Below are 72089 nucleotides of genomic sequence, written 5' to 3' on the forward strand. Positions count from 1 at the left end.
CTTTGAGATATCACCTTACCCCAGTCAGACTGGCTATTATAAAGAAGACAGAGAATAACAAATGCTGGCAAGGATGTGGAGAAAGAGGAACCCTTCTGCATTGTTGGTGGGACTGTAAATTAGTACAGCCATTATGGAGAACAGTATGGAGGTTCCTTAAACAACTACAGATAGAACTTCCATATGATCCAGCAATCCCACTACTGGGGATATATCCAGAGGACTGGAAAACATCCAGTTAAAGGGATACCTGCATTCCCATGTTTATTGCAGCTCTATTTACAATAGCCAGGTGATGGAGCCAACCTAAATATCCATTGATGGATGACTGGATAAGGAAATTGTGGCATATAAACACAATGGAATACTACTCAGCCATAAAAAAATGAAATTCTCCCATTTGCAGCAATGTGGATGAGCCTGGAGAAAATCATTCTAAGTGAAACAATCCAGGTACATAAAGAGAAATATGTGTTCTCACTCATATTCGAGAACTGAATCCATAAATAAACAAATGAACAATAAAGAGAAATGGAGAGAAAGGAAGAAAGAAACAACAATCACAGTAATATGTTGAACTTTTAGAAAAGGGGAGGAAGGAAACAGAAAGGCTAATGAGGACTTGGATGCTTTAGTCCGTTTTGTGTTGCTATAACAGAAATACCTGAGACTGGGTAATTTATAAAGGAAAGAGGTTTATTTGGCTTACGATTCTGGGACAGTTGCATCTGGCATGGGCCTCAGGCTCCTTCTATTCATGGTGGAAAGTGGCAGGCTGCCAGCGGGTACAAGCTGATCACATGGCGAGAAGAAGCAAGAGAGAGGAAGCAAGAGAGAGAGAGAAGGTGCCAAGGTCTTTTTAAGCAACGAGCTCTTGTGGGAACTAATAGAGAGAGAGAACTCACTCATTAATCCCCCCTCCCCCAGGGAGAGCATTAATCCATTTATGAGGGATCCACCCCCATGACTCAATCAGTTTCCAACATTGCCACATTGGAGATCAAATTTCCACATGAGTTTTGGAGGGGACAACACATCCAAACTCCATCATTGGTCAACAGACACAAAGAATGTTGCATACTGTAATGATGAATAAGCTAACTACACTGATCTAACCACCACACATTGTACACAATTATTGAAAATCAACATTGTACTCCACATGTATGTATAAGAAATTATCTTAAAATAAAAAAATATATAAATTTAAAAAGGAAGTCTCAACAGCATGTGGAACATAAAGGTGCAGGAGTTATCCAAAACTATTTCTAATACTGTCTTGACAATAAAGTAAGCAGCTGAGATGGCCCAAAGACAGGGAAGAAGTGCTTGAACACCTGGGTCAGGTATATGAATGAAATAGGCAAGAGGTCCCTAGCTATTGCCATGTTTCTGGGTTAGAATATCCTAAGAACATCCCTCTTTTTCATATGCATATGAATTAAATTCCAATCATAACTAGAATGTCCTAAAGTAGGGAGAGAGCAAAATGATGCTTTTAATTTTATAAAAGTTCCCTCTATCTCATGTTCATTTTACTTGGTCTGATTTCCCTTTAGTGCAAACCCCTATAAAGGGGTTTAGCTAAAACAGAAAACACAGATATCCATAGTCAGCAGCAGGCACCCAACCCCGAGAAACCTCATAGCTGTTCCAGAGTCACAGATTTTGAGAACTGTTGGATTCCCTTTATTCTATCCAGGTCTAATTGTTTTCCCTAAGCAGAAATGACATATTCTATAAACTTACCTGAAGGTTGTTACTTGTAGTATTTCCATACCCACTTTTGTCCAAGTACAAAGATTTGTAATGTAAGGGTATCCTTATAGAAGCTGTCAGCAGAGGGAGAACACACTAAAATGTCATCTAGATTGTACCAAAGAAGACTCATGTTTAAAAGACATACATTTAAGATCTTTGCTAAGGATCTGATAAAAGTATGCAGGACATTCTGTATAGCCCTGAGGCACTACAATCCGGGTATGTTGTTGATTTTTCCACTGAAAGGCAAATAAAAAATCGACTTTCTTTACACAACTTTATGCTAAAGAAAGCACCACATGGATCCACAAGAGAAAAGAAAGTACCATCCTGGGGAATAGAAAAGAAGAGGGTATGGGGGTTTGCTACAATAAGGTGATGTGGAATTGTTGATGGATCTAAGATCTTAAACAAAATGCCATCCTCTATTTCCAGGCTTTTTAACTGGAAAAATTGGAGTGTTAGAAGGACCAATACAAGGTCTGATTAGTCATAGTTTTAAGTATCCCTCAATGATAAGTGTTCAGAGAGCATATTTGTGAAAGAGCATATTGAGAGACAGTGTAAAAGGCTTTTTACAATTTAATTCAATACTGATGGTATTAGCTGATATGGGATTAGCTGATTTAACCAATCAACATTCTTATTACACATTGCCCAGAGAGTATTTGGAACTGAAGACAAGTCTAGTATATCAGTAGTTACCTTAGAAGGATATGTATTAATCATGTCAGCAGAAGCTTCTGGTTCTTCTTGTAAGATTGAGATTTCTGAGTAAGGAAGACTAAATTCCCCCTTCGAGAAAAAGAGGACAGCATCATGAGTTTTAACTAGAAGGTCCCTACCCATCAAGTGTGCTGGTGCACTGAGTACTAGTAAAAATAAATGATCAAGACATAGATCTCATAACAGAAGAGGAAAAGGATTAGATAAGGAACTTTAACAATGGTATTTGAGACTCCCATCATAGGAAACGTTATTGCACTCCAAGGCAACAAGCAACTAATTGTGGTTGGGCTTAACACGGGTAAGTTGTTCCAGTTTCAAAAAGCATCAAACCTTTTCCATTATTTACTTCTAGTGACACTTTTCCTTAGGAGCTCAAAAGTATTACAGGAAAAACTCATTGTTTTCATTAGGAGCCCTGTCATTCAGAATATTCTTGTCTTTTTATAGGGGGAACTGAAGGCTTGGAAGTATTTTTAGATGCCAATTTTGCTTTTAACTTTTTGCCATCTCTAATCCAATGTCCAGGCTTTTTGAAGTGGTTAGAGACCCTTTACCAGAATTTTGACAGACTGCATTATTGTTTAATTGCTGTAACTGTAAATTCGTTATTGATTCAGCTTTTGATCACTGGGTCCCATTTAATGTTTGAGACAATTAATTAGGCAAATATACCAAATCTGGGTATTTTTGGTTTCCCAACTTAGCTGTGCCCTCTTAACCAATATGATGAAATCTTCATCATACACATTGACAAAGGTGGAGGTTAAATCTACTTTACTGGCATTGGTCTGTTCTTTTGCGAGACCAGAATTTTCTTTGAATACAATTTCAAAGTGATTGTAATAATTATGGGCTGAATCAAGCTCTCGTTGAGTGCAAGCCTGAATTTTATTCCAATCCATGGGCTTGGGGTAAGCCATAGGAATTGCTTTAGCTAATTTATTAGCCGATTCTTTGGCTTTTTACATACATTGGAGAAATTTTTGATGAAAAACATCAAAAGAATTATTCCATTCTGCGACTTTCATCCAATGACTTTTATTTCCTGGCCTTACCAACAAATATGTTGGCTGATATAAATATGAAAAACTGGGAACACAGATGGTACAGACTGTTACAAATTCCTCAGCAAACCTATGGAGATTTTCGGTAACCTTAAAAAATTCTTTGGTTTTTGCACATATTTTAGCAAGACCAGGGAGAGTATGCTACTCCTGGCAAATTACCATCATGATTGAGGTGGTATTTGAAAGGATGTGTTTGAATTGGGGAAGAAGTTGGAAGAGCCACTGAACAAGTTGCTAATTTAGGGGCTTGCAAAACAAGTTTAGGTTCAGCTAATTTGGGTGGCTGTAAAAGAGAGGGTGTGAGACTTTTGGGAAGAGCAAACAGGAGTTTTGCCAGTAAGTGATACAGAGGACATTGGAGGTGGGCATTCCTCTGAATATTTTAATTTAAAATTTTCATTTTCCTTTACCAATTAAGAAATGTTATCTTGGAGAGAAGGTATTTTAGATTCATGATTCATTTTTGTAGCTTCAGAATGCCAACTAAAATATGCCTCCCATTTCTTTTGGGAGGTGAGACTTTTAATTCTCAATGTGTTTTTAAAAAATATGTTAGGAAAAGTCAAATAAGCCCCAAAGGGGCCACTATAATTTCAAATTACTTTTAGTCAAATTATGCCATTTGGATAAAAACAAACAAGAAGAAGTTACATAATGTTTAAACAAATAACAAGCTGTAGTCCCCGGGGTCATGGTTGGGGGAGACCTTTGAATTTGCTTAGAAGAAAAGGCTTTCATTCTTAGCATATCCAAACTTAAAACAAAATGGGAGCAAGGAAAACTCAGAGAAGAAGTGGTACTGACAAATTCTGAACCAAGGCAAAGACACCAGCCAAGATGGGAGTTCTTTGGCATGTAAGAGAACTTAAATCTCCAGATTTCAGTGGGTAACAAGATCTTAAAGTGCAACAGGGTTTTAGTGGGTACTTCACAGATATTGAAGCCTGCCAAAACCACAGAGGATAAAGCCACTTTGTTTTCTGCTTGTGACACCAAATGGCAACTCTAAAAGGAGGAATCAACAGGTCAGGGCAAACAAAGCATTTATTCAGGAATAGGAGTTGTAACCCTGGTAGCAGTCAGAGACAGTACCACCCAAGAGGGGCAAGAGGGCTTACATTTATAGAAATCAATTCAGATTACATACATTGTCTGTCAGATTATTTTATTGGTTGATTAAACAAAGAAGTCTATAATTATTAGTAGAATGGTTCATTTATATCAGTTAGCAAGAAAAAAACTATGTAGTGCCCTTAAAGACAAGGATTGATTTCTTTGCATTGTATATTGATGAGGACATGGAGGTTTGCAAGAGGAACTTGGTTTTCACAGTCCATTTGTGGGTCTCAGAGTTCAATAGCAGTTCAAAATAGAGTCAGCAGCTCAAGTTGGAGTCACTGATATCAAACATAGAACATTACTACACTCACAGGTTGTATGAGTTCTGAGTGAGGGCCAAGGCAAGTGGACAATCCAGGCTCTGCAGAGCCAACAAGACCAAGACAGGCTTATCCTCCTCAACGACAGCTGCATCAGTGTCTGTTTGGAGCAGGAGAAGCTGAAGGACACTGTACAAGTGATTATGGGGAACATGCATCCCATCTCCCCTGACCTCAATCCCAGTGTGTCACTACTCAGCCTGAGCCTCAGCCATAAGAGCTGCATTAGAGGCCTCCTCCACACTGGTGCCAGGGGTCGGTGCACACCCATTGGCCTTCATAAGTGTGGGTTCCTCAGAAGCAGACACTGGGCCTAAGAAAGGAATGTGGCCAAGGAATAATCACTGATAGGGGAGGGAGAGGGGAGACTGGGAAGGGAAGGGAACCACCCCAGGCTGGTGCTGTGGACAACTGAGGCACCAGCCCTGCTGTTCCAGTGTCCTGCTCTCCACACACAAGCACCACCATTCAGTCCCATGACCAACCAGTCCTTAAATTAACTGCCCTTTATGAAGGTCCAGAAGTACCTTCTGCTTTCTCTTACCATGGTACTGCAAAACCACCATAACAGGGAAGTGAGTTTTGATATTTCAAATAATTCTGGTGGCTTAACTGCTCTCCTTTACAAGAAAGTAGACAGGCTTGCAGAATTAAATCTACTACCCAGACAGTACAACAGAATGTGAAGAAATTAAATGTTTATTCACTAAAGGTAGTCTGAAAACTATATACAATCAAGATACAGAGTGAGAAAGAGCAGAGAACATGCACTAAAAAGTTTTTAAAGTAAAAATAATTTTAATATAATTTTTGAACAAAAAGGAGATACCCAGTGATTTAAGGTGCTCTCTTTGTTTCCGAATTGTATAACTAGTATCACGTCAGGCTGAGTGAACTTAAGAGATGACTGACTTCTATTTTCACAATGATGATGGAGGTTTCCATGGAAAAACCCAGACCATGATGGATGAAAATGAGCACAGAAATGTGCGAGCCAGCACCCTGCAGAGAAGTAGCCTGACTGTCCACACAGGCCCTAGACTCACTGTGGATACCCTGAGCCTTTTGTCAGTTGCCAGTAATAATTTTAACTGTGTTTTAGCTCTTTCTATTTGTGATTTTGTGGAGTTTGCTTCCCTCTTGGAGAGCCAGGAGCTTTCTTGCAAGAATAGACATCAACTGCTCATGCTCTGAATATTAAGTGGATTTTTTCCCAAAAAATGTTTTGTTTGTTACAATGCATATAATGTTTCTCAGCACAGGAGTGGAAATGTCCAGCTCAACAGACAATTCTTCATTCCCATCTTCCTCCAATAGAAGACAAAACTTGCTGATAGCATTTTCTTTTTCCAGAGCTAGTGCTGAACTGCTCACTGTCCCACTGTAGAGAAAGCCTTTCTTTGACTGCCTAAAAAATTCTGCCTAAAAGCAAGAGAGCAGTGAACACATGAAGTATCCTAGCACCCTCCACCATCTCTCACAAATATCCAGAAAGAGTGAGACTTGGTGTCTCATCATCAGTGAATTCTGCAATGAAAGTCTTCAGCATCACTTGGGTTTGACAAAGTTTAGATCACCAGCAGGATGAAGTCCATCCATAGTGGCCCAATCTCATGCAGAGGCCCCTGCAGGCACTATAGCCAGTTGGAACACATCACACCACAGAGATCACTGAGCTGGATTCCACCAGGGACCAAGTTTGTGCCAGGAAACCAGAGCTGACCATAAAACAATTATTGAAGTGGAGGGGAAAAAAACCCAGTAAATAATAAGCATATCAAGAGTTAACAACAGTATGGATTAACCTTGAGGATATTATGCTAAGTGAAATAATCCAGTCTAAAAAGAGAAAAAAAAAAATGATTCCACTTATATGATGTACTTAGAGTAGTCAAAATTATAGAGACAGAAAATAGAATGATGATTGCTGGGGGCTGATGGGACAGGAAAATGGGGAATTATTGTTTAACAGGTATAGAGGTTTGGTTTTACAAGATAAAAAATTTATTGTGGTTGATGTTGGTGATGTTCAAACAACATTATAGATGCATTTAATACCACTGTACTGTACACTTAAAAATGGTTAGGATGGCAAGTTTTATGTTATATGTATCTTAGTACAATAAAAATATTATGAAAAAAGAGTTAATATAAAACTGGTTAGGAACCTCTGCTTTCCAGCCAGACATCCTTGGTTCAACTTCTGTGTCTGCCACTTACAAGTTATGTGACCTTGAACAAGATATATAATAAAATCTAACCACAGTTGTTTGGAGGTAAAATGGCTAATAACATAGTGTGGTATGTTGAATAATGACCTCATCTCCCAGCAAAAATATTTATATCCCAATCCTTGGAACCAGTGACTATGTTAGTTTATATGGTAAAAGGAACATTGCAAATGTGAGTAAGATAAAGATCATGACATGGACATGTTATAGCAGATTATCCAGGTTGGCTTAATGTAATCACAATGATCTTTACAACAGGAAAATAAGAGTGTAAGTGTCAGTACTTAAACATGTGGTACCAAAGTAAGAAATTGAAATGATGCGAAGTCATGTGCCAAGTAGCATCGGCAGCCTCTAGAAGCAGAAAAAGTCAGGGAAATGCATCGTCTTCTAGAGGCTCCAGGAGGAACCAGTCCTTCTGACACCTTAGCCTGGTGAAACTGATATTGTACCTCTGAACTCCAGAACTGTAAGATAATCATCTTTATTTTTTAAGCCAAACTTATTTAAATAACATAATACACACAAAATACTAGCAACAGTGTGAGGAGAATCAGAAGTTGATTGAAGCAGCAGGTACTATTGAAAGGGAGATTACAAGTTCCAATAAAACACTCAGGATAAGCCTCAATGAGAAGCTGACAGTAAGTGTACAAGAGTGCCTGCCTGCCCACAAGTTTACCAGCACTTATGTTAATATACTTTAATTTTCCAGTCAAGTAGGTTTAAAAAGTATGAAATGTAGTTTTAATCTGCAATTTTCACTTTTAACCTATTTTCATGTTTAATAACTGTTTTCATTTTCTCTTCTCTGTTGTTCATTAGAAACATTTGCCATGTTTCTACTAACCTGGTGGTTTTCCTGGCATATTGTTTTGTAGAAAAACAGCAAGCTTGAGAAAAATACATGTAGTATGAGCCTAATTTTATAAGGAACCACATTTAATCCCATACATATGTGTGTGTGTATATATATGAGGGTACTTCAAAAGGTTTGTGGCAAAATAGAATCAAAAGATAACACAATCTTTCCATGAAGTTTTTGAAGTGCCCTCATATATTATGTGTATGTGTTTACATGTGCACTTACATACAGATACACATGTGCACCTATACACTAACACATTAGCCTTAAAACGCATGACATGGTGGCTTCCTCCGGGAGATGAGCTTGGAAAGGCTAAGGAGTGATGCCACTTCTCATCTCATACACTCCAGGACAGAATGGAGGGAAAGTGATGACAAGAATTTGACATGTGTAAGATCTTCTGTCATCTGTGCTTTAAAGAGATGTCTTGAGGCTAATGATTTGAGGGCTATAGCATCAGATTAATATCACATTTATTTTATGAATAAAGCATGCATAGGGAAGTAAAAGAATAATAAAATCTGATGAGGCTTTCAGGGGTTTTGCTCTTGTTTGAAAAGATAAAAACTGCACTCCAAACCTTGATTAACAATACAAAACCATATTTTACTCTAACTTGGACACAAGAAGTGAAAAGAATATTCCAAATCTTTACTCTGTGTTCACACTAAATCAAAGCAGGGGCATGAGTTCTAAAACTTCATACTTACATTAAGTGTTAGTAACATTGCTCCTTATGGCTGATCCTCTCAATATTTCCCTACAGGTGGGAGCTGCTCCTGGACACAGTTTCTGTCTCTCTGAAATCCAAAGCGCCAGTAACTCCAGGTGATATTCAGCATACAGAGGTTTCTACCCTTGTCCCCTTTGTCCCTCTCTGTGCTGATCATTATGAGGAACAGCATGGCCTCTTGAGACTCTATTGTTTTTAATTTCTTAACTGCATTATGCAAAAAAGAAGGAAAGTCTGAGAACTGACCCAGCAATTAATAATGCTTTTTATTTAGAACACGGAGAGGAAAAACGGCTCTAAACTGTCAAATAAAAATTATTTTTCTCAGAAATATATGATAGCATATTAATAGCTTCAGCATTAGATAAGTGTTAGCATATGTGTTGATTAACACCAGTGTTACAGAGTACAGGAAATAGCAGACATATTTTTGCAGTCAAACATAAAACACTTTTCTTCGTGGAAGCTGGATGTTCACTAGATCTTGAGGGAATGGAGAGATGCCAGAGGAGAGGTCAGAGATGGCATCCCTTATAGTAAGAAGGAGGTGGACAATGCCCCAAGGGGAGGTGCAGACAACAGCACAGCAGCGCAGAAAGTCTGCCCTTTTTCACACAGGAATGAAACAGAGCTGGTATGAGAGCGGCACATACATTAATCCATTGAAAATTGAGGTGATATTGAGGTCCTTTGGGTCAACCAGAGATTTCAGGGTACAGTTCTGTAAAATGGTGGTCAGGAATAAAAACAGCTCCATGCGGGCCAGGCCTTCTCCCACACAAATTCGTTTTCCTGAAAATAACAAACACAGAGGGTAGTAACTCCATGTGTGTAACTGTGACTCTGACAAACACTGTGTTTGTGACAGTCACTAAGAGAATGCACGGTAACTGATGAATGATTGGATGAATAATGGATGGATGGATGGATGGATAAAAAGATGGATAGAAGGCAGGATGTCTAGAAGCATGGATTGATAGGCAGATGAATGAAGAACAGACACACATGTCACCCATCTAACATCTGATCTTAACACGCATCCTTCATTCAACAAATATTTCTTCAGTATCAGCTCCATGCCAAACACTTCATTACGTATTTCCACATTATAACTGCTCCTCTGACACTTTGTTTCCACCTGTATTTTTTTTTAAATAACACACACATTCTTGTGTTTTCTGTTCCTAGTCTGATTTCATGATCTTTCCTTCCATTTCTCACATCCTGTGTGCTCAGCTCCAGCCACACACAATCTTCATTAATCTCAAACACACCATGCAGTTTCAAGTTTTAACTCATGTTAATGCTTTTGGCTAAGATGTGCTTTTTTCATACTGCATTGAGGACCTGGGTCAAATTTCAGTTCCTATCCACACTCTTTATTATTTGCTCAAACAGTAAAATGTTCCCTTCTCTGGGTTTCTTCGATACCATACGCGTGCTTCCATTGAAGCATGGGTCATTTGGAATCATTATTCTCTACTTATTTCTTTTTTCTACTGTGCTAAAATGAGAATTCTTGAAGAGAGTTCTCTGTCCTTGCTCTGTTGGTGTTTACAGTGCCAGATATAAAGCTGACATCAGAAGTCACAGAATAAGGAAAGAAGATTCCATGGCCAGAGTCTCAGCACACACACATTGCAGTTGTGGAGATCCAACATCCAAGACATATGGCCATAACTGAAGGAAGAGCAGAGTGCTCTGAAATTATTGCAGAGTATCCTGCCACATTCCCCCTGTTTCCCTGAGCCTGTTGCTATTTGTTGGAAATTCAGACAGTCTTGACGAACAGTAAATGTTCTGCTCTTGTGGTTTATTACCACCATACCATGCCTCTTTCCGTTCTCTCTGCCCCCATTAAGGCAGTTCAAATGCCATTTCTTTCTTTTTTTTTTTGTGACTGGTAAGGGGATCGCAACCCTTGGCTTGGTGTCTTCTGCACCACGCTCAGCCAGTGAGCGCACTGGCCATCCCTATATAGGATCCAAACCCGCGGCGGGAATGCCGCTGCACTCCCAGTGCCGCACTCACCCTAGTGAGCCACGGGGTCGGCCCACCATTTCTGCTATTAGAATGATGCTTACTCAACTTTATGCCTCTCTTCGAGGTATAACAGTTCAAGAAACAGGCAGCTTCTCCCCAACCCCCTACCCCACCAGCCACCATTGCTTTCCTCTCTCACAGAACTCACCCTACTGGATGACAATGATCTGTTTACTCATTTACTTCTCTAACTAGGTGTGAGGCCCTGTGGTGCACTTTGTGTGTTTGTGGATAGTTGGACAGCCTGGAGTGGGTTTTGGGAGTACACCACACAGAAGATACTCAAAGCTGGGGAGTTAGGAACCTTTCCATGGCAGGTGAGGAAACTCTAAATGAGTTTCACCTTCTAAGAGGAGATCTTGGTTACCTTAGTGTTATATCTAGGTGCAGAACCTGATCAATCTATACTCTAGCTTTCTCAATTTGGAAGATCCAGGTCAACTCACCAAGCACCACTAATCTGACCTAATAATTTGGATGTATCATGAACAGGAAAAGTGCATGGGCATTGGGAGTGGTGCTCCTGATCATGGACTGTGAGCTATTCTACCAGCCCCAGAGGAAGCATCACATGAGTTCCAACTGAGCCCAAAAAGTGACCTTATCCACTGAAGTACCAATAGGAATAAATTTCTATTACCTGCTGAGAAGGGCATGAAGTAGTCACTTTTCTTAAAATTGCCACTCTCATCCAGAAAGTGTCCAGGGTCAAACAACTCTGGGTTTGGGAATTCTTTGTCATCATGAAGCACCGAGGTCAGTGATGTTAACACAGTTGTGCCCTGGAATGAACAGACACAGGTAAACTGAGTTATAAAAAGTTGTGGATCTGAAAGAAGCAATGGAAATCACTTGGTTCATTTTCTTTGATCTACAGAGGAGAAAACCTTTGTCCAAAGAAGAGCAGTGACATTTCCAGCCAGCCAGACCACGTAATAAACAGGGATGAGTTTAAGGCCAGTGGCAGTGATCTTTCTCATGTGGCCTCCAACCAGGAACCATCTCATTACTTGAGGAATATAGGATAACTAAAAACAACATTAATGACATGTGCCCTCGCCTCACCAATGTGATTCAGTGGGACATATGGAGCACCTTTGGTGTTTTCCTGCCAAAATCATAACCAGAGTCTAGTGTCTGGAAAACATTCACATAAAACCAGCTTGAGGAAAATTTTTATTTATTTATATTTTTATTTATTTATATTTTTATTTATTATACATATTCATGGGGCAAGGGCTGACTGTCAGCACCTGTCCCCAAGATGTGATGAGTAAAGAGATGCTATGAGCATGCCCACCACCTCAAGTTGCAATTATTACCTGGGTCCTCCACCCAACCTCTCCCCAATGCCCCTCTCTCTACTCCCCTGCTCTGGCTACCCTAGGTCTGTTTTCTCCCTCTACAAGTTCTTCACACTAATGTGGGCTTTCTTTCCTTCCTTCTTTCTATGTTAGCTCCCATGTTTGAGTGAGGACATGAGGTATTTTCCCTCTATGCAGGGTTTATTTCCACTTAACATAATTTTCTCCAAGCTCATCCATGTTGCTACAAAGGTCAGAATTTCATTTTTTTTATGGTTGAGTAGTATTCCATTGTGTTTATATACCACACTTTCTTTATCCAGTCATCCATCGATGGACATTTAGGTTGGTTCCATATCTTGGCTATTGTATATAGAGTCGTGATGAACACAGGAGTGCATGTATACCTTAGACAAAATGATTTCCATTCCTTTGGGTATATACCCACATGTGGTATCAATGGATTTATAGCAGATCTATCCGCAATTGCTTGAGAAACATCCACACTGTTTTCCATAGTGGCTGTACTAACTTACAGTCCCACCAATAGTGTAGAAGGGTTCCCCTTTCTCCACATCCTCAAAAGCATTTGTTATATTCAGTGTTTTTGAGTATAGCTAGTCTAACCTGGATGAGAGGTTATCTCAATGTTTTTAAATTTCCATTTCCTTGATGATTAGTGATGTTGACGATTCTTTCAACCACCTGTTGGCTATTTGTATGCCTTCCTTCAAAAATGTCTATTCAACTCCTTTGCTCATTTTAAAAATTGCATTATTTGGGGTTTTTACTATGTAGTTTTTTGAATTCCTTGTTAATTCTGGATATTAATCCCTTGTCAGATGTATAGTTTGCAAATATTTTCTCCCATTCTGTAGGTGGCATTTTCACACTGTTGATTATTTCCTTTGCTGTGCAGAAGCTTTTTGGTTTGATATAATCCTATTTATTTATTACTACTTTTGTTGTTTGTGCTTTTGGGGTCTTTTTTCCCCAAATATAATTTATTATACATATTTGAGTGGTACAAAATTGACTTTCAGTAGTTGTGTAAAATGTGCAATGGTCAAATCAGGATAGTTAGCTTATTCATCATTATAATACATAATCATTTTTTGTTTCTATGAACCAGTTTCTCATTAACCCCTTCCCTTTTCCATTCCCCTCCCTTTTCCACCTCTAATAACCACAGTTAGGTTTTCTCTTTCCAAATATTCAATGCATTATTGTGATTATTGGATTATTGTTTCCCTCCTTCTCTGTCTCTCTCTCTGTCTCTCTCTCTGTCTCTCTCTTTCTCTGTGTGTGTGTGTGTATATATGTGTGTGTATATGTATATATATATATATATATTGTTTATTTGTTTATTTATGGATTCAGCTCCTAATTATGAGCGAGGATACATGATATTTCTCTTTCTGAACCTGGGTTGTTTCCCTTAGTGTAATTCTTTCCTGGATGATCCATGTTGCAGAATTGGCACAGACTCCAGCCCCAGAGGGACCTGCCCACAGCCCCAGCAGGCACTGAGGTGAAAAAAGTCCTATGTGCCTTTGGGGACCCAGAATTCAGCCTCAGAGAGACCAACCCACAGCTGAAACAGGAGCCAAATTTGTGTACCATAGCCACTGCCACACCTACTGCCACCACAAAGATGGCTCACAACCACAGTAGCAGCCAGGGCCACTCTATAGGCAACCCACCACACACTCAACTACATTGATAAAAGAAGAGCCACAAGCAGAGCCTGCAAATAGAGGAGGAAATCTTTATCCTCATAGCCAACCACAGAGTAATAAAAGAAGCAACTGCTCTACCAGATTACCACACATAAAGAAAAAATACTAGAACTACAAACAAACAAGAAGATACGACACCACCAAAGGAGTACAGTAATGCTCAAACACCAAATCCCATAGAACAGGAAACTCTTGAAATGTCTGAAAAGTAATTCTGAGTACTGATCTTCAGAAAACTCATGGAGATAAGAGAAAATTCAATTATAGAACACAAAGAAACAAGAAAAAATATCCAGAATATCACAGAACAAATTTACAAAGAGATTAATACCTTAAAAAAGAATGTAGCAGAACTCTGAGAAATGAAAGATTCACTCTGTGGGACAAAAACCACAACAGAGAGCTTGAGTGGCAGGCTTGAGCAAACAGTAGAAAGAATTTCGGATCACAAAGACAGTTTTTCAAAATAACCCATGTTGCAAAAGTTCATTCTTTTTTTATGGCTGAGTAATATTACATTGTGTATATATACCACAATTCCCTTACCTGCCACCCACTGATGAACATTTAGGATGGTTCTATAGCTTGGCTTATGATAATAGAGCTGCAATAAAATGGGAGTGCAGATATCCTTTTGACATTATCATTTCCATTCCTCTGGACTAAGTAGTGGGATTGCTGAATCATATGTTAGTTCTATCTGCAATTGTTCGAAGAAATTCTATACTGTTTTCCATAATGGCTGTACTAATTTACAGTCAAACTAACAGTGTAGAAGGGTTCCCCTTTCTCTGCAGCCTCACCAACATTTGTTTTTCTCAGTCTTTATGATAATATCCAGTCTACCTGGGGTGAGGTGATATCTTAAAGTGGTTTTGATTTGCATTTCCCTGATTACTATTCAAAAAGTCTTTACCTACTCCTATTTCTAGAAGTGTTTCCCCTGTGTATTCCTTTAGTAGTTTTATAGTTTCAGGTCTTATATTTAAGTCTTTCATCCATTCTGAGTTGATTTTGGTTCATGGCAACAGGTGCAGGTCTAGTTTCATTTTTCTACATATGTATTTTCCATTTTCCCAGCACCTTTTATTGAAGAGGCAATCTTCTCCCCAGTGTATGTTCTTGCTGCCTTTGTCAAAGATTGGTTGTCTGTAAGTATGTGGGTTGATTTCTGGGATCTGTATTCTGTTCCATTAGTCCAAGAGTCTATTTTTATGCTGGTACTGTATTGTTTTGGTTACTACTGCTTTGCAGTATAATTTTAAGTTAGGTAATTTTATGCCTCCAAATTCTCTCTTTTTTTTTTTTTTTTGTTCAGGATTGCTTTGGCTATTTGAGGTCTTTTGTTTTTCCATATGGATGATTTTTCTCTTTCTTTGAAGAATGTCATTGATATTTTGGGGGGATTGCATTGAATCTGTAGATTGTTTGGGGTAGTGTGCACATTTTAACAATGTTGATTTTTCCAATCTAAGAACATGGAATGTCTTTCCACCTTTCTGTGTCTTCCTTAATTTCTTTCAGTAATGATTTGTAGTTCTCATTGTAGAGATCTATCACTGTCTTGCTTAAATTGATTCATAGATATTTAATTTTTTTTGGTTACTATGGTAAATAGTCTTGCTTTCCTGATTTCTTTTTCTGCTATTTTTTTATTGGACAAAAAGATGCTACTAATTTTTACATGTTTATTTTGTATCCTGCAACATTACTGAAATACACAGCTCTAAGAGTTTTTTTGGCAGAGTGTTTAGGTTTTACTGTATATAGGATGTTGTCATCTGCAAACAGGGAGAGTTTGTCTTTTCCGGTGTGGATGCCCTTTATTTATTTCTCTTGCCTGATCACTCTTTTTAGCACTTCTAAAACTATGTTAAATAGGAATGGTGATTGTGAACATCTTTGTCTTGTTCCTGTTCTTAAGGAAAAAGCTTGGAGCTTTTCCCCTTTTTGGATGATATTGATAGTGGATTTGTTGTATATGGCTTTTATTGCATTGAGATAATTTCCTTCTGTACCTAATGTGCTGAGAGGCTTTATCATGAAGGGATGTTGAACTTTGTTGAATCCATTTTCTGCATCTCATTGAGATAATCATATGGTTTTTGTCCTGGATTTTGTCGATGTGGTGTATCACATTTATTGACTTGCATGTGTTGAATGATTTCTGTTTCCCTGTGATGAATCCCATTTGATCATGGTGTATAATTGTTTTGATGTTTTGCTGTATTCTGAATGCTAGTATTTTGTTGAAGATTCTTGGGTCTTTGTTCTTCAAAGATATTGGCCTATAAAGTTTTGTGGTTTGGAGTGTGTGTGTGTGTGTGTGTGTGTGTGTGTGTGTGTGTGTGTGTGTGTGTGTGTGTGTGTGTGGTATATTTCCCTGGTTTTGGTATCAAGATGATGCTGGCCTCAGAATGAGTTTGGGAGAATTGCCTTTGTTTCAAGTTTTTAGAATAGATTGAGGAAAGTGGGTGTTAATTCTTTAAAAGTCTGGTAGAATTTAAGAGTAAAGCCATCAGGTCCTGTGCTTTGCTTTGTTGGGTGACTGCTGATGACTGCTTCAGTTTTGTTGCTTGTTATTGGTCTTTTCAGGTTTTCTGTTTCTTCTTGATTCAGCATTGGTAGTTTTTATGTGTCCAGTAATTTTTCTGTTTCCTCCAGGTTTTAAAATTTGTTGATGTGTGGTTGTTTGTAATAGTCTCTTGGTATTTCTGTGGTATGGTCTTAGTGTCTCCTTTTTCATTTCTTGTTTTTGTTGTTTGAGTCTTCCTCCTCCTGTTCCTCCTCCTCCTCCTCCGTCTTGTTAACCTAAATAATGGTTTCTCTATTTTTTTATCTCATCAAAAAGACAATTTTTTTGATTCATTAATCTTTTGTATTGTTTTTTAGGTCTTTACTTCATTTAGTTTTACTCTGATCTTTATTTCTTTCCATCTACTAACTTTGGGATTGGATTGTTCTTGTTTTTCTAGTTCTTTGAGTTGTAGCATTAGGTTTTTTATTTGAAATCTTTCTACTTTTTTGATGCGAGCATTAATTGCAATAACATCCTTCATATTATCACTTTTGCAGTATCCCACAGGTTTTGATATGATGTGTCTTTAATTTCCCTAGTTTCAATAAATTTCTTGATTTCCCAGTTAAAATCTTTTTGGACCCATTAGTTGCTCAGGAGCCTGTTGTTTAATTTCCAATTCTTCATATAGTGTCCTGAGTTTCACATGTTATTAATTTTTAGTTTTAATCCATTATGGTCTGAAAAGATGCTTGGGATGATTCTGATTTACTTATTTCTGTTGAGACTTGATTTGTAACCTAACTGTGGCCTGTCCTGGAGAATGTTCCATGTGCTGATGAGAACAATGTATATTCTGTAGTTGCTAGATGAAGTGTTCTGTAGATATCTGCCAGGTCCAATTATTCTAAAAGTGTAGTTTAAATCCATTGTGTTTCTGTTGATTTGTTTTCCAGATGATCTGTCCAGTGGAGTGTGGTGTTCAGCAACCCCACTATTATTGCATGGGCTTTTATCTCTTTCCTTGCCTCTGATACTGTTTTCTTTGTGCATCTGGATGCTCTTGTGTTGGGTGCATATGTATTTATGATTGTTATGTCTTCTTACTGGATAGATCCCTTTATCATTATATAATGGCCTTCTTTGACTCTTTTTCTGGTTTTTGGTTTAAAGTCTATTTTATTTGATATAAGAATATCTATTTTTGCTCAGTTTGGGGTTTCATTTGTGTGGTATATCTTTTTCCATCCCTTCACTATTAGTCTGTGTGCATCTTTACAGGTGAGGTAGGTCTCTTTTAGATAGCATATAGTTGGGTCTAGCTTTTTAATACAATCCACCAGTCTGAATCTTTTGAGTAGGAAGTTTAATCCATTCACATTTAGGCTTGTTATTGAGATATATTGCTTTACTCCTGCCATTTTACTGCTTTTTGTTTACATGATTTAAAAATCTTGTTCTCCTTTCTTGCCATTTTACCATTTGTCTTTGATGTTGTTTTTGAGATGACGAGATTACTTTTATTCTCTTTCTTATCCATACTTATGTTTTCCCAGTGGGTTTTGTTCTTTCTTGTGTTTTCATGGTAGTGATTATTGTTTTTCTTATTCTAGATACTGGACTCCCTTCAGAATTTCTTGTGGAGCCAGGTGTGTGTTGATGAATCCTGCAATTTTTGTTTGTCTGGAAAATACACTATTTCTCCCTCGTTTCTGAAGGATAGCCTTACTGGGCCTAGTATTCTTGGCTGGCATTTTTTTTCTTTCACTTTTTGAATATGCCATCCCATTTTCTTCTCATCTGTAGAGTTTCAGTTGAGAAGTCTGCTGTTAGTCAGACTTCTGGAGCTCCCTTATATATGATTTGATGCTTTCCTCTTGCTGCTTTTAGCATTCTCTCCTTGCCTTTGAGATTTGTCTGATTGACAAGAAAGTATCTCAGAGAGGATCTTTTTGAATTGAGTCTGTTTTGTGATATTTGAGCTCCATAGATCTGCAGGTCTGTATCTCTCCTCATATCTGTGAAGTTTTCTGTTATTTCATTGAATAGATTTTCAATGCCTTTACCTTTCTCCTCCCCTTCTGAAACACCCATGATTCAGATGTTTGTGTGCTTCAGATTGTCTGCTAGCTCTCTATTTTCTTCATTTAAAAAATTCTTTTATTCCTTTATTTGTGTGGCTGCCTGGATCATTTCATAAAGACCATCTCTGAGGTCAGACATTGTTTCTTGTGCTTGTTCTAATCTGCTACTTGGGCTCTCAGTGGCATTTTTTATTCCATTGTGTGAATCCTTCAGTTTCAGGTGTTCTGCTACTTTCTTTTTTAAGGTATTAATCTCTTTGTAAATTTCCTCTTTCATATCTTGGATATTTTTTTCACATTTCATTTTGTTGTCCAACTGAGTCTTTTCCTTTCTCATTGAGTTTCAAGATAGTTACTCAGAATTCCTTTTCAGTTATTTCAAGAGTTTCCTGTTCTGTTGGCTCTGATGGTCGAGAATTACTATATTCCTTCAGTGGTGTCATATTTTCTTGCTGCTTCAGTTACTCTGGAATGTACTTTGAGCAGAAAGACTTCCTTCTCTTTTTCCAGGCTCCTCTGCTCACCACTCTCCTTCTGTCACTGTAGTTGTATATGGGACAGGCAACCTGCAAGGTGGTCATGGCTGCTACTGTAGTGACTAGCCGTCCTTACAGTGGTAGAAGCTGTGGTGGTGGTTGCTGTGGATGGCCTACATCTTCAGAACTGGTGCTGGGCCCCTTGATTGTGCTGTGCAAGTGGCACTGTGCCCTGCCTAATTTGCATGGGGTAGATGGGCTTCCCAAAGGCATTTTCCCTGATTTTGCATCGCCAATTGAGGTGGGCAAGCAGGTGCTGGGACCAGCCTTTTGGGAAAGGGTGGGTGGGATTCCCAAAGTCTTTTTACTGCCTGAGCATCCCTAGTTGGGATGGGAGGTTGGCACTCTGGGTCCTGCCTTGTAGGCAGGTAGTGAGTGGGTTTTCTGAGAAATATGTTAAATGACAAATGGCCTGGACTCTTCATAAAGGTCAAGGTTCTGAACTGAAATAAACAAAGGAAAGGGAACTCTTCTTGAAGACTGCAGACTAAAGGGACAATATAACCAAATTATATGCTTGTTCCTTGAGTGGATAATGAGTTGCAAAAGAAAAACAAAGCTATAAAGAATTTTCTGGAAAAATTGTGATAATTTAAGTATTAGCTATATATTGGATATTTTTACTGTGTTTATGATACTTCCTGAGCGTTCATGCTATTATTATCATGTAGGACAAAATACTTGTTCTCGGGACATACATATTGAAGTACTGAGGTCTAGTTAGATAGATATATAAGTATATATATACACACATATGTATGTATATAAGTTTTACTTTTGTTTAGATTTAAAATATAAAGGTGGGAGTCTTTAAATATAAAGGTGGGAGGAAATCCTATCCTCTAAGTTTATCATGTAAAAGGTCTATCATTTTGTTTTAAAATTAATCCCTTTAATCTTTTTAAACAAGCAATACATGAAAATGTTTCTTTGAAATATAAAAGTATATATATATAAACAAATGTCACACAAACAATTGGTATTTCATAAGGAAGAAAATGGAGCATGACCATTACTCCATACAACAAATAAATATCAACTTGCGATATCTCATTGATCTAAATGTGAGAGCTAAAACAATGAAATTTGTAGAAACATAAAAGTAAGTATCTGCGACCTTGTGCTGTCAAATTTTCTTCAGATAGGATACAAATGCACACATACAACTCCCATCACTGCACAAACTTCTACTGAACAGGAATGTCTTATACCAGATAATCACAAACAACATGCACAGATCCATCCTGCCACCTGCTTTTGTATAGGCCATAATGTCAGAATGTTTAAATTGAAAAAATGCCCAAAAGGAATAATATTTCTGACCTGTGAAAATTATGTGAAATTTAAATTTAAGGCTCCATGGAAATAGGAAGATAGCATTATCATTTATTGACACATTGTCTAAGGCTATTTCCATGTTATAAAATATCTAAAATATACTATCTGGCCCATTAGAGAAAAAGCTTGTCAACTCCTGTCTGAGACCACTATCTCCACCTGGATCAGTGGCTCCAGCCCATGGTAGAAGAAATCATTTACCTGATTTCTAAGAGGGTAGATTCAGCCATGCAGTGTTGCATGTTTTTATACTGGGCTGTCCCATGCAGAAGGGAGGGAAAGGGTCATTTCCTAGAGGCTATGGTATTCTAGGCTCAAAAGCCACCAGACACTGCAGGGGCCACCATGTAAAGGGGTGAATGGGTGACTTCAGCAGGTGCAATACTCCCTTCAAGTAGCCCACAAAGCTGATGCAGTGGATGTGAGTGTGTGGCAATCCCTGCCTGATTCCTCAGTCTGTTTCCCATCTAGTTACTAATAGGAAGAAAGACAACTTTCATTAATATTACCTCAGACTCCAATATTAAGGGACAAAAGTCTTCTAGTTGTGTCCATTGGTGAAAACAGAGTGCAATGAAGTCTTAACCCTTGTACCAAATCTGTGATTATCAAGGCAAGTCCCATTACCTCTAAGTAGAATCATGAATTTTGTCTTATCCACAGGATAACATTAGTTAGTAGCTGCGACCTTACCAGTTTCCCTATTTTTTTCCCCATGAAAACATAATGCTTATTTATATTATTTTTAATTTTAAGTATAATATGCTTTAGCTTCAAGTGGTATAGAGAAGCTTATAGATAGCAAATAGAACATCTGTATAAAGACAGAAACCATACATTAGAAGGCATTCTAAACTTCTAAGACAAAAATTGGTTTCAAGATTCCAGAGATGGGAGAACCTCAGAGAGGTAAGCTAACAGCTGCAGTTAATTTCTATTTTTTTATTTATTTTATTTTTTGCACCTGGCTGGTTCAGGAATCTGAACCCATCCATGTCTTTGGTGTTATAACACCATGCTCTAACCAACTGAGCTAACTGGCCAGCCCCTTCAGTTAATTTTTGACTGTATTCACCTCATGTCCAATTCAGAATCAGGGTAGGAAGTGTTACATGATTATGACTGCCTGTGGGAGAGAAATGAAGTCTTTCTGGAAGAAGCGACATCATCAGAAACTCTGAATTTTCTCATATATAATACCTGTATTTCTCCAAAAGTTACTATGCATTTCAAAGATACAAGTAAGTGTCCACAAGCAGAAGACTGTGGGGAGGAGAAGGCAATAAAAAGAGACCCACATTAGAGAACATTTCTTTCTTAATATTATGAGGTCAGTAATATCATGGTACCAGAAACCTGACAAGAAAATCTTGATGAAGAAAAATCACAGACCAAAATCTCTTATGAATATAAATACTGAAGCCTTCAACAATATGAAGCCAATCAAATAGAGCTGTATGTGTCTACTTATGTATATTTATTAAGGAAAGTGAGGTCGATATATACAATCATACCAACAGAACCAAGGAATTGATTTAATAAAATTAGACACACTTGCAGAACAAAAATTCATATTAGAATAAGACAAGAGGACAAATTTTCCTAATCTGGTAAGGCATATCTCTCAAAATTCACTTAAAATATAATATTCCATAGTTCGATGTTAAACCTCTACCCCTTCCTGCTTCTGTTTCAGAAATGAAACATGGATGCACACTATGACAAACTTCATTCAACATCATCCTGGAAATCTTAACCAGTGCAATAATGCAGTAAGGAAAAATTAAGGACAATAGAATCGGAAGATAAGAAACAAAGCAAATATCAATTCAGATAGCAGGATAATGTACATAGAAATTTCTGATGAATCTACGAACATCTAGCAATGATTATTAAATTTACAATGCTTGCTAAATATAAGTTCATAAATGGAAAAGTTCATTTTTTGTTATCTAAATTTATAACAAAAAATATTATCTCAGAAAAACCTAAGAAAAGATTTGCAAGCCACTGCACTGAAAATACATTACTAAGAAAATAAAAGAAAGCTCAAATAAATTGGGAGCTTAACTGTAAGGTCCTCCGATTCCTACTGCTTTCTTTCTGTATCCTGACCAAAAATCACAGAGTGCCTCGACTCTCTGTGACCCAGCCAGCAGCAGGTTCCTCCCAGCAGGCTTGAAACAAAGCTGGGGCCTTAAACATTCCCAGGTACTGATAAAAATATCTAGGTTGTTACCCAAACCGCTAAAAGAAACTGGTCCCACCCGTTGGCCAAATTCCTTAAACCCTCATGTAAACTCCATTCCTTGGCCTCCTCACTGCTGACATACTTGAGTATAACATCTCTTTTCTCTTGCTGCCTGTCGTGAGGATATGCTGCAGGACTCTGTATATAAGTTCCTCCAATAAATTCTTTGGACTGATAACCCTGGCATTTAGTGCTTCTTTCTTTGGAATCCCTAGCAGCCCCATCTTGGGATAGTTTGGGGCACTCCCTTGTGAGAACTCGTGTGCCATCACTTTTGCAGTGATTCCAGCCACAAGTTAAGTAGAATAAAATAATAACCATATCTATCCTAATTGGAAGCATAATCACATTTATGAACTTAAAAATTCAACATGTCGTGGGGTCAATTATTTTCAAATTGATCTAGAGATTTAATGTTACCCTGATAACAAACTGACAGTTTTAGCATTTATTTGGAAATGTAAACACCTCAGAATGGCCAAAACATTATTAAACAAGTAAAACAAATTTGGAAGACTTACACTACCAGGTACCAAGACCTTTTATGAAGCTTTATAACCACAAACTGTAAACAGCATAAAGTCCATTAAGCTGCCATGCATATGAATTGGCTCTTCTCTCATATTGTGTGGGTAGAGGTCTGGAACCACACTGTGAAGTTGGAAATTTCAAGAGCACTGAGTTGGAATATAGGAGAAACAAGCTTACCTTAGGGATGAAGTAGTTTCTGAATTTAATGTCACAGGTCACTGCATGGGGTGCGTTGGTGGGGACGAGGTCAATGTATCTCTGGATCTCATGCACCACAGCATCTGTGTAGGGCATGTGGCTCCTGTCCTGCATGCAAGGGCTGCGGTGTCTGCCAACCACACGTTCAATTTCTTCCTGGACTTTAGCTGATAAGACACAAGGAAGAACTGATGCAAAAGGAGAAAAACGGCACTTTTGTTCTAGTAATTCAAGGATACATAAAGCATTACGAGGGTATCCTAACAGCATTATACACGTAAATTATATGAACAGAAGTACTCCTAAACTTAGAGAAACTATTGCTATAACACAAATGCATATATTTATGCCATAAGCTAAGCACAAAGATTAGTCTGTACATACATATATAACAGCATATATGATAAGTAATGTCAATAGAAATTATGAAATGTTTGCAAATATAAAGTTAGCATACAATTAGGTAAAAAAAATACTCTTGCTGAAAGAGAAACAGGAATCATATTAATTTCATATCAAAATGATTTATGGTGATTAAAAATTAAATTCTGCTAGTGAATCTATGTGTATGTATGTGTTTGTGTGTTTTGTGTGTCTGTGTGTGTGCACTTTGCAGTGGTACTTTCCTCATGTTCCCGCTTCCCGAATGTGGCCACTTTGAGTACTCTAGTAGCTTCTGAAAAATACATTCATATTTCTGAATCAAGACCATCTGTTTCTATTTTCTATTTTTTCACTTATCCATTTCTAGAGAATATGTAAAGATTTCCTGATATAACAGATAAATATTTGAATCTCCATCTCTACCTTATATTTGGACACACACCCACAAACAGATACAGACACATGCACACACACATACACACATGCAGGTCTACTCACTGTGTTTCTTGAATACTAGAGTGCTTCAAAACATTTAGGAACAATTTGTATTATCTTTTCATTCTATTTGTCCACAATTTTTTTGTAGTACTACGTAATATGGTTTTATGACTGATGTTTTCTGACTACATATATATGGTTCACTGGTAAGACAACTAGGATACATTTCATTTTTAAATTTTTGTTGGACTTAAGGATGTCTCTCTTTTAATTTGTAACTTTCTAAGAGGGTGCATAAAAAAGTTCATGGAAAAATCAAATTGAAAGATAATATGAATCTTTCCATGAACTTTTTAAAGATCTCTTATATTACCTGAGTTAGAATTATTTCCTAATACCCAGGTAGATGTTTGAAACTCCTATTTCTCAATTACTGAGAAACCACAAAATCCATCACTTCTCCCTTGTTCTTGGTGTCTGCCCTCACACCTGCATTGTCCACCTGGTCCTTTCTGAAGAGGGTGTTTTCTAGTCCTGGTGCCCAGCAGCCTCCCTGACAGTCTCATTCTCCTACATGAGGCCTCCTGATCCTTGGAGCCCATGACTTCTGACTTGTTTCAGACATTTGGATGGACTACAAGCTCCAGGATTTTTCTGAGAAAGGGAATATAGGGAGTAAAAATTTTGGCAAATGTGCAGGTCTGAAAATACCCTTTTTCTACACTTTTTCTGTTGATACACAAGCCAATAGTTACGCTTGAGAATTTTGATGCTGTTCTGAATCCTAATTCTTTATATATGACCTGGTATGTCTCTCCAAAAGTCTTTATGATTTCCCCTTTAATCTCAGTGTCCTTAAATTCCATGACCCTGGTTCTTGGGGTGAATATTTTTATTTTATTCAGTGTGCTGGACATTTAGAGACAATTTTCTCGTTAGCTGCAAAAATAGAAGGACTTTTTTTTTCTCTAGAGCTGTTCACTCTCAGAAGGATATGTCTGGCTGCTGAATTTCAGAAAGCAAGATGGAGGGAAAAGCTAAGAGTCTCTGAATTCAAGGACAGAACTTTTACCAAACCATTGTTCCCAGCCCACACCTCACATTTTCTCTGTCACTGCCCAGTGTCCCTGAGTATAGGGATCCTTAGACACAGTTTTTCTAGAGACTGAGTCTCCCTTTCCTTGGGGGATAATCAGTTACCTGATAAAAGGAGTCGTGGATGGAACTGGGACAGGAAAAGCCTCCTTTTTCAGCATAATTTTTGACCTTCTCTGACACTTGCTATTTCAAAATATGGAATCTCATGGGACTGTAGGGACACAGACTGGCTTTTCTTCTTTCATATGTCTTCCTCTTCTGACACTAACATTATAACTTCATCTCCTCTGCTGAGTTATTTTTACACTCCAGTCTGATTTCTGTGTTTTAGAAATTTGCTGAAGAGTTGTTGGATGTTTCAAGCACTCCTCTCCTCTGACTTTAATAAGACTAAATTTCATATGTAATTAGGTTATTATTATTTTGGTGGAATCCGATCACAGGAGAAAAAAAAAGTATGTTCCTTATCTGCTGCTTAACTAGAACTCTTTAAAGGCAAATTTCTAAAGTAAAGTTATTCACAAATGATAAAATTATTGACCCCCCCAAAAAATTATTTTTTCATATACTAGTTTTACAGATACAAACTTCTGGAATAAATAAAAAAATTCCTTTAGATACATCTTCTGCCTAAATATAAATATCTTTCTTATGAATCTAACTTTTTAGAATACTTCACAGGCTAGAAATGATCTCAGACAAGATCACTAAATTTCTAGGATTTCATTGGTACTTTCAGGAGAAGAGTTTACATTTACCCAGCTTTAGAACATTGACTTTTCAGAATGAGGAAAGTAATTAGCAAGAACATACGTACTGTTCAAAGTGGTCTTTTCATAATAAAAAAATATATGCAAACCCAGGCCAATTGATGCTGGCTCTGCCTGCCACAAACCACCTCCCATGAGATCCAGACATGACACCAGAGCTTTATTCCTTCTCCTACTGCCATGCTGTCTTTACTCCTCTCAGTCACCTTCTCATATTCTGCAAACATGCCCCATCTTAATCACATCCTTAAGTTTGGACAGATTGCAGCTGGTAGCACGGAAGTTTAATAATGAAGCCTCTCTAAGAGAAAGAATATAGAGGACACTAGCAAGATCTTCCCAACATCTTTGCTGAAATTCACTCTGCTCATCAGTGCGTTCATACCTGTGACCTCTGGGTGCTTTAGCAGGAGCAGGAGTCCATATCTCAGGGTGGTGCTTGTGGTCTCTGTGCCAGCTTCAAACAAATCAAGTGCAGTAATTACCACGTTTTCAAAGGTAAACTCCAAATGCTGTTTGTGCTTTTCCTAGGAACATTTTGATGCAATTATCTGACAAATTATTTGTCAGTATATTTAACTGCAGTGTATTCAGAATAACTCACATCATTATAAAATTAGCCAACACAGAATCTAGACAATACAGTATTATAACAAAACACTGTATTATGTGGCAGAGAATGCAGATCAGTTCACCCAAACTTATTCACTATCCCCTTACTCCTTGCTTGCCTAAAATTTCCATTCATGAGGGTCTTTACAACTAGATAAGCCAGGCAGCATATTTCCTTCCCAAAAAAGATGTAAGCAGAAGCTTATTGGTGCCCCTTCTTCTATTTCCTCCATCTCACTCAAAACACAGATGTAAAGGAGGAGGTAGGGTAGATATCACCTTGGGACATGAAGATTTAACCATGATAATGAAGGCCTATATACTAAATATGGTGAAGAAAAATTGGACTCTTGACTCTTTGATTCTTCAAAGGTACTGTATTAGCTCTGGACTAGCCCATCATGGGAATCTTTGTATTTATGTTAAATAAACTCACTATTTGTTTAAGTCATTGTTAAGTAGAATTTATCCTATTTGTAAACAAACACAATATTAATTGATATAAGTATGTAAATTAGTACCACATCTTGAAAGATGTTATAAGCCTGAATCAAAAGTTTGCAGTTCTTGACCTCGCATTCAACCAGAAGCCACCACCTGTCCTATCCCACCACCTGGAGCAGGGGCCAGTTCAGGGAGGAACACACCCAACCCAGCAACCAGTTGTAAGCAGTCACCAGCCCCCTCTGACTGCCCCAAGCAGGAACCAGCAAAAGTAGCAACTTGCATGACCCAGCACCCAGCCATAAGCCACTGCACACTCCCTCCAGCCTCCCAGAGCAGGAGCCAGAAGAGATGGTCTACCACCAGCACTGTCATAGCTACTGCCCTCACAAGGAGGGCCCACTGCCACAGTAACAGCCTGGCCCACCCTGCAGGCAGCCAGCCACACACATTTTTCAAAGGAAGACATGCAAATGGCCTTAAGGTAGTTGAAACAATTCTCGACATCACTAATCCTCAGGGAAATGCAAATCAAAACCACATTGAGATATCATCTCATCTCAGTTATACTGAGCATTACCAATAAAAATAAGAATTAAAAATGCTGGAGAGGATGTTGAGAAAAAGGATCTCTTCTACTTTGTTTATGGGACCGTAAAATAGTAAAGCCGTTACGGAAAGCAGTATGGAGTTTCCTCAAACAACTGCAGATAGAACTGCCAAATGATCCAGACATCCCACTTCTGGGTATATACCCACAAGTATGGAAAACATCATGTTGAAGGGACACAAACACTCCCATGTTCACTGCAGCTCTATTTGCAATAGCCAAAATATAGAACCAACATAAATGTCCATTGACAGATGACTAGTTAAGGAAATAGTAGTATATGTAAATGATGAAATACTACTCAGCCATAAAAAAGAATGAAATTCTGCTATGTGCAGCAACATGTATGAGTTTGGAGAACATTATGTTAAGTGAAATAAGCCAGACAAAGAAAGAGAAATACCACATGTCCTAACTCATAAGTGGGTGCTGAGAAAGAAGGAAAGAAGAAAGAAACAAACAAAAAAAGGAAGGAAGGAGAAAAAGACCACAACAATACATGAATCTTTCAGAAGTAGAGATCAAATCAATGGTTATAACAGGATAGTGGGGGGGGGGGGGGGGAGAAGGGGATGGAGAGAGATTGGATAAGTGGTATAAAGAATAAAGACTATGATTTGTAGTAATGAAATAATAATGATATCGATTTGGTTAAAATATGTTGTACACTAGTGATGGTAGTCAATGTTGTATCCTGAAAATAGATATGATCAATTATGCTTCAATAAAAGAGAAAAAAAGAAATTAGAATTTTAAGTTTCTAGAAATCAGCTAATGATTATACAGTATTTAATGAGCCCCAATCTTATATCCAGAGTTCTATTAGATATTATGAATATGAAAGGTGATCCTGGGCTCCAAAGACAAAACCATTTTATTGCAGATACAAAATTTACATTGACATAAATCTGATAATGTTCATACAATAGCTAACAAAGCCATATTTGTCGGTATGATTAGATCAGACTGTACAAAGAAATTGAATCAAAGCAAGTTGTTGGTTAGTTCATGTCAAAATATATCTTTCATAGGTTAATCAAGACTTATTTCTCTATTCTTTTTTAAAGAAAATTTATTTATTTATTAACATTATTTTTTTTTACATTCTAAGATGTTGCAGAGCAGTTGGGGGAGGGGAAAAAAGGAAGGGGGAGGGAAATAGGGTGGGAGGAGGAGGAGAGATGGGTGTGGTTGATGCCCATGGAATCCCCATCATTCCATCAGGGGAGACATGGGGGCTTCCAGTGGAAGCTTGATTGTTTCTGGGTTGCATGCAGTTGTTGGGGGGAAATGGCTGAAGTCCTTGGACCTCCACGACCCCAGCTTGGGAGCCGAGGGTGCTTCCTGCAGTGGCTCAGTCGTCATCCCTGGGCTAGGTGCATTTGTTGGGCTGGGGGTGTCTGAGGCCTATGGCCATCTCCCTTCCCCAGTTTGGAAGTCCAGGGGGCTTCCGGTCCTTCTAGGTTGCATAGGTGTTCTTTGGTGGTGTTAGACTTACGAGTTAATATTAAACTTTGTCTTTGATCTGTGAGTATTTTGTTTTTCCTTTAAGTTCTATTTTATTTTTTCTTTCAGTTCTGTTCTGGACTATTCACTGGTCCTATCACTTAAACTCTACACTGGAATTAAGTTGCATTTCACTTACTACGAAAATGGGGAAACTTCCTGTAGGGACCAGCAGTTGAGCCCCGTGGTTGAGCTAAATTGCTGCTTTGCTGCTGATTCTCTGGGGAAGGCATTTTGTGCAGCTCAGGTTTAAATTGTTGACCTTATAAGTACTTCTGGGTCTGGTGAGGTCCAGTACACCTGGATTGTGTGGAAACTCTGGTCTGGGCCTGAGTCTTTTCAGCAAACTTCACCCCCTGCAGTTCTATATTCCTGACCATTCTACATTGAGTGGGCCTATGCTGATTGCAGGGCATATCAGCTGTCCATTTTGTGCCCCAATGTTCTCCTGGTGGGCCCACCTCCCCCACTACCTACACTCTAAACACTTCCCATGGGATGGGTCATGCACCTGTCCCTTGCAATGACTCACCAGATTCTGAGTGGATCCTGTTTTTCAGTTGTCTGTGGACCCTCACTTCTCTGTGGGACCATGGAACCCTGTTAGTGGTCTTGTTGGCCTGGGGTCCACCAAGGCCCTCTTCTCCCATGCAGCCTCCAAGCAACTTCATATGAAGGGCACAGCTGTGGCTTTTGCTAACTCTTGGTCCATGTGCTCACCAGGGCCAGCCTTGAAGTGACCTGGGATTGAAATGTTGGGAGAGGTCCTTTTTTTCTCTCATTATGGTTTCTCCTGCCTTCATGAACTCCATAGGTCTCTCCTCCTCTTTCCCTGAGTTCTAGTGGCCCCAGTTTGGCTATTGTTGCTTTTTCATAGCTGTTAATTTGTTGGTTTGTGGGAGAGAGTGATGCTGGGGACCATTTATTCTGCCATCTTGACCGCAAGTCATATCTTTATTCTTAAGAATCATTTTAACAGTTCATTTCATATAAACAAACAAAAAAGAATGCAAAAATTTGCAATTCTCTTCTTCTGCCAAAAACTTATGTAAGCTCAATATTGACTGCAGATTCATTATGAAATTATGCAAAAAGTAATATGGCAGCAAAACCTAGGATGGATTACACGGAAAGAAATAGAATCACAAAGACACAATAGGGCCAGCACTGGTGCATTCCAGAGGTAGCACGCAACTAGATCTAGGGATAAGTGCAGGAATAAATAGGAATATACAGATTGAAGAGACATTACAATCAAGAAGACAGAAAGTTCAGGTATTAATAGCTCATATGGAATAAAGGGGAGAATAGGGGTAATGCAGGTGCTAAGGCTAAGGAACTAATTGGATGGAGCTCTCATAAATTGGATGTTGGGAGAGAGTAGTTGAAATGGAGAAGTAAGTTTAGCTTAGGACTGAGAAGGAGATGTGACAGAGAATTGACAACAAGGGGGAAGTTTTAAATATTGAGTACAGAGGATTAGTAATATACAAATATTTATTTTCGAATTAGGTCCTAGGCCAGCATTAAATTAATGATGCTTTTATAATCTCCAGGTGACCTGTGGGACATCTAATATTATCTAATCAATGTCATTAAAATAAACTAAACCCTCTCCACACATGTACTTGCTGACAAAAACATTAATCTCCCTTCATAATATCAGCTTCACACAGTTTTCTGAGCTTAAGTTAAAATTACTCTTAAGTCAGTAAGAAAAGCAATGCATTCATAAACCAATATTAATATTTGCATCTATTGAAATTAATTTGGATATTTAACGGTTACACACACATAACTTATGATTAAGCTACTCTATATAAAATACTTGTTGCAAGACTTTAAAGAAAGCCTAAACAAATGGAAAGATATTCCCTGTCATATATAGAAACACTAATATTATTATGATGGCATTACTGAAGTAATGTGACCAAGATGATATATCAGAAAGTTCAGGAATAGTTCCTTCCAACAAACTAGCCATTAATTATGCCACTAGTATAGAAAATCTGTCTAAAAATACCATTTTGGACATTTAGAATCTTGTCAAACACTTGAAGCTTCAGGGGAGTGATAAAGCTTGATAAAGAATGTCTCTGGTAAATTTTAGAAAATTTGGCATCTCACATGCAGGGGAGCTTCAAAAGTTTGTGAAAAAATAGAATTAAGAGATAATAGAATCTTTCTGAAAACTTTTGAACACCCCTCATAGAGGCTAGCACTCCTTATATCCCAGAACCATGGCAGGTAGTTTTGGAGACAGTGCACTATGTTGCAGTGCAATTTGCTGGTCTCAGCAAATTGACCAGTCGGGACTTTTTCCTTCAAAAACTAGGGTTTTGGAGTTCTGGTCACGATGGTGGAATAGACGGTCCTCAGCATCACTCTCTTTCAAAAATCAACCAACTTACAAATACAAAACTGTAACATCAGCCAAGCTGGAGCCAGGAGAGCTCAGGGAAAAAGGAGGAGAGACCTATGGAGCTCATGAGGGTGGGAGAAACAACAATGAGAGAAAGTGAAAACTGCTCTGAGTATTTCATGCCATGGTCACTTTAAGGCTTGAGCTGCTGAGCATATGGAGCAGGAGCTAGCAGAAGCAGCAACTGTGCCCTTCAGATGGAGTTACTTGGAGGCAGCAAGGGATAAGAGGGCCTTGGTGGCCCCCAGGACAGCAAGACCACTAATAAGGTTCCCATGGACCCTCACAGGAGCGAGAAGCCAGAACAGCTGAAAAAGGGGAGCCATTCAGAGGCTGGTAAGTCATTGCAAGAGAACAGTGCTGGGCCCATCCCATGGGAAATGTTTGGAGCATGGGCAGTGGAGGAGACGGGCCCACTGGGAGAACACTGGGACACAGCAAGGACAGCTAACCCACCCCCCCAATCAGCACAGGACCACTCACAGAAGACTGGTCAGGAATGCACAATTGCATGGGGTGCAGTTTGATGATAAAACTCAGGCCAAGATCAGAGTTTCTACACAACCCAGGTGCGCCCAGTTTCTAGAAAGCCAGAAGTAACTACAAGGCCAACCATTAAACTCTGAGCTGCACAAAAAGCCTTCCCTAGGGAAACAGCAGCAAAGCAGCAATTTAGCTCAACTACACAGCTCAAGTACTAGTTCCCACAGGAAGTTCCCTCATTTTAGAAGTAAGCAAAGGACAAAAAATTAGTTCTAGCCCAGGCACACCACCAGATCCTTGGGACCTGCCAGGGGAAATGTGGCATGGAGTCAGGGACCAGACCCCTGCCCACAACCACTCACACCACCAGTGCCTCAGGGTACCCCCAGGAAAACAAGCCTTGGAGCTGGGGACCAGACTCCACTCCCACATCAAGGCATACTGCCAGCACCACAAGGCACCACGTGGGGGCCTCAATCATGGAGAAGGGGACCAGACCCCCCTCCCACAACCACACACACTGCACGAGCCCCTTGGGGCCTGCCTGGGGACCTCAGGCATGGAACCATGGACCAGTAACTCGTCCCACAAACAGGCACACTGTACCTGTGCCTCAGGGCCCACCCAGGGACCCAAGTCATGGAGAAGTGGACAGGACCCCACCCCCACATCCAGACACACTACACCAGTGCCTCAGTGCCTGCTTGGTTACCTGAGACATGGAGTGGGGACCAGATGCCCCTCCCACAACCAGGCGCACTGTGCCAGAATCTCAGGGGGTGCCTGGTGACCTGAGGCATGGAGCCAGGGACCAGACCTCCCTCGCACAAACAGGGACTGCACCAGCACCTCAGGGCCTGTCCAGGGACCCAACCCATGGAGAAGTGGACTGGAACCACTCCCACAACCAGGCACACCATGCCAGTGCCTTGGGACCTGCCTGGTGACCCAAGGCTTGGAGAAGGGGACCAGACCCCCCTCCCACAACCTGACATACTGCTCTAGCACAAAGGAGCATGCCCAAAACATCACCTCCATGAGGGTGGCCCACCACAGCCACCACTATAACCATGGCTGCTGCAAAAGTAGCTAGATGCCACAACCACCACACAGATGGTCCACCAGCCACTGAAGAGCATTGATACAAGGAGAGTCACCAGCAGAGATAAAGAAAAAAGAAGACGTCTCTCCACAAAGCCCATTTCAGAGTGACAAAAGAAGCATCCACTCTATGATAATATTGGGGGACCTAATCACACCTCTCAGCATTAGACAGATCATCTAGGCAACAAGTGAACAGAGTAACCATTATTCTTTCAGAAGGAGAGAAGAAATGTAGGGTAATTAGGGGGGGAGGGAGAGAAAGAGAGGGGAATGGGAAGATATTGGACAAGTGTCATAAAGAATAATTATGATTTGTAACAATATATATGCCAGTAATATTGATTTGATCAACATATCTCAATGTTGAACCACAAATATTTGTGTAATCAATTTTGATTCAGTGAATATTAAAAAAAAAAGAAAAACTAGTGATTTGACTTTTGATGGCTGGTGAGATGGCACAAAGACAGGCTATTCTTTCAATCCCCATAGACTCTAACAACTTCCTCAGTCACATTGGATGAAGTGATTTCAAAACACAGAATGACTTTTTTCTTTTTTTAAAAAAATTGTATATAGGGAATAAGGAAATCTTTGTAAAGACACCTACTGACTGCAGAGATAACAGAACAGAGATTCAAGTAGTCACACATGACAAGAAATAAAGTCTTTGTGAAATGAATTTGGAAAAGTAACTAATAAATGGATGACTGCAGCCTTCATCAAGTAATAAAACAATTGCAGGAATAGGGGAATATCTTATTTCCAGGGTTAACACACTACTAAATATTAGATGTACATGTCTCAAGGAAATATTACACAGCATATAAAGAAACAAGTAAAGGTACCTATTAACAGCTAAAAATAGAATTTGAAAGAAATCATCAATGATGAAGCCCAAACATTGGACTTATTAGATAAAATCTTCATGGGAAACATCTTAAATATCTTCAGAGAGCTGAAGAAAACCAAGCACAAAAAGCTAAAGAAAATAAGGAGAGCAAAAAGTTGGGAATATCAATAATAAGAAAAAGATTTTTAAAAACAACAAAATGAAAATTCTGGAGCTAAAAATACAATAGGAGCTAGAAAAAAAAAATCAGCAGAGTTCAACAGCAGACTTAAAAATGGAGGAAAACGCAACCAGCAAGCATAAAGACATGACCACAGAAATTATCCAGTCTGAGTAGCAGAAAGAAAATGGCATAAGGAAAAATAAACAGTGTGGAAAGAACCTATGGATTTTCATTGTGTAATAGTAACAGTTGAGATAAAATGGAGGGAGTGGGTAGAAAAATATTTGGAGAGATAACAGATGAAATCTTTCCAAATCTGATTTTTAAAAAGAAAAACATAAATATACACTTTCAGGAAGCTCAATAACCTCCAAAAGTGATAAACCAAAAGGACTCATACCAAGGCATATTTTCACCAAACTGTCAAAAGCCAAAAAAAAAGTGTGTTAAAATGTATCAAGGGAGAAATGAATCATCACATACAAGGCATCCTCAATACGAATAAAAGCTAATTTTTCTTCAGAAGCTAGTGAGACCAGAAATCAGTGGAATGCTGTATTTAAAGTGCTCACAGTAACTGTCCCACCCATGTAGAAACTGTTAGGAAGCTCACACATCTGGGCCACTAAGATGGGATCACCCACTTCATCCCATAGAGAATTCTGAACGGGCCCAGTCTTAGCTCCAGCCACTCTTGCTACAGACAAGGAACTGTCCCACAAATCCGAAAAAAAAAAAAGAAAAAAAAAGAAAATGCTGGGAAACATGCACATCTAGGCCACTGTGGCAGGCTCACTAACTTCATGTCCGAGTGCACTCAGAGGGAACCCAGTCTCAGGTCCAGCCCCTCTTGCTGAAGTCAGGAAATTATCCCACCAATGTAGGATATTGCTGGGAAATGCTCTCCAACATGGGCCAAAGGGATAGGATTCTCACCTCAAGTTCCTGGCCAGGTTTCCACACAGCTCATGTAACTTCCTTGGAATTACCCCAGGTACTTCTGGGACAGGATGCCACACCAAATTGGGAGCCTTTGAAAGAATCATGGCAAACCTAGGCTTAGGGCGCCCTGCAGAGCTGAACCAGATGCAGTAGTAAAAGGCTCTGAAAACAGCAAGTTTGCTTAAATTTCAGAACAAGCCCAATGAAGAAGGAATGAGCACAAAGAAAGTCAGGCAGAAAAGACTGAAATAAATACCTATCTCTTCAATGCACAGAGACAGACACATGTACACGAGCATCAACAACAATCAGATGATTATGACTTCACCAAATGGACAAAACAAATTGCCAGTGACAGACCCTAAAGAGATGAAGTTGTGAGATTTGTCAAACAAGGGATTCAAAAGAGCTGTGTTATGTGTGTATGTGTGTGTGTGAATTTATATATTAATTTTTAGCTCCCACCAATAAGTGAGAACATATGGTATTTCTCTTTCTGTGCCTGACTTGTTTCACTTAATATAATTCTCTCGAGGTCCATCCATGTTGTTGCAAATGGCAGTATTTCATTCGTTTTTATAGCTGAGTAGTATTCCATTGTGTAGATGTACCACATTTTCCGTATCCACTCATCTGATGATGGGCATTTGGGCTGGTTCCAACTCTTGGCTATTGTAAAGAGTGCTGCGATGAACATTGGGGAACAGGTATACCTTCGACTTGATGATTTCCATTCCTCTGGGTATATTCCCAACAGTGGGATGGCTGGGTCGTATGGTAGATCTATTTGCAATTGTTTAAGGAACCTCCATACCATTTTCCATAGAGGCTGCACCATTTTGCAGTCCCACCAACAATGTATGAGAGTTCCTTTTTCTCCGCAGCCTCGCCAGCATTTATCGTTCATAGTCTTTTGGATTTTAGCCATCCTAACTGGGGTTAGATGGTATCTCAATGTGGTTTTGATTTGCATTTCCCGGATGCTGAGTGATGTTGAGCATTTTTTCATATGTCTGTTGGCCATTTGGATATCTTCCTTAGAGAAATGCCTACTTAGCTCTTTTGCCCATTTTTTAATTGGGTTGCTTGTTTTCTTCTTGTAAAGTTGTTTGAGTTCCTTATATATTCTGGATATTAATCCTTTGTCAGATGTATATTTTGCAAATATTTTCTCCCACTCTGTTGGTTGTCTTTTAACTCTTTTAATTGTTTCTTTTGCTGTGCAGAAGCTTTTTAGTTTGATATAATCCCATTTGTTTATTTTTCCTTTGGTTGCCCGTGCTTTTGGGGTCGTATTCATGAAGTCTGTGCCCAGTCCTATTTCCTGAAGTGTTTCCCCTATGTTTTCTTTAAGAAGTTTTATTGTCTCAGGGTGTATATTTAAATCCTTAATCCATTTTGAGTTGATTTTAGTATACGGTGAGAGGTATGGACACACACAAACCGGGGGGGGGGAAGAAGATATAACAACCACAATTATTTGAAGTTGATACAACAAACAAACAGAAAGGACATGGTTGTGGGGAGGGGGGAGGGAGAAGGGAGGGAGGTTTTGGTGATGGGGAGCATTAATCAGCTACAATGTATATCGACAAAATACAATTTAAAAAAAAAAAAAAAAAAAGAACTGTGTTAAGAAAACCCATTAAATTTGAAAAAACACAGTGAAGCAATTCAGAAATTTATCAGAGAAATGTAAAAGAGAGATTGAAATAACAAAAAAAAATCAAACAAATTCTGGAGCTAAAAATTACATATAATGAAACAAAAATGCAATAGAGAACATAAACAGCAGTATTGATCAAGCAGAAGAAGGAATCAGTGAATTCAAAGACAGGCTATTTGAAAGTATGCAATCAGAGGAGAAAAAAAGAATTTAGAAAAAGAAGAAAGCACAAGAGACTATGGGATAGCATCAAAACAGCAAGTTATTGGTTTTTTGGGGTTCAGGAGAGAGTAGAGAAAGACAAAAGGGTAGAAGTCTGTTCAAAGAAATAATAGGAGAGAACTTGAAAAACCTGGAGAAAGATATAAATATTCAGGTACAGGAATGCCAGCATTCACCAATAATATTCAACCCCCAAGAAACTACCCCAAGATGTATTGTAATTAAATTCTTATAGGCCAAAAACAAAGAGGCTCTGAAAGCAGAGCAGCAAGGGAAAAGAAGCAAATAACACATAAGGCAATTCCAACACGCCTGGCAGCAGTCTTCTCAGCAGAAAGGTCGCAGGTCAGGATGGAGTTGGATGATAAACTCAGAGTGCCGCAAGGAGAAAACCTGCTATTCAAGAATGGTGTACCCAACAAAGCTAACTTTTGGAATTAAAGAAAATATAGAGTTATCCAGACAAACAAAACCTAAGGGAATTTATCACGCCAGAATTGCCCTACAACAAGTGCTAAAGGGAGCTTTTCAAACTGAAAGAAAAGAATGTTAATGTTACCTCTAAAAGTATAAAATACACTGGTATAAGGAAGTACGCAGAAAAATTCAGAATACTCCAGTACTAAAATTATGGTGTTTAAACCAATTATATTTTAGTGTAAAGACTAAAAAAGATTAAACTATTAAGAATAATAATAACTAAAATAATTGTTAAGAGATAGACAACACAAAAATGTATAAATTGTGACATCAAAAATTTAAAATGTGGAGGAGAGTAAAGTGTATAGATATTTTTGTTTCTTTTTTTCTTTGCTATCAAAATTAAGTTGTTAACAGTTTAAATAATTTGTTATAACTATAGAATATTTTTGTATCTTGGTAACCACAAAACATAAACCTATAATGCATACACTAAAAATAAAAACACAAAATGATTCAAACATACTACTAGAGAATATCACTTAACCACAAAGAAATATAATAAGAGGAAGGAAAGGAAAAAGGATTTACAGTACAAAGAAAACACAAGTAACAAAATGTCAGTAGTAAGTCCACAGTTTTCAATAATTGTTTTGAAAGTAAATGGATTAAATCCTCCAATTAGAAGACATAGAGTGTCTGAATGGATAAAGTAAAAAAAAAACAACTTATATGCTGCATACAACAGACTCATTCACCTGTTGAGAAAACGCATAGGCTGAAAGTCAAGGGATGTAAAAAAGATATTCCATTCAAATAGAAACCAAAAAAGAGAAGGACTACCTACAATTATGTGAGATAAAATAGATAGTTAGTAAAAAATGTAAAAAAAAAAAAAAGACAAAGCCCATTATACTATAATGATAAAGGGGTCAATTCAGAAGGAGGATATAACAAATAGAAATATGTATACACCTGAAGGAAACTCCAAACTGTTTTCCACAATGACTGTGCCAATTCCCACCAGCAATATAAGAGAGTTCCTATTTCTCCACATCCTTGACATGATTTGTAAATTTTTGCCTCATTGAAAACAGTCACTATAACTGGACAAGATGTTATGTCTTGGTGGTTTTAAATTGCATTTCCCTGATGATTAGTGATGCTGAGAATTTTTCATGTGCTTGTTGGCCATTTGTATGTCTACTTTTGAGAAATGTCTGTTCAGGTCCTTTGCCCATTTTTTAATTGAGTAGTTTGTTTTTTGTTTTGTTTTTTGCTGTTGCATTGTTTGAGTTCCTTATATATCCTAGATGTTAGCACCTTATGTGATGTGTAGTTTGCAAACACTTTTGATCATTCTGTAGGTTGACTCCTCACTTTGTTGATAGTACCCCATGCTTTGCAGAAGCTTTTTTATTTGATGTAGTCCTATTTGACTATTTTTGCTTTTGTTTCATGTGCCTTTGTAGCCTTGCACAAAAAAAGCAGTGCCCACTACCACTTTGTATACTGTCTCCCCTATGTATTTTTCTAGTAGTTTCATAGTTTCAGATATTAAATTTGTATATTTGATCCATTTTGAGGTTTTTTTTTTTTGGTGCATGTATGGTGAGATATAGGAGTCCCATTTTAATCTTGTACATGTGAATATCCAGTGTTCCAGCACCATTTATTGAGTAGGCTATTCTTTCCCCAGTGTATATTTTAAGCACCTCTGACTAAAACCTGTTGTCTGCAAATTTTGGGGTTTATTTCTGGGCTCTCTATGCTGTTCCATTGGTCAATATGTCTGCTTTAATGCCAGTATCATGCTGTTTGAGTTCCTATAGATTTATAGTATATTTTAAAGTCAGGAAGTGTGACACCTCCAACTTTGTCCTTTTGGTTCAAGATTTGGATAGCTCTATGGGGTCTCTTGTGGTTCCACACAAATTTTAAGATCATTTTTTATGTTTCTGTGAAAAATGTCATTGGTATTTTGATAGGGATTTTGTTGATGATGTTAATTCTTCCAATCCATGAACATGATATATCTTTCCATTTCTTTGTGTCCTCTTCAGTTTATTTTACCAATGTTTTATAGTTTCCCATGTAGAGGTCTTTCACTCCTAAATTTACTCACTACTGGGTATATACCCAAAGAAAATGAAATCAATAAACCAAAAAGACAACTACACTACTGTGTTCATCACAACACTATTCACAAGAGCCAAAAGATAGAATCAACCTCAGCATCCATCAATAGATGACTGAGTTTAAAAAAAAAATGTGGTATATACACACAATGGAATACTATTCAGTTATAAAAACATGAAATCCTATCATTTGCAGCAACATTAATGGAACTGGAAACCATCAAGTTAGGTGAAATAAGTAAATCACAGAAAGACAAATTCAATATGATATCACTCAAAAAGTGATTCTCATTGGAGTAGAGAATATAATAATGGTTACTGGAGGTGGGGGAAGAGGGCAAAGAATCAGTGGACTAATAATTACAGAACTAGGCTAAATACCCTATGTGAAACATTGTGCAGTATATTCTTGTATTGAAGCAACACACAGTACGCCAAATATGTTCAAGTAAATGTTAAAATAAAGAGAAGGAATATATATGCACCCAACATTAGAGCAGCTAAGTATATATAGCAAATATTAAGAAAACTAAAAAGATAGAGATGCTGCAATACAATAATAGTAGGGGACTTCAACACCCCACCTTCAGCAATGGACAAAATATCCAGACAAGATATCAACTAAGAAAGACCAGAGTTAAATTATATTCTAGACCTAATGGACCTAGCAGACATTTACAGACCATCCATGCAATAGCTTCAGAATACACATTTTTCTGGACAGCATTTGGATCATTCTTCAGGATATATAATGTTCTGGAAAAGAAGTCAAATTGTCCCTGTTAGCAGAGAAAATGATCGTATATAAAGTAAGCTTAACGGCTTCACCAAAAAACTATTAGAACTAATAAACAAATTTAGAAATGTTGCAAAATATTTTTTGTTTAAGTGTTGCTTTTTTTATTGAAACATAATTTATTATTCATATTCATGGGGTAAAGAATTGACTATAAGTATTCATGATCAATATGTGATGATCAAATGAGTATAATTAGCAAATTCTTCACTGCAAATTGTAGTCATTACTTGTGTCCATTAACCAAACTATATACCTGTGGCAAACTATCTGAGAAACAAATCAAGAAAACAATCCTATTAACAAAAGCTACAGAAATAAATAAAATACCTAATTTTAGGTAAAATATCTCTATAAGGAAAATGATAAAATACTGATGAAAAACATTGAAGAGGGCACAAAAAATGGAGACACATTCCATGTTCATTGATTGGAAGAATTAATATTGTTAAAATGACCATATCCCCTCCCCCAAAATCTAAAGAATAACTGCAATTCCTATCAAAATGCTAATGACATTTTTCACAGAAATTGAAAAAAACATCTAAATTTCAAATGATAGTACAAAAGATCCTGAATAGCTGAGGCAATGCTGAACAAAATGAAGAAAGCTGAAGGCAACATAATACCTAACTTCAAAATAGAAAGATCTTCAAAAGTTCATGGAAAGATCTTTTAATTACATTTTTATCTTTTTAATTTTGCATTTTATCCTTTAATTACATTTTTCCACACACTTTTTGAAGTATCTTCATATACTACAAAGCTATAACAATCAGAACATCCAGCAACAGGCATGAAAACAGACACAAGACCAAAGGAATAGAACAGAAACGCCCCAAATAAATCAATTTATTTAAATCCAACTGATTATTGACAAAAATAACAAAAACACAGAAGGAAAAAGGACAGTCTCTTCAAGAACTTGTGCTGGAAAAATTAGATATCTGCATGAAGAGGAATGAAATTAGACCCATATTTCTCATTGTATACAAAAATCAACTCAAAATATACTAAAGACTTAAATGGAAGAACTGAAACTATGAAACTACTAGAAGAAAACATAAACGAAAAGCTTTATGATATTTGTCTGGACAACGATTTTTTTGGATAAGACTTCAAAAGGACAGCCAAAAAAACCCCCAAAAGTAGACAAATGAGGTTATATCAAACTAAAAAATTCTGCACAGAAAAAAAATCAGCAAAGCAAAGAAACAATACACAGATTTGGTGAAAATATTTGCAAGCTATGCATCTGATAAGGAGTTAATATCCAGAATATATGAGAAACTCAATAGCAAAAAAAAAATAAAAGATACAAATTCCAATTGAAAATGGGCAAAAGACCTGAATAGATATTTCCCAAAGGAGATATGCAAATGGCTAATAGGTATATAAACAAAGTTCAGTATCACTAATCACTGTGGAAATGGAAATCAAAACCATAATGAAATATCGCCTCACTTGAGTTAGAATAGCTATTATCAAAAAGACAAAAAATAACAAGTGCTGGCTAGGATCTGCAGAAAAGAAAACTCTTTCACACTGTTGGTGGGACTATAAACCAACAAAGCCATTATGGGAAACGGTCTGATAGTTCCTCAAAAATAAAATAGAACTACCATATGATCCAACAATTACACTGCTGAATGCACATCTAAATGAAATGAAATCAACATCACAAAGAGATATCTGTACTCCCATGTTTATTGCAGCACTGTTCCCAATAGTCAAGATATGGAAACAGCTAGAGAGCCTATCACTGGATGAATGTATAAAGAAAATGTGGTGTGTATATATATATATGTAATGGAATATGATTCAGCCATAAAATATAATAAAATTCTGTCACTTTCAACAACATAGATAAACTTACAAGACATTATGTCAAGTGAAAATATCCAAGTACAGGAGGACACATACCAGAGAATATAAATACAATAAAATAGTAAAGAAAACAAAATATTTGTTCTTTGAAAAGATCAATAAAATTGACAAACCATAAGCTACACTGACTAAATAAAATGAAAGAGAAAAGAAGGAGATAACTAAAATCAGAAATGAAAGCACTGGTATTACAGCTGATTTTACAGAAATAAAAATCATTATAAGAGAATACTATGAATAATTATACATCAACAAATTAGATATTCTAGATAAATAAAAATTTTCCTAAATACACATAAATTATTAAAGTGACTCTGGTGAAATATAAAATGTGAACACACCTATAACAAAGATATTCAATTAGTAATCAAAATGTTCAAAAAAGAAAAATCCAGAACGAGATGACTTCACTGGTGAATTCTTCCAAAATGATTAAAAAGAATTAAAACCAATCTTACTAATTTACAGTCCCAACAACAGAGTAGAAGAGTTTCCTTTTCTCCACTTTCTCACCAGCATTTGCTATTCTGTCCTTTTGATAATAGCCAGTCTAGCAGGGGTAAGATGCGATCTCAATGTGATTTTGATTTGTATTTCCCTGAAGACTAATGATGTTGAGCATTTTCTCCCTTGTCCCTGAATGCAAATAATTTAAGGTCTATTTCAATCCGCTGGACCTGTCGGAAGCCCACCTAGGTTAAAACATTTTTTTTTTCATTCTCCCTTATACTGTGTATTGTCCATCTTTTATTATGGCAGGATATTTTGTATTTTCTAACTTTTTTGTAATCATTTTCATTTCTCCTACAGTGTGCATTCTGTTTCTCCTAAAGTTGATAAATTTTTTCTAAATAGCAGGGTCAAAGTATTGCAGTTATTTAACAATTTAACTTTATATTTTCCATGATGCTTAGTGCAGGTTCATGCCTACAATAGTTACTTAAAATGCCTGTCAAATATTACTGACCTGACCATTTAAACATCCCAAGTATATACAGAACTATTCAATGAACCATGAAATGCACAAGCAATGGAATGACTGAGTTCTTGTTGACATTTTACCTGCTCCATTTTGATCAGGAAACAATCAACAAAGTCCCGAGGATTGTGAATATCTAGTGATTCTTGGTGTTCTTTTACTCTCTCCAAAATATAATTTTTCACATATGCCGTATTTTTAAAGAATTTGTTCATAAGCCCCGGTACATAATTAATGAGAAAAGGGAAATTATTGCAGATCTAAAGGAGAAAATGATAATTTATTAAATAAAAAAAAAAACATTTAATAAATACCTTCCTACACAAACACACACACACATACATACACACACACAAATATCAAGTATCAAACTCTGTTTAGAGATATATTTACAATTATGAATAGAATAAGGCATCCATCTAGAAGGGGAAATTTTCATTGTACATATATAGTCATTCTCTAGGCTAATAGAAAAATTTGAGGGAGAAAATTATGACCAGAGGACCAAAGACCATAATCATTTCCTAGACTCAGACATTATTTTTATAGTATAAAACATCTTTAAAAGAATTCTCTCACTTTATACATTAATTCTTCCCTACAACCTTGAAATACAAGATGGCATGATTTACTATGATTCACTTTTTTTGTAGATGACAACAGAGGTTAGGGGAGTTTGGGCAACCTGAATTAGAGCACAAAACTAGTCCCCACACTTTTAATTTCTATCAAGCAGCCTCAGAAATGGAAGTAGTATTTGAGAATTGGAAGGGTGTAGAAGATAACTTGAAAACCAACTGTGTACCAGAGCAGTTAAGTGACTTCTCCAAGATCACATCATTATTATTGAGGCAGAGTGAAGGACATGCCAATCCAGCACAAGGCAAAATTGAGATGTTTCTTTATGGTTCATGCACATAAAACCAATCTTTTTGTCATTCCTAACCCAGTAAGCTTGTCAGCTAGGATCCCAGCTGAAGCATAAAACACCCCTACCCTACTCAGTGTTTCCTGGGAGGTTCTATGGTCTCCAATATTCTCCCTCCTTGAAGGAGATATTCTCTTCCTAAATCAGGATATTTCTGCCAAGTAGTACGACTAAGAGGTCACTAAGTGTTCATTGAACTGCAAGTCTTGTGAGACATGGAGGCCTTCAAAAAGGGCCTTGATGTCCATTGAATGACATGGGGATCCTAGTAAAGTTAATAAAGTGGTTTGTGGAAATGGCTTCGATGTTTAGTAGAAAAACCACCAGTCAGGGAGCAAACGGCTTGCAAGCCGGCCCCGTATTTGGGCATTATTTTCCTGTGGGTAAAATAAAGGGCTCAGCCATTTTTGCCAGGTGGGTATTCCATGATGCTCTGGGCAGGACCATGGTTTCTATAGCAAGGGCTTCACAGTGGTTTTTATAAGTGTATGTATAATTTTTGACTTGTCAGGAAAAAGAGCATAAGTGCCAAACGAAAGGATCTTGGTCTTACCTGCATCCACGGAGAGCTCAGATACTTGTTGTTTTCACTGATTTTTTCCATCAAGTTTAGAAAATTCTGATCTTTATAATCAAAACGATTCTGGAACATAATGGAGCAGATCACATTGCAGGTAGCACAGCACAAGAAAAAAGTGGGATCACAGGGTGAGGCTAAAAATTGAAAACAATTTTAAAATATCATTAAAATACACATGTAAAATACTTTGTTTTTGTTAACAGGTGCTATTGGTCAAAAGTGTCCCCAAGGATTAGTGTATTGGAAATTTGATCTCTATTGTAACAGTGTTAAGAGGGTGGGAAACCCTATTATGGTAATTGTAAGGTGGAGCTTTTAAGAAGTGATGAGATTGTGAGGACCATACTCTCAAGTATGGATTAATCCATTGATGGTTTAATGGGTGGTCAGGCTGTGGTTATGATGGCTTTATAAGTAGAGCAACTGAGTAGGTCAGCACTCACTTGGTTCAGGCCATTTGCCAGATGTGTTCCCTGCACTTCCCAACATCTGTAACTGTAAGAAATAAGTTTTATTTCTTTATAAATTATCCAGTTGCAAGTATTCTGTCATAAGCAACAGAAATGTATTAATACAACAGGTAAAGGTAATTTAGAAATTTTATTAAACATCTTACTTACAAATTCCATTAATATGAAAACAAAAACAAAAACAAACAAACAAACAAAAGACAAAAGGAACAATTCAGCACACATAAAATCAACACACTACTCTTACCTTAAACATCAGTTGGCCATTACAACCTAGCTAGTTAAATCATGATATTTTAAATACTCGATTCACATCCACTTCCTTTTCTTACACTTGTGCAACACAAGGTGTCTCATTTTGGAAAGAATGAAAGATATTTTTTAAAAACCTAATAATTCAAATTTTTGTTGTGAATCACATCTGTCTGCAAAGTCTATAGAATATAAAGCACTGAAAGACATAGAAAAAGAATAGAAAGGGACCTGGAAGCTTTTTATATATAATGAATGTGAAAGAATTGTGTGTTAAACCAGTAGAGATGAACGAAAGAGAGAGAGACTATATAGTTGAATTCATATATTTGAAGATACAAATGTGAAAAGCAGAATGCATCCATGTTACATGAGAAGAAAAACTCATATAAATGAACAATAAGTATTATATGGATTTGTTTATTTAAAAAGTTAAAATGACAAATTTTTATTTCAAATATGAATCCCAGATAAGGCAAACAAAAAAAGTAAAATAGAGCCTTTTTAATTTTCATTTCAATAGTTTTGTATTTATTTGTTTGTTTTAAATAACCTTCCTTCTTTAGTAAGTAAATATCCATCACCTCCAATCATTCTCCAAATTTATTGTTTTCTAAGTTTATTAAGAAAAAACCTCCTTTTTGTGAATTCTGAGATATTGTTCTGTAAAGCCATCAACAGAATAGAATAGCATGTATTAATAAATTATAAAATTTGACTATCAGGCCAAATCCATCCTGTGACAGGTAAAGAAATTAAATTACAGAAAAAGTTTTCATTTTTTTGTTGAGAGATTTATAAACTAAAGTTGTTGTAATAAGTGATCAATAAACCTCATATGTACTGCCCTCCCAAATTTACATCTATGGACCCTAAATAAGGATAGTTTTAATCCAAAGTGTTCTGAATAAATGGCAAGGCTTTGAGCAATAGGAAAACTGTTGAGTTAGCTGCTTTAATGCCAGGCTTATTTAAATATTACAGGGCTCTAAGTTTTGAGAAAAAGTTTTATTTCAGCTAAGGAAGTGGAGAGTAATTCGGGATGTTTTGGGGACCGTGTGTGTTGTGTATATATGTGTGAGTCATTCACAGGTAAAATCTGACTTTTCAGTCTTTCCTTTAAATTTGTTTGGAAGAGAGATTCTACAAATAAAGGAATTTGAAATCCAAACTGATAATCAGATTCATTATGACAAGCACCTCATAGTTTAGTAGAATCAACAGTGGGAGGAAAAGAATTACCATAAATTACTTATTACCACAAATCTGTTAACACATACCACTTATAGACAGAGAAAGATGGGCTCTCCGTAGCTAAGAAGACTCTTAAAAACTACTAAACAGAACCAAACAGCCATATTAGGATGAGGGGTTAAACACCCATTCCCAAGCTTACAACATATATGTGTGTGTTACTAACTGTCATGAGGCTTCTCTCTCCTGTAATCAAGCAGAAACCAGCTACTGGAAGATATTGTCAAATCAACTGCAGCTGGAAAATTTCTACTCTGGCCTTAAATAGTCCACCTAGTTCCAGTCAATGAACCTCCCCTCATTCATGGGTTCCCCACTACAGTTCCAATTGGACAGAGAATTGGCCTTACAGATATTCCTCTCCTTATAAGAGCTGAAAGTCCAGACTAACTCTGGCCAATCTAAGAGACTGGACACTAGGTGTCTTCCATACTCTACAGTTACCTCTTTATGTCAGAGATGAATTCTACCTCATTTTAACACTAAATCTCCTCCCCAAAGTAAGCATGGGACATACGTTACATGTATGTTTACTCACTGTGCAAGTGCATAACTTCTCTCATAAGTATTCATAGAATTCCTCCAACCCACAGAATAGGTATGTAAAGCTGACCCTACAAGGCATAAAAAAACAGTTCTTCCCTCCCTTCTTAGAGATCACATTATCAGTTTTCCCTGGAATGCATCTTCCCCATTCTGCAGATTGTTTCTTTTCTGTAAAGATTGTTTCTCTTCTTTAAAATAAGTCTCCCTTTTTTTTTTTAGCTGATTACATGGTTCTTCTGTTAACAAATTCAACAATCAAAAGGAAAATGATATGTGAAACGAATACAGAAAAAAGTTACACTTAGGGAAGAAAGAATTAAAGAGCTTATTAATGATAGTTTAATTCTAGTTAAACAAATTATTTTATAAATTGATATTTGTGTATTTTATAGAATCATAGAATCATACTATAGCATAGATGTACTAAAAATATATAAATCAATAAAGGAAGTAGTGAGTAGTGAGAAATAACTATTGCAGACATCTTTTAAATAAGGTGCATTTACAAAAGCCACAAGATAGAAGCACTAAAAAGCAGTCTCCCAACAAAGAAAAGCCCATGACCAGATGGCTTCACTGCTGAATTCTACCACGTACTTAAAGAAGAATTAATACCAAGCCTTTTAAAACTGTTCCAAATAGTTGAAACAAATCCCATTCTCACAAACTCATTCTATAAAGCCAGCATTACCCAGATACCAAAACCAGATAAACATATAACAGAAAAAAAGAAAAGAAAAAGAAAAAGAAATCTACAGGCCAATATCCCTGATAAACATTGACACAAACTTCTCAAAAAAATATTAGGAAATAGAATAAAGCAGGACATCAAAAAGATTATACATCATGATGTAAGGATGTCTCAACATATGAAAATCAATAAACGTGATACACCACATCAACAAAATTAAGGACAAAAACCATATGATCATCTCAATAGATGCAAAAAATGTATTTGACAAACTTCAACATCTCCTCTTGATAAAGACTCTCAACCGATTAGGTATAGGAGAGTATCTTAATACAGTGAAAGCCATAAATGACAAACCCACCAACAGAATCATTCTGAATGGGGAAACACTGGGAGCATTTCCTTTAAGAATAGGAAGAAGACAAAGATGTTCACTCTCACCATTCCTATTTAACATAGTATTGAAAGTACTAGCCAGAGCATCTGACAAGAGAAAGAAATAAAGGGCATCCAAATTGGAAAAGACAAAGCCAAACTGTCCCTGTTTGCAGATAACATTATCTTTCATACAGAAAAACCAGAAGACTCTACCAGAAAACTCCTAGAGATGATAAACGAATTCAATAAAATTGCAGGGTGTAAGACTGACATACAGTATGGAGATTTCTGAAACAGCTACAGATTGAACAACTATAAGGGGCTTCTGGTCAACATGGCAGAATAAACAGTCCCCAGTGTAACTCTCTCCCACAAATCAACCAATTTACAACTTTTAAAAAGCAATGATAGCCAAGCTGGGGCTGCTAGAGCTCAGGGAAGAGGAGGAGATACATACCAAGTTCATGAAGGCAAGAGAAGAGAGAAAGAAAGGATCACTCCCACCATTTTGAATCCTGGCGTCTTCAAGGCTGAAGCTGGTGAACACATGGAGAAAGAGCTGGAAAAAGCCACTGCTGTGCCCTTTGCATGAATTTGCTTCTTGGCTTCAGGGGAAAGGAGGTCCTTGGTGGCCCCTAGGCCAGCAAGACCACTAACAGGATTTCCACGGACCCACAAAGGAGTGAGGCACCACTCTGAGGACAGTGAGTCATTGCAAGGGACCAGTGCATGGCCCATCCCACGGGAAGTGTTTGGAGTGTGGGAGGTGGGGTAGATGGACCTACTGTGGGAACATTGGGGTACAACATGGACAGCTGATCTGCCACCCTATCAATGCAGGGCCACTCTGTGGAGACTGGTCAGGAATACAGAGCTGCAGGTGTACAATACAAACTGAAGTGCAGTTTACTGAACTGTCTCAGGTCCACACCAGAGTTTTCACACAACCCAGGTGCACCAGAACTCACAAGACCTTTAAGTACATATAAGGTCAACAATTAAATCCTGAGGTGCACAAACAGCCTTCCCTAGGGGATAAGCAGCAAAGCAGCAATGTAGCTCAACTACAGGGTTCAAGTGCCAGTTCCCCCATATTAGAGGTAAGCAAAGGACAACAAATTAGTTCCAGTGCAGAGTTTAAGTGGTGGGAACAGCAAATAATCCAACAGAGAACTGAAAGAAAAAAACAAAACACCCACAGACCAGACACAAAGTTTGATATTATCTAGTAAAGGTCTCACATCACCAAAGAACACTAGAAGTACTGAGAGCCCCTTGGAGTCCCAAGCCAGGGAGGGCAGGAGGGCCGGGGGCCTCAGCCACAACCCCCCTACACCCACAACCAGCCGAGCCTCTACAACCAAGCCACAGCCAGAAATGCCCCAGGCTCCCAAGCTGGAGCAGTGGGGCAGGGTGGGGCAGAGAGCCTCAGACACACCCCACTGACATCTTCATCCAGCTCAGCAACAACTGAGCCACTGCTGGAAGCCCCCTGGTATCCCCTGTAGGAATGAGGGGGGTACCATGGGCCTCAACCATGCCCCCCTCCTTCCTCTTTCTCTCACACTATTTCCTTCCTCCTTCCTGTTTTCTCCTCTCACCAACTGCTCGGCAACAGCATCATAGAATGTGGAAAATAATAATATAAATATATAAATAAATATATTAAAGAAAAAAAAAAAAGATCTACCGCATGATCCAGCCATCCCACTTCTGGGTATATGCCCAAAGGAATGGAAATCATCATGTCAGAGGGAAACCTGCACTCCCACATTCATTATAGCTCTATATACTATAACTAAAATATGGAACCAAACTAAATGTCTTTCAGCAGACAACTGGATAAGGAAAATTTGGTATATATACACAATCAAACACTCAGCCATAAAAAAAAAAAAAAGAAATTCTACCATTTGCAGCAACATGGATGAGCTTGGAAAGAATTATTTTAAGTGAAATTAGCCAGGTGCAGAATGAGAAATTCTGCACATCTTCACTCATAAGTGTGTACTAGGAAGGAAGGGAGGAAGGAGAAAAAGAGGGAGGGAGGAAAGAAAGAAAAAGAAAGAAAGAAAGAAAGAAAGAAAGAAAGAAAGAAAGAAAGAAAGAAAAAGAAAGAAAGAAAGAAAGAAAGAAAGAAAGAAAGAAAGAAAGAAAGAAAGAAAGAAAGAAAGAAAGAAAAGAAAGAAAGAAAGAACACAATAGTACATTGATCTTTCAGAATAAGAGAACAAATCTGTGGTTCCTAGCAGTGGGGGTGTGGGGTGTTGAAGAGAGATTGGGTATGGAGTAAAAAGATTAATGAATGTATTAACAATATTGATTTGATCGATATATGTTGTACGCATGTGATGGTAGTCAACACTGTAGCCCAAATATATGTATAATTAGTTATGCTTCAATAAAAATATAAATAAAATAAAAAATAAATAAAATCAACATGGAAAACTCAGGTGTGTTTTTATGTGCCAACAACAAACTAGCAGAAAAAGATATCAAGAAAGCAGGATCATTTACTATTGCTACCAAAAAATAAAATAAAACAAAATGCTTACAAGTAAATTTTTAAAAGGAGGTGAAAGATTTCTACAAGGAGAACAACAAATCACTGCTGACAGAAGTTAAAGAGGACACAAAAAGATAGAAGGACAATGAACTGGAAGAATTAATGCTATGAAAAAGTCCATACTACCAAAATGATCTACAGATTGAATTCAATCCTCATCAAAATACCAATGACTTTCTTCACAGAAATAGAAAAGACAGTCCTAACATTCATATCATACAACAAAAGACCCTGAATAGGCAAAGCAACCCTGAGCAAAAGAAATAAAGCTGGAGGCATTACACCACCTGAGTTCAAATTATACTACAAAGGGATTGTAATCAAAACAGCACTGTACTGGCATTAAAACAGACACATAGACCAATGGAACAGAATAGAGAATCTGGAAATTATTCCACAAAATTTCAGTCAACCGATCTTTGATAAAGGGACTGAGAACATACATTGGGGAAAGGACAGCCTTTTCATTAAATGGTGCTGGGAAAACTGGATATCCGTATGTAGAATAATGAAATTAGACCCATACCTCATGCCATATACATTAATCAACTCAAAATGAATTAAAAGCATAGATATAAGACCTGAAATTATAAAACTACTAGAAGGAAACTTAGGGAAAACTCATCAGGACATACGACTGGGCAAATACTTTATGAATAAGATTCAAAATCACAGGCAAAAAAATAAATAAACAAACAAACCATATTATACCTAACTAAAAACCTTCTGCACAGCAAAGGACATAATCAACTGAGTGAAAAGACAACCTACAGAATAGCAGAAAATATTTGCAAACTATGCATGTGACAAGGGGTTTACTACCTAGAATACACAAGGAATTCAAGCAACTTAACAGTAAAAAAAAAAAAAAAAAAAAATCCAATTTAAAAAATGGGCAAAGGAGCTGAATAAATATTTCTCCAAGGAACACAAACAAATGGCCTATGGGTACATGAAAAATGCTCATCACTAAGCATCAAGGAAATGCAAATAAAAGCACGCTAAAATATCATCTCACCCTTCTTAAACTGGCTATTATCAAAAAGACAGAGAATGACAATTCTGGTGAGGATCCAGAGAAAATGGGGCCTTCTACACTGCTGATGGGACTGTAAGTTAGTACAGACTTTATGGAAAATAGTATGGAGGTTTCTCAAAGAATTACACACAGAACTACAATACAATCCAACAGTCCCACTACTGGGTATATGACCAAACGAACAGAAATCATCATGTAGAAGGGAAACCTGCACTCCCGTGTTTATTGCAGCTCTATTTACAATTGCCAAGGTATGGAACCAACATAAATGTCCATCAGTGGATGACTGGATAAGGAAAATGTGGTATATACACACAATGGAATACTACTCTGCCATACAAAGAATGAAATTCTGCCATTTGTAGCAACACAGATGAACTTGGAGAAGATAACATTAAATGAAATAAGGCAGCACAGAAATAGAAATACTGCATATCCTCACTCATAGTGGGATCTAAAAAATAAGTAAACTTTAGCTCAGTTGGTTAGACTGTAGCCTCATAACACCAAGGTAATGAGTTCAAATCCTTGTACTGGCCAGACACTCAAAACTAATAAAGAATATATTAAAAAAATTAAAATAATAAATAAAGAAAGAAACAACAAACACACTAATGGAACTTTCAGAATGAGAGATAGAGGAGGGGAAGAAGTAGGAGGAGAGAGGCTCAGGGAGAAATTGGTTAATGGACATAAAAGATGAGCGCATTTTGTAATGACGAATTTGCCAACTATCCTGAATTCATCATCACATATTGTACACAAATACTGATGGTCAACTCTGTACTCCCAAAATATGTATAATCAATTGTGTTTCATGTAAAGAAAGAAGAAATAAAAAGGAAAAAAAAGAAAGAAAGAAAAAACAAGGGTCTGATGATCTGATAAAGTCATTCCCACCATGTTTATCTGCCTAGTATTCTCTGATAAAATGTTCTGGAATAGGTAATATATATTTATGATATGCAGAAAACATCACTTTTTAACTCTTTCAGAAAATGAACTCAAAACCCATATTCATAATTTCTGATTTGAAAACAAACAAATAAAGTTCAGGAGAATATAGGATTAAATGGCCTTTCACCCACACTCTATGCACAATCTTACCTGTACACACACAGCACAGATATGCAAAAGCTCTCTTGGCTCTCTGCTTCACACCATCCCTCCTCCACAGAAGGGCTGAGAGCCACTGCCTATAATGAAAGATCTAGCTGTCCCTGAAATGTTTGTCCCTGAAATGTCCTTATAGGACAGAGCAGTCTGTGAAGGTGAGTGCTACAGTATAAAGAGGCACCCACCATTGGTTTTTCTCAGCTCCTCCACAAGGCAGCGGGCTTCCTCTTGAACACGGTCCTCAATGGTCCTCTTTCCCATCCCCAAATTCCGCAGGGTCATGAGTGAGAAGCGCCGGGTCTCTTTCCATCTCTTTCCATTGCTGAAGATGATTCCTAACAGACAGGGAGCAGAAACTAGGAGGGAGATCCCAGGCAAGGAGGAGCAAATGGCCACTTGTCGGCCACATGTCTGGGCCAAGGTCTGCCTGAGGATTTCTTTACATCTCTGTTTTCAGCTCTCCCACCCCCATTACCAATGCTGACACAGGCACATGCACACCTACCATGTCCTTTACTAATTCTGTCAATCACTGGGTGACTGCCTCTTCCAGAAAACTCCTCTCCCATATCAATCAGGGCTTCCTTCACTGCTTCATATCCATGCAACACGACCGTGGGATTCATACCAAAATAAACAGTGAACACAGGGCCATAGACTTTTGAGAACTGGGAAAGGAGATGAAAATCATAGCGAAATAAGTGATGATATGGTTCATATATTGTGCCGGATTCAGACATATTGTAATTTCATTCTCTATGCTTTTATTCTACTACACACAGCTTCAAATATTTCTCGTTTTTGTATAAATATGGCTGTGATTTTTATAGCTGCCACTTATAGATAACCTGTGATGTGCCATACAATGCTCAAGCAATTGGTAAACAGATTACAATTAATCCTTACACCAACACATTCAGCAGGTATCTGTATCCTGTTATAAGGCAAAAAGCTGAAGTTAGAGAATTTTAAATTCATTTTCAGTGCCCCACAGTTAATGCACAGAAGACCAAAAATTGATCCTCTCGTAATTCAAACTCTGATTCTGAGCAATTTATCAGCCCCATGTGCTCACCTTGAGACCATTACTCACCTGATGGCTTCAGGATCCAGTTTTACCATCAGGATCTTCACTCAGTAGCCCTGTGATAAACACTAGCAATCTTCAGTTATAAAGTCACCCCAGGTGATTCTAATAACCATCCCAGTTTGGGACCTGCTGGTATTACCAGCAAAGACACAGTGAGCAACACATGGGAAGCACCAGGACATCCAGCATCTCCCGGAAGAACAATTTCTAACATCCTCCAGCAATTTTGGACACAGACAGCAGGTTTGTGCAGAAACCAAAAAACTTCTGATACCACCAAGTCATTCACTTATGCTGGTCCTGAGCCTATAGCTATTACCTCAACATCAGAGAAAATAAATTGATTCTTCAGAGAAGTAAAATTTCCATGTCCACTAGGTCTACAAAGTGGAGTGGGGGGAGGGGGAAGGAGATTGGGGGATAACTGGGTGGGGACAAGGGGCTACGAAAGTAATTTCTGGTAATGGGTATGCCCCCAGTATGAATCTGTCCTTCACATCATGGGCAGGAGGGGTGACAATTAGATTTGTATCCATGAATATTTTTTAAATAGAAGAGACAAAAAAGAGAAAAAAAGAAAAAAAAGTTTCCATGCTGAATAAAACACAGGAAATTATAACTGATGACTTTTCAATGAAATCTCAAATCACAAACACATGCTTCCCTTACCATTTACCTTCAGCAGGAAATTACAGAAAATGGCTATAAAACAAAGGGAAGCATCACTCCCAGTGTTTGCCATTTTATTACTTTAATTATTCCACACAAGGGCCTAAGTGTTTCTCTACTCACAAAATTCATTACTTTCTTCCACTATTTCTGAAAAAGAGAAACTGAAATAGGCAACAGAATCATCAATGTTTATAGGGAGCATTTTGCTTTACGAAGATCAATTATGTATTTTTATTATATACACTATTGAAAAATTATAGGACATATTTACGAGGTATAAAATGTATTATGATTTTTAATACAACGGGGAATGATTAAATGAAGCTAATTAACAAACCATCTCCTCCAATATTTAACTTTTTTGTGATTAGAATATTAGATATTTACACCCTTATTGATATTGAAATGTACAGTACTAAATTTTAACCTAAATCCAGCATACTGTGCAATTGATCTAAAGAAGAATCAGACATTCCTCCTACCTAAGACTTCATACTACAATGATCTATTACCATAATGTGCTCCCAAAAATATATTTATTTTAAAGTAGGGGTCAATGTACTTACTCTTTGCAAACCACTGAAGGAGCATAAAGCATACTTACATTGCTTAAAGATTTGCTGATGTCCTTAACATCTATCTGTAGGATATTTCCAATAATTGGGAGCGGAGTGGGGCCAGGTGGGAGCTTCCCTCTCCCAGATCTCTGTCTCCAGGCTGAAAGGATAAGCAAACAGGAGAGACAGAGCACCAGGACCACCAATGGATCCATTGATGCCTTCTCTTCAGATAAGACAACTATGATCTTGCAATCCAAAGCTTTTTATAACACTTCCTGCTGATTCAGTATGTGCCTCTATGACATATAAAGCAATCACTAAGCTACATCCACTTATGTGCTGCTGAGTGGACTTTGGCCCAATGAGATATAAAAATAGAATGTTTTAAAATCTTGTTGTTTCTTTCCAGTGCTTACTCTGGACATTCTTGTTTAATTTCAGTGGGCTGGAGCTCCGGTATTGGTAATAAAAGAAAACAGAAAACAAAAAAAATGGGTGACTCCAATGTACAGTTATAATTGAAAACCTCCAAAGTAAATCATTTGATGCCAGAAAATTACTTAAAATTCTAGATTCTCAGATTAATGACCAGTTGGGAATTTATGACTTTGAGGCTAATACAGATTATTATTGTATTCTATGCCTTGTAATTAAACTATGTAAGTTAAATATTATGTCAAACACTAGGAGACTTTGTCCTCTATACTGAAAGCTTTTCAAATATTTAATATATTCTACTAACACTGTAGCTGCCCAAACATGAAAAAGTTAACATAGCTATACATCTTAAGTGACCAGACACATATCAAGTTATTACCTTATAAATTTACATCATTTTACTATTAAATTCTAAATAAAAATACTGGAAAGCAGAGAGTATTGCTTTATTTTTCAAATGTACATATGGAACCCTGTCATAGGCACACAGATGGCAGGTGAAAGAACTGAGATTTGAACCAAGATCGTTGTCTGCCCATCATGGTGCACTATGGCTTACACCACAGTTGCCTTAAGAACAATTTTAGCAAAACAAAACTAATCCCCAAACATTAGTTACTCTAAATGTGCCCCCCCATTGAGTCAGTTCATAAAGTAATGGGATTCACATTTAATAAAAGCCCCTATTTCACTCCAAGTATAACAGGACCAGAGGTGCTCAAGAGAAGAAATAAAAGATATGGTCCTCCATCTTCATCACCACAGAGATGAAACTTGCTCAGTGCATCTATGAGAAGAGCCAGTCTCAAAGAATTTTGTGGGAAAGGCTTGAGAAAAGATGTCATCTCCTACTTCCCAGTTGCCTCCAAACATAGCTGCTTCTGTTGTTCTTGGTCTGTCATTGTCAGAAATAATAGAATGTTCTAATGCACATCAAGGAAGAGTAATTATAGACAAAACGACAGTTGTGGATTCAGTAGAGAATGGGAAGAAGGGAAATCATTTAATGAACCCACAGCACAGAACCACCACAACATGCAGACCTGAGCTGAAGATGACCTTTAGTGGTCATGAAGATCTAAATACAACTAGAATGATATACATCACAAGATGACTAATGGCAATGCTTGTTCAAAGATGTGTTCTGTAGGAATTTCATTTTGTTCTAAATTAATCAGTGCAGAAATTATCTCTTTTAGTAAAAAAAAAATTAGGTTAAGACCCAGTCATGTTTACAGGATTGTGGTCATGTTTAGAGGGATTTTGACAATTAACATAGAATTTTCACACCTATAATGTCATTTTTGAGTCTTTGACTTATCTTTGCCTAAGGTAAAATGATTCCCATTTTCTGAATGAGGAAGCTGGGCCTCGGAGATTCAGTGCCTTGTTCAAGGTCACACAGATTGCAGGTTTTAGAGCCGAGGCTGGAACCCAAGTTCCCTGCCTCTTGTACCCTCCCCTCTAAGAAAAACATTCAGTTCAACCTGGCTCACCAACATTTACTAGTTGTGTGCTGTGATTCAATATATCAGGAAAGCCTAATCAGCATCTTTCAAAATAAACCTTAACCTAGTTAAAAATTCCAGCACTACTTGACTGAAATTGGGGTCAGTAAAGTTTGGTTTTAAAACCTGTAGAACTTGAGTGAGTCCATGTCTTGGTGAACCTTTGTTCAGGGCAAAGAGAAACAGTAATTACTGACTGACTCACATAGCTCTAAACTTAAAGGAACTGCACCACCTTATTTTGGCTAAAATAAGCTCAGTTGTTCTCCTCAGAGCAGTGATTTCATTCCTTGAGAGACAGGTGTCCCTGCTCTGTTCCTCCTCCCTTCTGCTGAACTGAAGGTCTTGCTTGGACTTTTCTTTCTACAGAATGAAAGAATCATAAATAATTTAGAAAGGAAAGGGATCACTGAGATGAACTAATCTAAATTTGGCTTTGTTTTTTAAGAAAAAGCAATTGGAGACTAGATGAGATAAAGAGTCTCCAATGCCTCAGTACAAGACTTAGTCTTAGAATGCTGGTTTTCCACATTTCCCAGAACTTTCCGTTCAGTGACATCTCCCATCCCATCCCACGGAATTCCCATCTTGGTTCAAATGATCAGGAGGGTATCAGCATTAAGCTCTCCACAGTCACAAAGTAATATATACCTCAGCTTGGCTTGAGTTGTGACTTAGAAGAGGTTTGGGGGGCTTTTTTTTCATAGATAGAAATTATTTTTTAGAACACTTTGAGGTTCACAACAAAATGAAGTGGAAAGTATGGATTTCCTGCGTAACCCCTCCTCACACCCACCCACAGCCTCTCCAAAATGAACAGCTCTCACTAGTGTGGTTCATCAATTACAATTGATGAACCAATGTTGAAACTTCATCAAACAAAGTTCATAGTTTACAGATTTACATTTGGTGTTGTGCATTCTATTGGTTTTGACTAATGTATAATGACAAGTATCCACCCTTGCAGCATCACACAGAATAGTTTTACTGCCCTAAGAATCATATGTGTTTTGCCTATTCATTCCTCCCTTCCCCCAGGCCCTGGTAACAAATGATCTTTTTAGTGTCCCCACTGTCTTGCCTTTTCTAGGATGTCATACAGTTGGAATCATACAATATGTAGCCGTTTTAGATCAGTGTCTTTTACTTACTAATATCCATAAGGTTCCTCCATGTCTTTTCATGGCTTGATAGCTCATTACTTTTTAACACTAGATAATATTCCATTGTATGGATGTACAATAGTTTATTTTTATTTCATCACAGTTTTGTAATTTTCCTCAAATGATATTTTACATGTTTTTCAGACTTATACATAAGTATTGCTAGAATATAAAAAGTAACAACTTCTTTTTAAAAAAAAATATTTATTTATTTATTTATTTATTTATTTTAAAAGTTCCCAATTTTTATTTTTATTTTTTTTCTTCCAAATTTTATTTTATTTTGTCAATATGCAATGTGGTTGACTACTGTGGCCTATTACCGAAACCTCCTTCCCTCCTCCATCTCCCCGCTCCCTCCCAACAATGTCCTTTCTGTTCACTTGTCGTATCAACTTCATGGAATTGTAATTGTTGTCTCACCCCCCACTGTTTTTTGTGTATTTATTTATTTATTTTTAGCTCCCACAAATAAGTGAGAACATGTGATATTTCTCTATGCCTGACTCGTTTCACTTAATATAATTCTCTCTAGGTCCATCCATGTCGTTACAAATGGCAGTATTTCACTTTTTTTATAGCAGAGTAGTATTCCATTGTTTAAATATACCACATTTTCCGAATCCACTCATCTGATGATGGACATTTAGGCTGCTTCCAACTCTTAGCTGTCTTAAAGAGTGCCGCAATGAATATTGGAGAACGGGTATATCTTTGACTTGATGATGTCCATTCCTCTGGGTATATTCCCAGTAGTGGGATAGCTGGGTCATATGGTAGACGTATCTGCAATTGTTTGAGGAGCCTCCATACCATTTTCCATAGAGGTTGCACCATTTTGCAGTCCCACCAGAAATGTATGAGAGTTCCTTTTTTCTCCACAACCTCTCCAGCATTTATCATTCACAGTCTTTTGGATGTTAGCCATCCTAACTGGGGTTAGATGGTATCTCAGTGTGGTTTTGATTTGCATTGCCTGAATGCTGATTGATGTTGCACACTTTTTCATGTGTCTGTTGGCCATTCGTGTATCTTCCTTTGAGAAATGCCTATTTAGCTCTTTTGCCCATTTTTTAATTTGATTGTTTGTTTTTTTTCTTGTAAAATTGTTTCAGTTCCTTGTATATTCTGGATATTAATCCTTTGTCACATATATATTTTGCAAATATTTTCTCCCACTTTACTGGTTGTCTTTTAACTATGTTAAATGTTCCTTTTGCTGTGCAGAAGCTTTTTAGTTTGATATAATCCAATTTGTTTATTTTTCGTTTTGTTGCCCATGCTTTTGGGGTCGTATTCATGAATTCTGTACCACATCCTACTTCCTGGAGTGTTTCCCCTATGTCTTCTTTAAGAAGTTGTATTGCTTTAGGATGTATATTTAATTATTTAATACATTTTGAGTTGATTTGGGTATATGGTGAGATTTATGGGTCATTTCATTTTCCTACATATGAATATCCAGTTCTCCCATGCCATTTGCTGAAGAGGCATTCTCTTCCCCAGTGTGTAGAATCAGTGCCTTTGTCAAAGATCACATGGCTGTAGGTGTATGGGTTGATTTCTGGGTTCTCTATTCTATTCAATTGATCTGTGTGTCTCTTTTTATGCCAGTACCATACTGTTTTGGTTATTGTAGCTTTGCAGTATTGTTTAAAGTCAGGTAGTGTTATGTCTCCAGCTTTATGTTATTTATTTATTTAATTTTTGCTCAGAATTGCTTTGGCTATGTGTGGTCTTTTGTTATTCCATATAAATGTCTGGATACTTTTTTCCATTTCTGGAAAAAATATCATTGGAATTTTGATGGGGATTGCATTGAATTTGTAGATCACTTTGGGCAGTATGGACATTTTCACAATGTTAATTCTTCCAATCCAAGAGCATGAGATATCTTTCCATATTCTTCTGTCCTCTTTAATTTCTCTCAGCAGTGGTTTGTAGTTCTCTTCATTGAGATTTTTCACATCATTGGTTAATTTTATTCCTAATTACTTTTTTTGTGTGTAGCTATTGTAAGTGGGCAAGCTTTATTGATTTCTTTTTCTGCATGTTCACTGTTGGAGTATAGAAATCCTACTGATTTTTGTGTGTTGATTTTCTATACTGCAAGTTTGCTGAAATCATTCATCAAATCTAAGAGTATTTTGGAGAGGCTTTAAGCTGTTCTATATATAGGATCATATCGTCCACAAACAGCATCAGTTTGACTTCATCTCTTCCAGTCTGGATGCCTTTTATTTCCTTCTCTTCACTGATTGCTCTGGCTAGTAGTTCCAACACTATGTTGAATAGGAGTGGTGAGAGTGGGTATCCTTGTCTTGTTCCCATTCTTAAGGGAAAAGATTAACAGCTTTTCCCCATTCAGGATGATGATAGTGGCAGTGGGCTTATCATATATGGCTTTAATTGTGTTGAGACACTTTCCAACTATACCTATCTTGTAGAGTTATCCTGAATGAATGTTGAATTTTGTCAAATGCATTTTCACCTTCTATAGAGATGATCATATGGTCTTTCTCTTTGCTTTTATTGATGTGGTGTATCACATTTATTGGTTTGCATATGTTGAACCAAACTTGCATCCCTGGCATGAGTCTCGCTTGATCATGGAGTATAATTTTGTGTATGTGTTGCTGTATTCTGTTAGTTAGTATTTTATTGAGGATAATCATTATTCTAAATTCATCAAGGATATTGGCTTGTACTTTTCTATTTTTGATTCATCTTTGTCTGGTTTTGGTATCAGGGTAATGTTTGCCTCATAGAATAAGTTTGGGAGAATGGCCTTGGTTTCAATCTTTTGGAATAGTTTGTAGAGAATTGGTATCAATTCCTCTTTGAGGATTTGGTAGAACTCTGCCGTGAACCATCTAGTCTTGGGCTTTTCTTTTTTGGGAGCCTTGTGATAACAGCTTCTATCTCTTTTATTGCTATTTGTCTGTTCAGATTTTCTCTATTATCTTGGCACAGTTTTGGTAGTTTATATGTATGCAGAAATTTATCCATTTCCTCCAGATTTTCAAATTTGTTGGCATATAGTTGTTCATGATAGTCTCTAATCATTTCTTGTATTTCTTAGTTATCAGTCATAATATCACCTTTTTCATTTCTAATTTTTGCTATTTGTATCTTCTTTCTTCTTTACTTGGTTAGTCTCACTAAGAGTTTGTCAATTTTATTTTTCTTTTCAAAAACTGAACCTTTTGTTTCATTGATCTTTTGTATCATTTTTGGGGTTTCTATTTCATTTAGTTCTGCTCTGATCTTAATTATTTCTTTCCACCTACTAACTTTGGGCTTGGATTGTTCTTGTTTTTCTAGTTTGTTAAGGTGCAGTGTTAGGTTGTTTACTTGCCATTCTTCTGAAGTAAGCATTTGATGTGATAAATTTCCCCCTTAGTACTGCTTTTGCAGTATCAAACAGGTTTTGGTATGATGTGTCATTATTTTCATTAGCTTCAAGAAAATTTTTGATTTCCGGTTTAATTTCTTCTTGGACCCATATGTCATTAAGTAAAATGTTGTTTAATGTCCAAGTGTTTGTATAGTATCCATACTTTCTTTTGTTATTGATTTCTAATTTTAATCCATTGTGATCTGAAAAAGTACATGGCATAATTACAATTTTTTGGTATTTGTTGAGACTTGCTTTGTGACCAAACATGTGGTCTACCTGGGAGAATGTTCCATGACCTGATGAGAAGAATGAATATTCTGAGGTTGTTGGATGGAATGCTGTAGATATCTTCCAAGTCCAATTGGTCTAAATTGTTGTTTAGGTTTTGTTTCTCTGTTGATTTTTTTGCCTAGATGATCTGTCCAGGGTTGAGAGTGGGGTATTCAAATCACCAGCTATTATGTTTCTTGTTAGTCCATTTTGTGCTGCTATAACAGAAATACCTTAGACTGGGTAATTTATAAGGAAAAGAGGTTTATTTGGCTTATGATTCTGGGACAGCTGCATCTGGCAGGGGCTCAGGCTGCTTTTACTCCTGGCAGAAAACCTGCAGGCAGCTGGCAGGTACAAGAAAATCACATGGAGAGAGGAAGCAAGAGAGAGAAAGAGAGGAGGTGCCAGGGTCCTTTACACAATCAGGTCTCATGGGAATAAATAGAGCGAGAACTCACTCACTATAGGGAGAGCATTAATCAATTCATGAGGGATTCACCCCCATGACTCAATCAGTTTCCAGCACTGCCACACTGGAGATCAAATTTCCACATGAGTTTTGGAGGGGATAACACATCCAAACTCCATCAATGGTGCTAGAGTCTATCTCTTTCTTTAGATCTAATACTGTTTGCTTTATAAATCTGGCTGCTCCAACATCAGGTGCGTATATATTTATGACTGTTATATCTTCTTGATGGATAGATCCTTTTATAATTATATTGTGGCCTTCTTCACTTGTTTTTATGGTTTTGGGGTTAAAGTTTATTTTATCTGGTATTAGAATAGCTACTCCAGCTCATTTCTCATTTCTATTTGCATGGTATATCTTTTTTCCATCCTTTCACTCTTAGTCTCTGTGTGCCTTTACAGGTGAGGTGAGTCTCTTGAAGGCAGCATATTGTCTGGTCCATCTTTTTAATCCAGTCAGTCAGTCTGTGTCTTTTGAGTGGGGAATTTAATCCCTTTACATTCAGAGTTATTACTGAAAGGTGTTGATTTACTCCTAGCATTTTATTGATTTTTGTTTAGATGTCTTTAGTGTCTTTTGTTCCTTTCTTTCTGATTTTCTGTTTGTCTTCTATATGTGTTGGTTTCTTGAGGTGGTAGATAAAGTATTTTTTTCTTTATTGTTAGCATTTTTGTTTTACTGGTAGATTTTGTTCTTTCTTGAGTATTCATGGCAATGATGGTTGTTTTTCAGGTATCAAACCCAGTACTTCCTTGAGAATTTCTTATAACAATGGTCGTGTGGTTCTGAACTCCCACAGTTTTTTGTTTGTCTGAGAAATATACTATTTGTCCTTCATTTTGGAAAGATAGGCCTTGCTGGGTAAAATATTCTAGGCTGGCAATTTTTGTATTTTAGTACTTTGAATATATCATCCCATTCTTTTCTGGCTTTTAGGGTTTGTGATGAAAAGTCCGATGTTAGTCTGATTGGGGCTCCCTTATAGGTGACTTGCCACTTATCTCTTGCAGCTTTTAAGATTCTCTTTGTCTTTGAGTTTTGCCAGTTTGACGAAAACACGTCAAACTGACTCTCTGCAAGGTGGTGACAGGCCTGGGCTGGGGGTCCACAGCACCTGCCTGTTCTGCCAAAATTGATTTGGGGCATGAGGGTCCAGTGGCTCTCAGACCTCTCTGGGCAGGGAGCACTGGCCTGGGCTGGGGTCCCATGGTGCCTGCCTGTTCTAGGGCATCTGACTCAGTACATGTGGACCTGGCTGCTCTCTGGCCTCTCTAGGCAGTGGGGAGTGATCTGGGCTAGAGGTCCACAGTGCCTGCCTGTTCCAGTGCAGCTGACATGTGATGTGTGGTCCTGGTGGCTCTCAGGCTTCTCTGGGCAGTGGTCACAGGCTTGGTCTGGGGGTCCTGTGGAGCTTGGCTCCCTATTCTGGGGTGGCTCTTGAGCCTCCTATTGTTGCTTTTTAATAGTTGAAAATTTGTTGAATTGTGGGTGAGAGCAACACTAGAAACCATCTACTCTACCATCTTGACCAGAGATCACTGATTTAATATCTTTCTTCTTTTCTAATATATTCATTAAATGCTATAAATTTCTCTGAAAACATTGCTTTTACTTTATCTCATACATATTTGAAAATTTCTCTTTTTATTTAATGTAGTTCAAAATATTTTTCAATTTCTCTTGTAATGTCTTTTTTGACCCATGTATTATTTAGTAATGTTGTTTAATCCCTAAGTATTTTGGGATATTCCACCTACCTAATTGCTATTGATTTCTAGTTCAATTCCACTGTGATCTGAGAGCAGACACTGTATGATTCATATTTCCCCGAGAGCACATGTTGGGGAAAGAGCTGTCTTTTCAATAAATTGTACTGGGAAAACTGGATATCTAAATGTAGAGGAATGAAACTATATCTCATTTTGTCAACATATAAAAAGCAACTTAAAATGTATTAAGGACTTATATTAGTCCATTTCTGTTGCTTATAACAAAATACCTGGAGCTGGGTAATTACAAGGAAAAACAAAATTTATTGCATAGAGTTTCTGAGGCTGGGAAGTCCAAAGTCCATCTGGTGGTGGTGACAGTGACCCACAGGTCTCACATTGTGAGATGGTGGAAACAGAGAGAGCAGAGAGAGTATCTCTTCTCTCCTTTTAAAGCCCCCAGAATCATGCCTCTGAGCACCAATTTTTAATCCACTCACTACTGCACAGTCCTATAATCCAATCACCTCTTCAATGCTCTACCTTCCCATTACCATAATAGGATTTCCCATCCTCTTAACAGTCACAGTGGATGCTAAGTTTCTAATTCATAAAATTTAGGGGACACAATTCAAGCTTCAGTGAGTTTGGTGAGGACATAATTCAGTTCACTACATGACTTAAATGTAAGATCCAAAACTGTGTAACAACTAGAAGAAAATAAGGGAAATGCTTCAAGACATAAGCCTGGGCAAAGATGTTATAAGTAAGACTTCAAAAGCACAGGCAACAAAAGTAAAATCAGATAAATGGAATTCTATTAATCTGAAATGCTCCTGTATAGTTAAGGAAACAATCAACAGAATGAAGACACAACCCACTGAATGAATATATATATATATATATATATATATATATATATATATATATATATATATATATATATATTTGCAAACTATACAGCCCACAATAAATTAACACCCAGTATATATGAGGAACTCAAACAGTTCAACACAATAAAACAAATAATCCAATTAGAAGATGGAAAATAATCTGAATAGATATTTCACAAAAGAAGACATGCAAATGGTCAACAAGTATATGAAAGAATGCTTGAAATCACTATCATCAGGGAAATACAAATTAAAACCACAATGAGGTATCATCTCAACTCAATTAGAATGGCTATTATCATAAAGACAGAAAATAACAAACACTAGCAAGGGTGTGGAGAAAGAGAAACTCATATACTCTTGGTGGGAATGTAAATTAGTACTGCCATTATAAAAAACAGTATGAAATTCCCTCAAAAATCAAAAACAGAACTTTCATATGTTCCTGCAATCCCAGTACTGGGTATATATTCAGAAGGAATCAAATCAGTATGTCAAAGAGAAATCGTCACATAAGTGAAGATATGGAATAAACTAAAGTGTACGTCCACAGATAAATGGATTTTTTTAAATATGGTATATTTTCCCAATGGCATACTACTCATCCATAAAAAAGACTGAAATCCTATCATTTGCAGCAATATGGATGAAACTGGAGGTTATCATGTTACGTGACAAGAGCCAGGCGCAGAAAAATAAATACTGCATGATTTCATTTATTTCTAGAATCTAAATAAGTTGATATCTTTGAAGTAAGACTAGACTTGTGGTTGCCAGACACTGGGAGAAGTAGGCACCAGAAGAGGATGGGGAGAGGTTGCTCAGTGAGTATAAAGTCACGGACAAATAAGAATTAGCTCCAGTGTGCCAATACACAGTGAGGGAATTGAGGTTAATAAAAATCTATTATATATTTTAAGTTATCAAGAGAGAATTTTGACTGTTCTGTCAATTACATGTATTAAATTTTACATTGTACCTGGTAAGTAAGCAGTTATTATGTGTCAATAAAACAAAACAAAACAAAAGAAGTCAGTCTGCAAAGTCTACATAATGTATGATTCCAATTAATGACATTCAAAGAAAGGAATAATAGTGGAGAAAGTAAAGGGATCAGTGGTTGATAGGGGATGCAGAGATGAGGGAGGAATAAATAGTTGGAGCATAGAGAATATTCGGATAATGAAACTATTCTGCATGATACTGTGAACACATGACACTCTGCATTTAGCAAAACCTATAGACTGTATAATGCAAAGAGTAACCATAAGGTAAACTGTGGACTTTAGTTTATAATAATGTATCAATATTGCCATATCAATTTTAACATATAGTTCACACCAATGCAAGATATTAGTAACAGGGGAAATGGGCACAAAGATGTACAGAATCTCTCTAGACTTTCTGTTTAGTTTTTATGTTTATGTTGAACCTCAATCTGCTCTAGGAAATATACACTGTAAATTGTTTTTAAAACTCCTTCAAATTAAATCTGACATCAGATATTGAAAATTGAACACAATATAACAGTTAAATAAAACTTTGAAAACATTTATAACTTATAAATATTTACATATACAAATGATATAAAGTAGAATAGAAAAAGTAAAAATTTGAATACCAGTCCAGATATTTCAACTTGTGAATAATAAAAATTCCAGTCAGAGAGATCAGAGAGAATAAAGCAGAAGAATTCATGGAAAGAAAAATTCAAGGGAATTTTCTTTAATTAAAGGACATAAGCTTCCGGACTGAAGGGACCCATTTCAGAGTGAAATTTTTGAATATTAGGTAGGAACGAATATTTTAGGATTGCAAAGGAAAAAACAGGCTTCATCCAGAGTGATGCACTCACACTTAACTCGGTGGTGTCCAGCCTGGCTGTGGCCATTAGACATCCATGCTGTGCCATGATATGCTGTAACCAAGACCCCCGCCTGGATGTCATGCAACCCTGCCCAGCTGCAGCTGCACCTTCAGTTCATCTCACCCTGTGGTTATCTAGCTGACACCCTGTGGTTATCAGAGACTGTTGAAACTAATTTCTTTTCCTCTTTTTTTTTTCTCTTTACTTTTCTACTCTAAGATAAAACTCACCCTTACCATGCTGTAAAACCTGGAAATGCTATGATATAAAAATAACTGCCCAACTGTGTTGGGGTGCTCAAAACTTTGGACATGAGTCCTTTTGGGCCAAATGCTGGCATTTCGATAAACTGTTTTCCTGTTTTAAGTTTTGGTGTTTCCTGCCTCTCCCTGGGAGTTCACAGTAACTCACTGCAACAAGAAGATCAAGATTCAGGAGGGAATGCAGCTTCTCAAAAGCAATATAGTAAATTAAATGCAAAAGACCCCAAATACCCAAAGCAATCCTGAGAAAATAAATAAATAAGGCCAAAGGCATAATACTACCTGACTTCAAATTATACTACTAAGCTCTAGTAAGCAAAACAGCATGTTACTGGCATAAAAACAGACTTTCAGACCAATGAAACAGAATACAGAACCCATCAATGTACTTACAGACAACTTATCAACCCATGTACTTACAGACAACATATCTTTCATTTTTTTTTTTTTTTTTTTTTCCGTGACCGGCGCTCAGCCAGGGAGTGCACCGGTCATTCTTATATAGGATCCGAACCCGCGGTGTCACGGGCTCAGCCCCAGACAACATATCTTTCACATAGGTAACAGGAGCATACATTGGTGAAAATAATGCATCTTCAATAAATGGTGCTGGGAAAACTAGACATCCATGTATAGAAGAATGAAACTAGACCTGTACCTCTCTCCATATACCAAAATTAACTCTAAATGGATTAAATATAAGACCTGAAACTCTGAAACTCTGAAAAGAAAACATAGGGGAAACATTTCAGGAAGCACGACTAGGCAGACTTTATGAATAAGACCCCAAAAGTATAGGGAACAAGAGGAAAAATAAACATATGCAATTGTATCAAACTAAAAAGCTTCAGCATAGAAAAAATAAAAACAGAGCAAAAAGACAACTTACAGAATGGAAGAAAATCTTTGCAAACTATGCATTTCACAAGGGATTAATATCCAGAATTGACAAAGTCAAACAACAGTAAAAAAAACAAGGAACCCCATTAAAAAACGGGCAAAGGAGCTGATAAGAATTTCTCAAAAGAAGATATCCAAATGGCCCACAGACACATGAAAAAATGCTCAACATCATTAAGCATCAGGGAAATGCAAATCAAACCACATTGAGATATCATTTCAGCCCAGTTATACTGACAATTATCAAAAAGACAGAGAATAATAAATACTGGAGAGGATGCAGAGAAAGGGAACCCTCCTGCATTGTTGCTTGGACTGTAAATTAGTGCAGCTATTATGGAAAAAAGCATGAAGGTTCCTCAAACAACTATAGATAGAACTGCCATACGATCCAGCAATCTCACTGCTGACTATGTACCCAAAGGAAGGGAAATCATCATGTGAAGGTATACCTGCACTCCCATTTTTATCACAGCTCTACTTACAATAGCCGAGAGTTGGAATCAACCTAAATATCCATCGTCGCATGACTAGACAAGGAAAATGTCATATATTTATATAATGGAATACTACTCTGCCATAAAAAAGAATGAAATACTGCCATTCACACCAATATGGATGAACTTAGAGAAAATCCTTTTAAGTGAAATTAGTCAGGCACAAAAAGAGACATACTGCATGCCCACAATCATAAGTGGGAGCAAAAAAATGAACAAATAAAATTTTTAAAAAGGAAAGAAAGATACAACAATAACAAGAATATGTTGAACTCTCAGAAGCAGAGTACAGAACTGAAGTTACCATAGGTGGGGCTGGGTAAGGGAGAAACTGGTAAAGGGCCACCAAAAATGATTACATTGTAAGATGCTGAGTATACTAATAAACCCGATTTGAGCATCACATATTGCACACAGGTGTAGATATTAATCTCTGTGCCCCACAGATCTGTACAATCAACTGTTACAATAAAAAAAGAAAACACACACACACACATAAATCTTCCCTACTCATGCTACATAATATGAATGTTCATTACACTAACAAGGAACATTCAGGTAGGGTAAATTTTTTTATTGCAAGCATGACGCGGTGACAAATCTCCATTTACACACTCCCAGGCTTGGAGTAGATGCTAAAAATTGGAATTCTTGCATTATGGAATATTATTCTTTTAAAATTTTTTTATTGAAATATACTGTTTATACATATTTATGGGATACAGTCTTATATTTCAATACATGTATACAATGTGTGATTATCTATTCAGGGTAATAGTATAGTCATCATTGTTAAACTTAATTGCTTTGTGATGTGCACATTTGGTCACCTCTTTTCCAGTTATTTGGTAACATGCAATAAATTATTTTTAATTAGAGATTCCTGGGTTGACTATACAGCAATAGGACTTATTTTTCCTATCTAGCTATAAGTTTTGTAATTTTGCCCATTACCAGCCTCTCGCTATACCCCCTCCCGCCTCCCCTTTCTTGTCTCTACTGATCACAGTTCTTCTCTCTCCCTTTAACATTTCAACTTATTATTACTATTATTTATTTGGTTTTTGTTTTGTTTTGTATTGTTCTCTTTTCTTGATCCAACATATGAATATGACCTTGTAGTACTCCTCTTTTTGTGCCTGGCTTATTTCACGTAACATAATTTTCTCCAAGCTCATCCATGTTACTGCAAGTGGCAGAATTTCATTCCTTTTTATGGATGAGTAATATTCCATTGTGAATATATACCACATTTTCTTTATCCAATCATTTTTTGTTGAACGTTTAGTTTGGTTCCAAATCTTGACTATTGTGAAACAGTGCTGTGGTAAATATGGGAGTGCAGGTATCCCTCCAACATGATGCTTTCCATTCCTTTGGGAATATATCCAGTAGAAGGATTCCTGGGTCATTTGTCAGTTCTTTCTGTACTTGTTTGAGAAATGGCCATACTGTTTTCCATAATGGCAAAAATAATTTACAATCCCACCAACAATCTATAAGGCTACCTCCTTCTCTGCATCGTCCTCACCAGCACGTGTTATTTTCTGTCTCTTTGACAACAGCCAGTCTAATGGGGTTAAGATGATATCTCAATGTGGTTATATTTTGCATTTTACTGATGATTAGTGGTGCTGAGCATTTTTCATATACCTGTTGGCCACTTGCATGTCTTCTATTTTGAAATATCTGATCAGCTCATTTGCCCATTTTTTAATTCAGTTATTTCGTTTTTTATTATTGAGTTGTTTAAGTTCCTTGTATATTCAGGATATTTTCCCCCTGTAACTTGCAAATATTTTCATCCCTTCCATATGTATTTATGTGCGTGTGCATTTTAATTAATATATAATATATTTATGTATTTTTTATATATAGGCAGACCAAACTATATGTTCATATAAAAAGAGACAGAGAATGCATTTGATCAACTTGTACATACGTTCACACACACACAAAAAAAATCATGAAAAATTGGAAGGAAGGGAAAATTTCCCTAATATTATTTTTTAAATTTATAAAAAATATACATAAAACATCATTGTCAATGTTGAAAATGGTTTAACTCCACCCCCTCCTAAACATCATAAATGAAACAAGGATGTCCACTATCATGACTCGGATTCAACACTTTTCTGGAAATCCTAACCAGTGAAATAGTGCAATAAAGAGAAAGCGAAGTCATAGAATTAGAAAATAAGAGATGAAACAAATATTAAACCAGATCTCAGGACTGTTTACATAAAAATTACAAATAAGATTACACATAAATTATTAGCAATGATGAGTGAATTTAGCAAGGTTGCTAGATCTAAGGTCATCAAACTGTTGATTATATTCTCCTATACAAGAAACAAACAGAAAAGGCATTCTTAAAAGTATACTATTTACATACCAGCCAGCCACAAAAAAGTATACTATTTACAATAACATCAAAAATATAATTTATTTAAGAAAGAACCTAATGGATGTGTAAACCACTGCACTGAAAACAAAACATTACTGAGAAAATAAAATAAAGCCTAAATAAATTGGAAGCCTAACTGTATTTATGAATTGAAAGATTCAACGTGACAAAACATCAACTCTTTTCAAAATTGATCTGTAGATTTAATGTCTCCATGATAAAAATTCCAACAGTGTTTTGGTAAATTGACAAACTGATACTTTCAACACTTATTTGTAATATAAAAACCTGAGTAGGCAAAAATTATGAAAGGAGTAGAACAAATTTGTAAGACTTACACTGCCGGACTTCAAGACCTGTTATGAAGCTTTAAACCCCAAACGGGAAACAGCACAGAGTCCATCAAGCTGCCACGCCTATGAGTTTGGCTCTTCTCTCATCTCATGCTGGTAGAGGATCAGAACAACACCGTGAATATGGGGACTCCAAGAGCACTGAGATGCAGTGTGGGAGAAACAAGCTTGCTTTATGGATAAGGTCATTTCTGAATTTTTGTCAGAGGTCACCACATGGGGCAGGTTGATGGGGATGAGGTCAATGTATCTCTGGATCTCTCGTGCACCACAGCATCTGTGTAGGGCATGCAGCTCCTGTTCTACATGCACGGGCTCCAGTGTCTGCCAGCTACGAAGCCAATCTCTTCCCGGGCTTTAGCTGATGACACAGTAGTAAGGCCGTACAGAAAAGGAGAAAAATGGCACATTTCAGGATTATGTGACACATTATAAAGGTGTATTAACATCTTTATAAATACAAATTACATGGCCAGAAGTTCATCTAGGCTTGGAGA

The 72089-nt window shown here is 37.2% G+C and overlaps 1 protein-coding gene across 2 annotated transcripts; it reads right to left on the reverse strand.

Annotated features, from left to right (window-relative positions):
- Window positions 1-9438: 9438 nt before the first annotated feature.
- Window positions 9439-55661, reverse strand: LOC134382559 (cytochrome P450 2C19-like). 2 transcript variants are annotated; one of them, XM_063103216.1, is made up of 9 exons: window positions 55494-55661; window positions 53633-53795; window positions 53313-53462; window positions 44789-44949; window positions 43391-43567; window positions 26446-26587; window positions 23350-23537; window positions 11512-11653; window positions 9439-9620 (listed from the first exon to the last, which is right to left on the reverse strand). In XM_063103216.1, the coding sequence occupies exons 1-9, from the start codon at window positions 55659-55661 to the stop codon at window positions 9439-9441; spliced, it is 1473 nt and encodes a 490-aa protein (XP_062959286.1). The 2 variants fall into 2 exon arrangements, with proteins under 2 accessions (XP_062959286.1, XP_062959287.1); XM_063103217.1 differs by lacking the exon at window positions 43391-43567.
- Between the last annotated feature and the right edge of the window lie 16428 nt (window positions 55662-72089).

Source organism: Cynocephalus volans, chromosome 7 (assembly GCF_027409185.1).
Source record: "Cynocephalus volans isolate mCynVol1 chromosome 7, mCynVol1.pri, whole genome shotgun sequence".
In the NCBI taxonomy this organism is placed as follows: domain Eukaryota; kingdom Metazoa; phylum Chordata; class Mammalia; order Dermoptera; family Cynocephalidae; genus Cynocephalus; species Cynocephalus volans.

What these genes read in the sequence shown, in the direction of transcription:
- LOC134382559 (XM_063103216.1), bottom strand. Translation starts at nt 55,661, where the DNA reads ATGGATCCATTGGTGGTCCTGGTGCTCTGTCTCTCCTGTTTGCTTATC. An exon ending in CAGAATTAGTAAAGGACATG is followed by an intron (nt 53,463 to 53,632) that starts GTAGGTGTGCAT and finishes CCTGTCTGTTAG; the next exon opens with GAATCATCTTCAGCAATGGA. An exon ending in TGAGCTCTCCGTGGATGCAG is followed by an intron (nt 43,568 to 44,788) that starts GTAAGACCAAGA and finishes TTTCTCCTTTAG; the next exon opens with ATCTGCAATAATTTCCCTTT.